General features: G+C 41.8%; 2 protein-coding genes across 2 annotated transcripts; both read left to right on the forward strand.

The window, feature by feature from the left end:
* The first annotated feature begins 9513 nt into the window (after positions 1 to 9513).
* On the forward strand, positions 9514 to 27861 carry LOC100759957 (sulfotransferase 1C1). The gene is made up of 7 exons (XM_027433990.2): positions 9514 to 9685; positions 12488 to 12616; positions 15991 to 16088; positions 24930 to 25056; positions 26292 to 26386; positions 27356 to 27536; positions 27749 to 27861. Exons 1-7 carry the CDS (start codon positions 9514 to 9516, stop codon positions 27859 to 27861), a joined length of 915 nt encoding a protein of 304 aa, XP_027289791.1.
* A 29409-nt stretch (positions 27862 to 57270) lies between these two features.
* On the forward strand, positions 57271 to 68561 carry LOC100759668 (sulfotransferase 1C2). Its single transcript, XM_035453291.1, has 7 exons — positions 57271 to 57430; positions 57769 to 57894; positions 61760 to 61857; positions 65433 to 65559; positions 66183 to 66277; positions 66396 to 66576; positions 68449 to 68561. Exons 1-7 carry the CDS (start codon positions 57271 to 57273, stop codon positions 68559 to 68561), a joined length of 900 nt encoding a protein of 299 aa, XP_035309182.1.
* The last annotated feature ends 3528 nt before the right edge of the window (positions 68562 to 72089 follow it).

Consider the following 72089-nt stretch of genomic DNA (forward strand, 5'->3'; position numbering starts at 1 on the left):
GGGATCTAGGAGAGAGGAAGACTATGTGTTTAGTCCCCTGTAAATGGGGGCAGAGAGTGAGGAGAGGCCACAGTAGAAGGATGTTACATAGTTTGAGATGAACCTGGGGTATTGGACTTGAAGGAATGGAGGGAAAAGTGTAGATTTGCAGTTAGCCTACTTGCTTTGCAGGCCACAGTGACCTGTGGGTTTTCAGGAAGTGTCTGTTGGAGTTGGGGCTGGGACAAAGCAATGAGTAAGGGGAACAGGGCTTAGGAGAGGACGCTCTATCTCTGTGATCCACCAGAGATGGGTGCAGTGGGGGGGGGGGAAGGAGGCAGTACCAGGTGTTCTGATGCAGAGCTGGGGCTGAGACTTGGGGATTGGATCTGGTGGAGCAGAGGGACAGGTGGAGATCTGGAGTTAGCCTACCCATTTCCCTAGCAGGAGTGAACCTTTGGTTTCCCAGGCAATTGGCTGGTTAGTTTAATTGGAGTCCAAGCATAGTGTTGGCTTCCCTTTTCATTTAGATTCAAATTCTAGAGCAATCTCCTAACCTCTTTTGTGTAGGGGAAGCTGTAGCCACACCTACTTAGGGGCTAGCTACAGGTGTGCCTGACCATGCTTGTGAGGGCATGGTCAGGGTGACGTAGAGTGACTGCGTTTTCTCTTTCGGTTTCACTTTTTGTACTTGCTGGACAGACTGCTGCCACGCCGGCTGGCTAGGTCGCTCTGTTAAGTAAGGCTTTTCCCTATTAAATACCCTTATATTTCTACCTGACTCCATATTGGTAATTTCCCACTATACTTTTGTTTTGCACATTGTCAACCTTTGAGTATGCAGCATGTCCCACATCCTGAATTTATTAAAACAAACAAACAAACAAAAAGACTTCGTGTTTAGATTCAGGTTAAATAACTTTGGCAAAAATACCATGGAAAATGTTGTTCAGAATTTACTCACATTGGCAACTTGTAAGAGATATAAGGTTGAATGAAGAAGTGAGGTAGCGTGAGACACACTCACATCTTTTGTTTACTTGCCTGTTTTAGCTTCCTTATTTTTTCTTTTTTTCCTCCTGGTGCTTATGATGCAATTCAGTCCCATGTAAATGCTCTACCACTGAACTACCATCTCAACTCCAGGAAAAAATTTATCTGGTAGAAAGTATTATTTATCATTTTATTATGAATAAAAAATGTAATTCAAGTTACAAAATCACTGCTAAGATAAGACACCTGATGCTGAGTTATGATTATAATTTATTATATGATTTTAATTTCCCCTGTGGTAAGAGGAATGGAGGGAGAAAGATTGGCAACAGGGTTTTAGCTGTCTGTAATACTGTGCCTATTTAAACAAATGAGGCAATGTCAAATTTCATTCTGTTTTTAGATATGTTTTCTTTCAGGAGTGGCGATTAAAACATAAACTATAGGCACAACTGGTGCCACATGCCTTTAATCACAGCAGACAGGTGGTTCTCTGTTTTTTCAGACCACACTGGTCAAGCCCCATAGTGAGACCCTATTTCAAAAACCAAACAAAAACAAGCCCCTCTCCTTGGAAACTTGCCACTGCTGTGAGCCTGGCAGGCTACACTGGCTCTTTAAGAGGAAAAAACCACCCACTTCCACTCTGTTTCCCACTGTTCCTCTGAAGGGCAGACAGGACTTTCTCTTCCCCCTCTCCTCTCTCCTCTCTTCCCCTCTCCTCCTCTCATCTTTTCTCCTCTCCCCTCCTCTCCCCTTTCTTCTCTGCCCTCCTTTTCCTCCTCTCCCCTCTCCTCTCTGTGCCCCCTCTTCCTCCCCTCTCTAATAAAATTTCCCACTCAAGCTCTGTCTGCCTGGCGTTTTTTTTTGTCCCTCACCCACCATGGAATCTGCCAAAGTCCCCCAGTATTATAACATTGGTGGTGTGTATGTATGTATTTATTTGTTTGTGTAGCAGGAAAAGATGAATGGAAGCACACATGTAAAGGTCAAAATAAATGGGCATCCGCTCACCATTGTACAGTCATTTCCTCACTCCAAACTCCCATCTAGTCCTGGACCCCCAATGACCTCTGCTGTCTCCCTGGTCTCACCATCTTGATAAGAGCACACAATTGAACTCCAGTAGTGTCTCACCATTTCAGACAGGTCTCTTCCACTTAACAGTGTACATTTAGGCTTCCTCTGTGTCTTCCCTTTATGTCATAGAGCATTCATTTCCCACAATGAATTTAGTCTTTGAGACAAGCAAAATTTTCAAAAACTGCTCTTATCTCAGGCTGCTCCAGGACCTACCTGAAGCTCCCTCCCCCTGACCCATACTGTTGGTATGTTTGTCATTTCAGAAGGGAAGGGGAAGACTGTTATGCCAAGTTTGTGAGACTCCCAAAAAGACCACCAAGGAGCCGACTCACTGATGCAAACACATAAGGTTTAATGTTAAGTTACAAGCCTCGGCAGGGACCCTGTCCAGCAAACTGGCACAGCAGCTGCAGGAAAAGTGTACCTAGCCTCAGTTGCAAGGGGGTCTTTAAAGGAAAAAACCACAAGCAGGGTGGTACGTGCTTTGACTGTTCAGGATTGGATAAGAGTAGGTGACCTTTGAGCCAGGTGTTGGTAGCACACACCTTTAATCCCAGCACTAGGGAGGAAGAGGCAGAGGAAGAGGAAGTGGCGGATCTCTGAATCTGAGGCCAGCCTGGTCTCCAGAGCAAGTGCCAGGATAGGCTGAAAAGCTACACAGAGAAACCCTGTCTCGAAAAACCAAAAAAAAAAAAAAAAAAAAAAAAAAAGAGTAGGTGACCTTTGGATTCATTGATGTGAGGCCTAGGGGAATTCATATTTTTGGTAGTACAACCTGTCATATATTTTCATTGCTTGTCTTGGGGAGGGAACATTCTATGGTTTCGGGGTGCACAGTGACCTTTTCACTTTTCCCAAAAGTGGTCTTTTTTTTTTTTTTTTTTTTTTTTTTTTTTTTTTTTAATTCCTTGGAACAGGGTGGAACTGGGTGACTCAGAGGTCAAGGTAGAGTTGCTCTATTCTGAGAAAGTTGCTGAGGTTTATTTGATTTTTAACCTTTTCATTCCCTCCTCTTTTATGGGCGTAACTAAATGATGAATTACAGAAAATTAACTCATAATCTTTCCTATAGTTCTGTGACCTTAGTACCATAAGTTGAATAGTACCTAATCAATCTTTTATAAATAGGACCAATCTGTTTAAAATACAGGGGCCAAAAGTTTTCTTTTGAGTTAGCATTTCAACCAGAGAAAAGGGACGACGTATTCTTTTCTATGACTGCTTCCTGCTGACTTTGGGACGATGTTGTCAGGGGCCCAAGCAGGCTGAAATGCTAGTCAAAAGCAAAAAGGGGAGTTAGGCAAGGGGTTTTTATCAGAAGCATCTGGCTCAGACTCTATTGAAGAGACAGGGAGTGTTCACATCAGCTGGACTGATCTACATCCACAGCAAGTCCAGAGTTCACAGTCTTTAGGAGCAGGCTGTGGTCAGCAACTGATGCCTGGATGTGTTTGTTAGAAGTGGAAACCTGTTGAGACATGTTTAAACTGGGAACAGAAGTTAAAACTTAAGAACTTAATTGGAACTTTTAGGCCCACAGTTTTAGTAATCAGGAAGGGTGGGAATCCCAAGACCAGGAGAGAAAATCCCATGCTCAGGGACAGGTGGGACAACATAGGCTGTACTTCTCCGGAGTCCTTTTGACCTGTGAGAAATGGATTCATGCTTTATGACTTTGATCCTCTGAAGCCTATATGAACTTTATAATACGAAAGGACATAAAAGTTTTAGACATATTAGCATTACCAATCTGTACTGCAATCCATATTGTAGAAAAAGTAGATATTAGATATCTGTAAAACAGGAGGAATAAACTCTCTCTCTCTCTCTCTCTCTCTCTCTCTCTCTCTCTATATAATATATATATATATATATATATATATATATATATCCAGGTATAGATATAGATTGGACAGAAGTGTCCTTGGCCTGATGAAAAGCCCTTTAAGTTTATACTTAGATGACAACCAAAATAAATCTTAATTCTTGAGCTTGTGACTGAACAGCAGCTAGTCAATGCTCTACCAGCTTATTAGAACTCTATTAAATGTTAAGCTCTGAAATTTTATATTATAGAAGGGGAAAACAATCTAAAAGTATTTTTAAATTATTTTTATATCCTTAAAACTTATATGTTTTACATCCATAGGTTTTTATTTAGGAACCATATCAAGGCTTGAAAATATATATATCTGCCAAGCTGGCTATAGTCTTGCAGAAGGATCTGACTGCCTGATGCTGCCAAGCTGACAAAGATATATCTAGCCTAACCATCAACACTCTCAAAGATCTGAGAAGGATAAATTTTATAAATTTTATGTAGCTTCTGAATCTATTTTAAAAAAAAATGACAGGGACCAGTCCATATACAGTTAGCCATACCCAAGTCTCCATGGTGTTGGAGGCAGAAGTATCAGGAGAACAGCATCAATCTTCGCCAGGCCCATAAGGTGAGAGGTTTCTCTCTCTGTGTGGAAGAAGGACATTGAAAAGACTGACCTTATTTTGTCTAGGCAAAGGAGGCATAATCAATTTTCCAGTGTCCTGTAGCTTGTTCACAGTCTGGGCCGGGTCCTGGCATCAGGTGTTGTATTGGGGCGTCTTGCCCACTGGTCAGCATTATCATAATCCAGGTGCAGGCATTGTGGTGCCCCATAATCTTCTTTGGAAACCTTGGGTAACTGTCAGGATCTGGGGTCTCTGTCTGATATTATAGGCTTTTAAATTAACATTTTAAATGCCATATTCTGCAGATCTCTGAAGCATTAGAGGTTTGCCTAGGTAAATCTGAATAGACAACTTTGTTTCTAGTTACTTGTTTGAGTTCAACGTTTGAAAACATATACAGTAAGGTTTATCCCTGTAATTAATTAATTAGTACTTAGCATGGCTACAATTAACATTTTACAATATAATAGGCTAGCAGCTTTTATAAGACTAGGACTTTATACTATCAGATTAAGCTTTAATGCTCTGACCTTTTAAAAGAGTTTCCCATGTTGTGGTGATCCCCTACTACAAAGTTTTCTTGTTGTTATCAAAGTAAACATCTGACATACAGGTGGTTCTAGATTACTCTTATAAAAAGGCTTTTTAATCCCCAGAGGATTGAGACTCATGGGCTTAGAAGCTACTCTAAGCACTTTTCCAGACTTAGGTCATTGCCTTACTGCATCAAAGAAATAAATATCCCAATTTTTGGTTAGCATATGGTGCTTATGGCTATAATGTTAAATTTTAGCTTCTTAAATACAAATATTAACAATAAAAACATTTTATAAGCCCAAATATCTCATAACCTTATAAATTTAAAATCTTTCAATGTCTTTTTGTAATATCAAAAATAAAGTTCCCTTTATGCCTTTAAAACCATTATCACCTTGGTGACTGTTAGATTATAAAACTTATGATTATACCAGTAAACAGATACATTTTTTGTCAAACATATATAATTTTCTTGAGAAATAGATGAACTTTTTTTTTTTTTTTTTTTTTTTTTTTTTAATTTTATTTTATTTTATTAGTTCTAGTTAGGGAACAAGCTTATTTCAAGTCCCTTCTCCCTCTCCCTCCCCTCACCCCCAAACTTTCTCCCCCACCCCCAGCCCATCCCCCCAACCCCATCCACCCACTACTCCCCAGGCAGGGTAGGGCCCTCAACGGGAGCTCAGCAAAGTCCACCAAGTCTTCCTATGCTGATCCTGGGCCCTTCCCCATGTGTCCAGGGCCAGAGTGTAACCCTTCATATGGGATGGGCTCTCAAAGTCCCTTCTTGCACCAGGGAAAAATACTAATCCACTACCAGAGGCTCCCTGGAGTGCAGAGGCCTCCTTATTGACATCTATGTTCTGGGGTCTGGATCAGTCTTGTACAGGCCTCCTGGACAGCAGAAATAGATGAACTTTTTAACCAGAATTAACCAAATGTGGTCAAAATTTTAGCTTATGTTACCAATTTTTAAAATCTAGTATTTGCAGATATGAGAAATTATAGTAAACATAGTTTACATTTTCCTCTGACTTTTTATAAATTTTTCTATATACCTTTAGTTCATTCCTTTGATTCCTTAGACATTTTTACTGTAGACAAATTTCTCTTTCCCTTTTCCTCCTTTATTACTTTAATCTCCTACCTTTTCTCTAATTTCTCCGTCAACATAAAAACTTTTGTCATAGTCTTTCTTGTGGTTTTAATAACTTTAAATTTGAACCAACACATTAAACCCTGTACCCATGTGAAGCATCTTAAATGATGACAAGTAAATGTAACCTATTAGATTTAAATGACTAAAACCCATATATTTTTCTTTTCCTTTGGAAACAAAAGCATATTTTTTTCCCCAAACATAATGTATTTTTCACTTTCATTCTAAAGTCAAAGCTTCCCAAAGAATACAGACTGGCGTAATTTAACATTTGTTTTCCAAGCAGTATCCAGACAGAAAAGGGTTAAAGCGGGAAGCTGCTGGCCAGCAGACCTTGTCTATGTTACCAAGGTGAAGAATTTGGCTTAGGAGGGAAGAGAGGGGCAAGCAGTACTGGTGGGTGTCCTTGGCTGCCAGTGTTCTTGAAAGAAAAAAATATTTTTTAACTTCTCTAGCTAAAATCCCAGATTCTCTGTCAGGCAGAGAGCTAGAGGGGAAGAAGGTGTCTGTCCCATGTTTAGGTTGAGTCCGATCAATGTCTGTACAGTCAGTACCGTCAAGACAAGACAAGAAAAACATAGCACTTAGACAAAAGCCCATCTCAAAGACTTGCAAGTTTCAAATTTACAAACAGGAAGCAAACTTCCCAGTAGCTATAAAAGTGCAAATTGGATTTAAAAATTCTGACAGGATAGCCCCCAGCTGGCTCCCATCCAAACCTGACAGGATTGCCCCCAGCGGGGCCCTTGACAGGGCAGCCCCCAGTGGGGCCCTGTCCACTCCTGACAGGGCGGCCCCCAGCGGGGCCCTGTCCAATCCTGACAGGGTGGCCCCCAGCGGGGCCCCGTCCACTCCTGATAGGGTGGCCCCCAGCGGGGCCCTGTCCACTCCTGACAGGGCAGCCCCCAGCCTGGCGCCGTCCACTGCTGACAGGGCAGCCCCCAGGGGGACCCTGTCCACTCCTGACAGGGCAGCCCCCAGCTGGACCCCGTTGTCCACATGAGGAAAGGGAAAGTCTTCTGACCCTTCCTCCAGATCTGACCTTCTAAGCACGCAGGTCTGCCAAGGTCTTCTTGATCTGCTTTTTACAGTTCAAATTGTCTGCTAGCAAACCAAAAGCAGAAAAGAAGGAAACCACAGAAACCTGACAAACACAGAACACTTATGAGACCAGTCGGAAATTAAACCTCAAGAATCAGGGGGTCCTTGGGAGGTCTTGGGAATCAAGCCCCCTATGTTATTCCAAGTTCGTGAGACCCCAAAAAAGACCACCAAGGAGCCGACTCACTGATGCAAACACATAAGGGTTAATGCTAAGTTACAAGCCTCAGCAGGGACCCTATCCAGCAAACTGGCACAGCAGCTGCAGGAAAAGGGTGCCTGGCCTCAATTGCAAGGGGTTTTTAAAGGAAAAAATCACAAGCAGGGTGGTGCGTGCCTTGACTGTTCAGGATTGGATAAGAGTAGGTGACCTTTGGATTCATTCCTTGGAACAGGGTGGAGCTGGTTAACTCAGAGGTTAAGGTGGAGTTGCTCTACTCTGAAGAAGTTGCAGAGGTTTATGTATTAAATTCCTTGGAATAGGGTGGAACTGTGTGACTCGGAGGTCAAAGTGGATTGCTCTATTCTGGGAAAGTTTTAGGTTTATTTTATTTTTAACCGTTTCAAGGAAATACCCTCATATGCCATACATATTTTCTTTACCCTAGAGTCCTTGTTTGCAAGCCACAAACAGAAGATATATTAAATGAGCCTTCTCAAGTTCCTCGTGAAGCAGCTGTGTCAGGAACAGCTTACTCAGCAGAGCCCACTTCTTAGGAACCAGAGCTCTAGTCTGCCCACATTCCAGAGTTCCCAGGCATTTATGTAGCTGCCTATAAACAATTATATGACTGGCCTTATGGATGGAAAGCAAGGCGACAGACTTCACCAGGAGGAAGAGAGAGGATGGACATCCCAGTGTAGGGCCCCACAGATAGCTACACCAAGACAGGAGAGGGCTGCCAAGCCACAGTTCAGTCAAGTCTGTCACATGCTCCAGCCTGTGCCTCTGGGTCGCTTTGGATGCTGTAAATGGGAGCAGAGCTTTCACAGAACACCTGCCTCTTATGAATCGAATGGCCATTGTGGAACTCACATGCAAGGTTGAGAACTGTGGGTGACAGTGTGAACCTTCACTTTGCAGATGAATATCCTACCTCAAAAATATCCTAAACTTTCAAGTTAGTCATTCAGAAATGACTTAATGTAACATCTTGTTAGGGTTCCCCTCTATGGGATTGTGGCCATCAGAGGGTCCCAGCATGGCAGTCTGGCCAAATGAAATGTTCTGGAAGTCTACAGTGTAGGGCTCAGCTGAAGAGCAACCACCACCTAAAGATATGTCATCTTTCTTTGGGAGAAAACCCACTGGCTTGAGATGTGACAGTTATTTCTACAACAGAGAATTTGGTTTCAATTTCTTAAAATCTTTGAATCAAATTTATCATAGATCTGTGTGTTGTTGCATACCTGTAGTCAGTCACAACAACTGGAAGCTAAGGCAGGAAGATAAGTTTGAGACTAGTCTGGGCTATATAGACACATACACTCACACTCTCTTTATATAAAAATTATAGAATTGTAATAAGTCAAGCCATAGCATTTCTGTTTCTGTCCTAAGCTTAAGAATGATATTGGCATGTTTAGCAAGTACTTACGTGGCTAAGAATTTGATACACTGTAACAGCTAACAGATGAAATTTGCAGTTAGGGTTTAATGTATTATTGGGGAATTTTGCACGCAGATGAAATTTTATCAGGCTTGTAAGTAGGAGAATCTGAGTTCTGTTACTCTTGTGCAGGCCTGGGTGGTCTTGAACTCAGAGAGATCCATCTTCCTGTCTCCTGGGTCCTGGAATTAAAGATGTGTACCACCACTGACTAGCTTTTATAGCTAACTAGTGTGGCTGTCTTTGCTTTCTGATACTTCAGGCAGTCTTTACTAAATCATAAGTAATATAGCCCCACACATGTCTCTGCCTGTCTCTCAAGCCACCTCAGACAGGCTGGCTCCAAAGAGCCAACACAAAATGGCAGATTCCTCCGAGTTATCCTTTTCCCTGGTAGCTGTTCCCTAGAGATGTTTGCTTCTTCAAACCAAGCTATTTCAAATGTCCCACGTGCCCACAATTTTACTTTTCTTGCTAAATGAACACAAAATATGCTAGTCACTCTTCTGACCATGTGAGAGAATCATGTTCAAAGTTAAGCCCGAGTATTAGAAGTAATGTAAATTCACCTTCCTACAGAATCCACCCAGTCCTCATTCTAAGATGTCCTTGGAAGAAATAAAAAGCCTCCACCTGGAGGAACAGCACCTGCAGCCAGAGACCAAGGAAGTGAATGGGATCCTCATGTCCAAGATGATGAGTGACAACTGGGACAAGATCTGGAATTTCCAAGCAAAGCCCGATGACCTCCTCATTGCGACCTACGCAAAGGCAGGTGGGTGCAAGGAATGGCAGTAGGCAAAGCCACTTACACAGGGCAAGTATTTTCTGACATGGGCATCCTGCTTAAAAGACAAAAGTGTAGGGCTTCAGCCAGGCAAGTCGGGGGTGGGAGGTGGGGTGTGGGGGGTGGCAAGGAGCATTCCAATTCATAGTATCCTTGCCTCAACCTACAGGGTCCTCCTTTAAGTTCTTGAAAGGAAGGCAGAGATGGCCCAAACCTCATAACCCTCCTAGGACTTGGTGAAATCACAAAGTGTTTTAAAAGCGCAGACTCTGGGAAAGAAACATGGAAATTCTTAGGGTAAATCCTACCAGCCAGGCCACCCTTCTCTCTTCATTTCTCTAGCATCTAAACCGCTCCTTTTAGTGGCCATGGACTTGAGCACTTACAGCCAGGTAGCAGTGCTAAGGCCCAGGCACACCCATTGAGGGAGAGATGGAGAAGGAGGAACCGGTTACTAGATACTAGGGAATGAAGAGGGGCTGATTGGGAAAGGGTCAGAAAGACAAAGAATGACATGGGCAGGATCACTGAGGAGCACCCCACTTGGGAAGACAGCAGTGAATGCCTAGCAGAACCCAGCCCCCCCCCCCATTTGTTATCATCATCCCACACAATATGATGAAGCTAACAGTTTGGACATTTGACTTAAAGCACAAAAAAAAGTCCCTGCTGCTAAGATTTACTTCTTGATAAGAGTATGACATGAAAGATTAACATGTCATATACATACATTATTCAGAAGAGATGGCATATTTATTTTGTAAGGGTACAACGTTCACAGTGAACTCCTATATAGAATACTTTATTTTAGCAACTGCTTTTCCATATTTAAGTCAAACCAATAGAAAGATCACTTAAGTACAGACAATAGTTTTTAAAACAAAAGTGATTCATGATATCAGTGTACTGTTGTTCTATAAGCCATTGTAAGGGAAAGAGTGAGTTAGCAGGGGGCAATTAGAGGCAGGTAGGTAGAATTTAGATATGAGTGACTTCACTGTTTTACCTGTCCTTGGTGACACAAGGGACTGTTCTGTACCTTGTTTGTAAAGACCGTTTAGGCTCACTGTTCTTATTTTTATTTGAGAACTCACTGATATCTAGGAGAGTTCTAATGAACCCAAAAATGATACTACAAGAAAGCTGACATTCAAAGACATATCAATCATTAACATTGACATCACTGGTGTTCAATAGATTTGCACCGGAAATTTACCTGTATCAGTTGTCCAGTGCGCTGATGAGGTAAATGGTGCATGGTCTGTGTGTGTGTGTGTGTGTGTGTGTGTGTGTGTGTGTGTGTGTGTGTGTGTGGTTTGTGTTGTATGGTATGGTGTGAGGGGGTGTGGGTGTGTATGTGTGTATTTGTAGATATGCAGAAGCCAAAGAACATAGAATTTTCTGTTCTATTTATATTTCCACCTAAATAAATCCCTTGAAACAAGTTCAATATATGAATCTAGGTAAGGTTCAATGTATTTCAGCTAGACAGGCTGTATGGAAAATTACAATGATCCTCTAGCTCAGCTCCCAACAAACACTGGGGATATAGACGTGTGCTATCACTCCTATTTTCCATTGGCTGATGGGGATCATCTCCTCAAGTTTACACAGTAAATAATTTCACCTACTTAGCCATAGCCCAAACAGTGTAGATCAGAAAAGGACCTGCATCCATTTCCAATTTCTCTATCACTGCTTATCCAGGTTCTCTGGTAGCAGGCTCAGAGTGGAGTGAAATTGAACCTACAAGCATTTTGCCTCACTCAGTTCTAGTTTGTGGCCTTCCTTGTTGAGTCTCAGAGAATTCCCATGAACAAGTAATATTTAGTGCTGCACACACAATGATTTTGACTAACTGGACATTAATTAGTTGTTAAATTCTTGAGACTAGTCATTAGCAGCAGGGACTTCTGACAAGAAGATAACATCTGGATTTCAGGAAAGGGCCATCCATCAAAGGCTCTGAAACCTTTTTTGTCCCTAGGCACTGAGCTCCATATTAGTCATCATCTCCACCCTGGTAGCTCATGGGCTAGTTGCTACAGGTTCTCCATTTCTGTCTGCTTTCACTGGACATGTGGCTTCCTGGCAAAGGTCCCTTCATTCCCCATATCTGAACTTAAACCTGCACTTCTCATTAGAGCAGAAATTTGGCATCAGTCAACCTTGAAAATCATGCAGTCGCCTGCACAGCTCTCTGTGCCCCATTCATAAACATTCCCTCTCTCCTCTCCCCTCTCCTCTCCCCTGCTTTTTCTCTTTGACTTTATTGCAGCATTTCTCTCAGCACCACTCAACCTCCCATGAACCGTACAGGTACTTCCAGGTGGGGAACACACCAGCACTGGTCCCCTCCTAAGGATACTTTCTTCTTAGGACAGGTGACATTATATTATTCTTACTTCCGTTCTTCATGCCAAAAGCTGCCATAGTTCTACTCAATTGAGCCTCTCTGGCTCCTCAGCAGTAAGCAAGCAACCTTCCTTTGCACCCCTCTAACACATCCCTTTGGCTGTGTATTGGGCTTATCTGAGAGGAACAGAGACTCCAACAGTAGTGACTGGATCCTGGGGCAAGAAAGACTGAAACTGTGACCTCTGACTCATTTAGCTAATTGCCTAACTAAAATGGGAGCATACACAGAGTGTGTAGAAAATGTAACAGATGAGTTGATTCTACCCAGAACCCAGCAAATCTGAATGTAGCTGAGTATATATGTGTGATCGATTAAATAGAATTGAGTGGTGCCATTGAGTGGGTAGAACTGAGAATAACAGATGCTTCTAGGTACCACCTGGACACAGGAAATTGTGGACATGATCCAAAATGATGGGGATGTGCAAAAGTGCCAGCGGGCTAACACCTTTGACCGTCACCCTTTCCTCGAGTGGACTTTGCCTCCACCCCTCAACTCAGGTATGTTCCCCCAAATGGGATGCAGCGGACTGTGATCACTGGGCAGCATCAGTTTTCACCCAAGGGGAAGATCATTGCTACAGTCTTCCTTCTAGAAAGCACTTTCAAATGTAAACAGAAAGGAGTGTGGAAGCAGCCCAGGGCAAAACATGCAATTCCTTTCCTAAAAATGTGTGACTTGGTGGCATAAGGCACACACTTTATGGTGTGCAAGCATCTGGAGTGCTATTGGTGTGTCATCTCAATGAAGGCATGGGCTATAGTTTAGAGCATGTATCATCCCCAACGTCTGAAAGTTAATACCTACTGTCCCAGGAAGGCAATAGGGAGAAGCAGTGGAGCCTCGCATAGAACTTGCTCTACAGGCAAGGCTGGTCTTGAATTCAGATATCCTTGAACTCAGAGATCTGCCTGACAATGCCTCTAGAGTGCTTTCCTTAAAGATATGCACCTGTTTGTTGGGGCTTCCAGATCAGTGGGTTTAGAGGTTTCCTAGGCTTCTAACAGCCTCTCCAGAAACATAGCAGGAGTTTCAGCAGGTCCTTGTGAAAGACCCCCAGACCCCTAAGGGCCTCAGGATCCTGAGGAGCCCCCCGAGACTCAGAAACCAGACCAAGAGCTGCAAAAGCAAGAGGGTTTATTGAACGAATGCATATTTGGGTGTCAGCAATATCGGGAAAGCTGCACACCCCAGCAAGGGTTACAAGCTCCTTATATAGGAAAAAATGCAGATCAGCATACAGGCAAGGGGCACAAAGTGATTGATTACAAAGTATGATCTCATGTTAGAGTGGTCACCCAGGTGTGGCCTGCTTTTCTACAAAGGAAAAACCACAGAACGTACCCTGGAAAGTCCTTGATTGTCTGTTGGCCAGCCAGGTGTGACCCAAAGAGGGTTGTCTTGACAAATGCCCCCGTCTAAACCATAGGATGTGCCCGGGGCTGGGGCCAACTCCCTTGTAATGGGCCAAGGCCTGTGGGAAACTTTTTCTCTTTATGAACTAAAATCTTTTAAAACTTTTTCTCTCAGCAAACTAAAATCTTTCACTTGTAAAACTTTACTAACATTCGACAAATTTGTGGGCTCCCATGCAGAATTGTGGAAGCCATCAGAGTCCAGTAATAGGCATAAAGTCCTCTTTGTTCAGTGTCGGGGTTCTGTTGAGGTCTGGTAGAAGGTCCAGAATCAAGGTGTCCTCAGAGGCTATGGATTTCCCTGCTTCTCTCCGGATCCTCTCTGTCTCTCTCATCTGAGGTAGAAGAGAGTTTAGAGCTGTTGGCAGTCATCCCAGGTAGGCTGGTGAGTGTAAAGAAGTGTCTAAGGAAAGAAATCAAACCTTGTGGTTTATCAGGGAAAGGAGGACTAATGATTTTCCAGTTATAAAGATAACTGGCAGAAAGGGGAATGTGGACCATAAATGGAGCCACATCACCTGTGGCTTCCCTTATGAGGGGAGTCAAGGGTCCATAGAGATAGGGGATAGGGGTTGATCTGTACCTGGGTCCTGTGAAGATGAGTGAGCCAGGGGAAGCAAGCCTTGGATACTGCTGAGAGTGGAGAGGTAGGGCATAGGAGGACCCACTGTGGGAAAAGCTGAGGACAGAATCAGGGGCAGTTGGTTCAGGAGGATTCATGGGTAAGGGATACGATGGCTGTGAAAACTCAGGGTCTGGGGTCCTCTGAGACTTTGGGAAGCCTTTTCTCCTGTACTGCTAACTAAAACCTTCTGGGTCCCGTGTTTGTTTTGCTCTAACATCCAGGAAGGTTGTGTTTCCAGGATATCCCAGCCACACTCAAATGTAGGGAAACTGATCCTGGTCTTCCAGGAATGATAGACTGACCCTGGCAGCAACTTCAATGTTGAATGATACCATATCAGTCCACCCCACACCGGAAGCTGACCAATCCAGTTTGCAGAGTGAACTGAGAGTTACCTTGGAGAGGTGGACTCTACATTCTGATTTTCATGCTCTAAAACCTATTTCAAAGTTTTGTAACATGCATTCCAAGGTAGAGGTTGAGATCATCAATGGGGTTCAATTTTCCATGTCTACCTATAATTGGAAATGATTAATGGGGCATAGAAAGAACACAGGCAAGGGTCAGAGACAATGGAAATGAAGCCAGTAAACACAGGACACAGACTAGTAGATACCAAGACAAACCATATCCTGAGGATTTGTGGTGCTGTCCTGGCCACAACCTGGACTCAGGGATTCTTACACTGTTACCAATTTTTTCCTCGAGCCTCCTGATTGCTCCCCAGACTTACCAGAAACCTGAAACCTAGGTTTATGTTACCTCAAGAGATTCCTGAATACAGGTACACAGGCAGACTCCTTCAAAAATTTTAGGGGGCAAGTTGGTGGGAGGTAGTCAATTCCTGCCGCTGAGGATCATCCTCTCAATGGCCTCCCTAGGACCAACAGCCCTTACCCTCTCCTAGGAGGTACCCACCTTAGGGGCCAGAGATCTTCTCAGGGATTTTGTTGGGACCTCCAAATGTTATGAAGTTTAAAGGAAACAGCTGACAGGCCCAAATAAGTCAAATTATATGGAACCTTTACCGGCCTCCAGTGGGGCTGTCCCAGACAGAGTGGTGGGAAACAGCTACAAGCTCCAATTTGTTCAGGTTTTTAAAAGGCAAAACCTTCAGTTGTGATGTATACAGAAGGCACCCGTGGACAGCTCAGCAAGCAAGTGGTGTTTACAGAAGTGGAGAGAGCCAGGCGTTGGTGGCGCATGCCTTTAATCCCAGCACTCGGGAGGCAGAGGCAGGCGGATCTCTGAGTTCGAGGCCAGCCTAGAGCAAGTTCCAGAACAGCCTCATAACAGAGAAACTCTGTCTTGAAAAAACCAAAAAACAAACAAAAATAAAACCCCAAAAAATCAAAACAGAAGTGGAGAGATAGCAGTTCAGTAGTCAGGCATTTCTCATAGCCTTCTCATAGAGGTCAGGGACACATTATATAAGAGTTTATGGCTGGTCCAGAGACCAGTGTGACCCAACATAGTTTTAGCTCTAAGTATTCTCAGGAACACTTGAACAAGATGGAACAATTATAGTTCAGAGTCCACTATACAATAAATGAAAATTTCCAGTGACTACCCCTTTCCCTAGTCCATCTTAAGATTCCTGACATGAGATCTAAGTTTAGGTAAAGAGTAAGAGCTAAGCATCACCAAGATGAAGTTCCATTCATTATTCTGTAGGATCATTTTGGATGAAAGTTGCCATCAGGAGGGAGGGAGACATAGGCCTTATATATGTAAGAGCATAGAGTCAATCATCTGACCAATACAATTTCCAGTGTTTAACATGACACTGGATCCACATAGCCGGGGAGAAACATTTGGTCCTCTTATTTCCTAGGTCTGGATCTGGCTAACAAAATGCCTTCACCTCGAACCCTGAAGACTCATCTGCCTGTTCAGATGCTGCCACCTTCCTTCTGGAAAGAAAACTCAAAGGTAATAACAGCCCAGTTTTATTCATTAAAACAGAAACAACCAATGGTAACTATAAGGCAGGTGATGTCATTACCTCAAGGCCTACACACTCCTTTCTGTACCCACCTTTCCTTCGGAATATGATTTCTGGGTACCATGTGAAGTTTTCATATGTGCCAGCTAACCTATGCTAAAAGAGAGGAATCAATGAAACAAAGCAGGGACTTCCTGCTTGAAGGTGGACTTTTAATTTGGAACCTCTACGAAGCAGGGACCAAGAAGGGCTTAAACATAAATGCAGTCTGTCTGGGGAAACCTGCATGGGAAAAGTAGAACAAGACAGTGAACTTGGGGATCTTTGATGTCCTGCAAAGAGGGGGACAGGAGGGTTCTGAAAACATAGAACTTGGCACTGCAGTACCAGATGATATTCAACCAAACTTTTAAGAATCCTCTTAAAGCCAACTATTAGAGAGCCTTCTCTGCCTTATGGGTCCTGTTGTGCCATGTCCTTAGCCAAGAGCATCCCGTTGGAAATGTGGCCTTGTCCAGAACATGGTAGTTGGTTCAGACTACAGAAGCTGAGGCCATCTGACAATAACCTTCCTACAACCAGAGACCAAACAGATCAGTCTAGTGGACACCACTGGGAACATGCCCACCTTGCATGCAAAAGTGATCCTCTTGGAATGAAAATTCTAATTTGCTAGTGTTTAAGAAACTTGATTTACCCTTATAGAGATTTCATCTCATGAAGCTAGATCCCACTATAGTATTTCTGTTTTTGTTTTTGTTTTTTTAATTTAATTTGTTCTGACACTTCCTAATTTGGAGACTATACAAGTGTGCACATAGTACTCACTGAACTCAAACCTTCCCAGGCATTTTTTTTTAAATCTGTGCCCCCACCAACAAGCAGATAAATGGAGAATTTACCATTGTTGATACCTGTTTCATCAGTAAGTCTAGAAATAGATAATATTAATATGGAAAAGTAGAATATTAGCCAAATACCAACTTTGAAATGCAACAGAAAGTGTGACAGTACAGCAGAATTGGATGCCTGTCAGCTGGGCCACTAAACCTCTTTGGAAACCAAGCTGTGTAGCAGTAGCTGACAGGGCAAGCTGATAATGCAAAGTGTCTTTGGTTAGGCCTGCCACCGACTTACTCACATTCTGCCTGAGTTTCCCAAGGAAGCCCTAACTGACAAGTGTGTTTGGCCAAGACATCCTCTTAGTATAGTGCTTAGACACAAAATGCTTATGAATACTCTTAATTATTTGTTTGGGTGAATGGTTTCCATGACCTATCAATCCTTTATTTTGCCCATCTCCTGTCTTCAAATGAAGTACAATACCGATATCAAAATGTTGCCCGTTTTCCTAAGGGTATATCTGAGGCACCTTAGCTTTGAAGATTGTTGGTGTTTATTACTGAAAGATCTTGGGGTTAGAGGTTGGGGGGGTACTGAAACACATTGTCTTTTTGGGCAGAAAGTTGATTAGAATTATTAACATCACCATGGACAGACAGCATGGTTCAAGCCCATATGGCAGAGTCCCTTTTTGTAGGTCAGAAGAGATATCAGGCTGTCTAATTCCTGGGCAGCAGGGGGAGGGGAAGGAATTCTGGGACAGGAATGCGGGACTCCAAGATTATTGGAGAGAAAGGACACATTTAATTAAGGTGAACCTGTTGTTCAGGTGGTGGATGTTTCACACTGGTAGCCCTCTGATGTCCTGGGGTCTGGCAACCTGAGCCTATAAACTTTCTCAAGGAAATGATAATGTCTGTCATTTCAAGCACCTGAGTAGTCTGTTATGGGGTTAGAGATCACAATCTCTCCATTCTCTCTATGGGACCTTGCCATTTGATCTATAGCAGCAGTAAGAATGTAGCTCCTAGATAGCTATAGTAGTGTACACGCCTTTAATCCCAGCACTTGGGAGGCAGAGGCATGTGGATCTCTGTGAGTTTGAGACTAGCCTGTTCTATAAAGTGAGTTCCAGGACAACCTGAACTATATAGTGAGAACCTGTATGGCAGTTTGAATGTAATTGGCCCCCATAATCTCATAAGGGTATTAGGAGCTGTGGCTTTGTTGAAAAGAGTTTGGCCTTATTGGAGGAAGTGTGTTACTGTGGGGGCGGGTTTTGAGATTTCCAATGCTCAGGATACTGCCCAGGGTCCCAGTCAACTTCCTGCTCTCAGCTGCTTCTCCAGCACCATGTCTGTCTGCATACCACCATGCTCCCCACCATAATGATAATGGACTGAACCTATGAAACTGTAAGCTGCCTCAACTAAATGTTTTCTCTATAATTAGAGAGTTGCCATGGTCATGGTGTCACTTCACAGCAATAAAAACCTTAACTAAGATACCCTGTCTTCATAATAATTAGAGAAAGAGAGAGAGAGAGAGAGGGAAGCTGTAACAGTGAGTGTGGCCTGAGTAGCAGGCTGCCCCAGATTCTCACAAATTCCCACAGATAGATACTTTCTTTCATTGCAAGTTACTTTTGCTGCTGAAGAACCCATGATTTTTTGTTTTTGTTTTTGTTTTTGAGACAGGGTTTTCTCCATTTAACAGCTCTGGCTGTCTTGGAATTCATTCTGTACACCAGGCTGGCCTTGAACTCCAGGATTTACCTGTCTCCACCTCCCAGGTGCTGGGATTAAAGGCATGTGCCACCAGTGCCTGGCTGATTTAAGTGACTCTTAAATCCTGGATTAATTTAAGAGCTGGATTAATTAACTAATTAATTAAGAGCTTAACTTTTAAGACAGAAAGCAATGGCATGTTTCCCACCCAGTAGATTAGATTCCATTCTTTATGCAAGAAAGCCATGGCTTTCTCTTAACAGGCTTTCAATGCTGCTGTAACATATTATTGCCAAACCTTTTAGACCCAGTGTCCAGAAGAGACACAAACACCTGCTTAATTTTTACCTTTTGGTAAAAATCAGTCTTCTAAATACTGCAAGCTTCCTAGATACAGCCCCTCTCTTTATCCACCTAGATGTGGGCAGTAAACAACTTCAGAGAGCTTTATGTACACTTTTCGTTTTATGACAGTATTGTAGGCATAACAGCATGGCTGCTCACTATCTGTATCCTAGTCAACAGAATTTTGGAATGTTACTATTCCCAAATAGGTCTTGCAGGTGTGATTAGGATGCAGTGAGCATCCTAAATTATCTGAGGCCTAGATTTCACCAGAGGTCATTATAAAAGAGGCAAGGAGAAATAGGAGGTGTATAAACCAAAGAAAGAAGAAAGGGTGATTGTAGCGCAGGGTCAGCAACTAAGAAATGCAGGCATTCTCCAGTGCTAGAAGCTACAAGGACATGAATTTTCCTTTAGAGTCAACAAAAGGAACCAGTCCTGATGACAACTTCACTTTTGCCCCCTGAAACATGGCCTCCCAGCTCTAAAATGATGCATATAATTGTTTTCAGATACTGTATGCATGACAATTTATTATAGCACCAACAAGAAACTAATATAAGTTATTGTATTCTTAGAAATTATATTTGACTTTGGATTCTGTATTGTAAGCACTCTTGCATATATCTCCTGTACTAGGACTTCTCTAGTTTCTAGTCTCTTAGGACTTGAATACAATACCCAAACATAGGAATAGTATGCAACATAGGAGCTGAAGATTAAATCAGGAAGCACTTATGAGCCTCTGCAATGATTATCTATATTATAATGAGACTATAGTTGCCTCACATTTTCTGGGTTCCTGGGTGCTTTTGTGAACATTAGATAGAAATCCAGTGACAAGGAAGGGAGCAGAGAAACAGTCATGAAGGACTGAGATTATTGAAGGCAATGCAGTTGGAAAAGAATAGATTCTGGTAATACACCAGAAGGGAAACAAGGGAGTAAGTCACTAGACATAAATGCTTGAGAAAACACTAATATGCTTATAACAGGCAAGAGGGTTAACATTGTTGCTTACAGCAAGATGCATGGCACAAGCTACAGATGAAGGAATGAGAGGCTTATTTTGGTTCCTGGTTCTGGAGGTTCAATTCCAAGATTAGGCAGTGTTCTTGAGCCTCTAGTAAGAGTAACATCATGGCAAGAATGGAGTCTAAAGTGAGGAGTTGAATCTCAAAGTAGAAATGAAAGACAGGGAGAGGGGGAAAGAGAAGGCTAGAGAGACCAGTAAGGAGAGAGAGGGAAGGAAAGATCTACAGTATCTTTGGAGAGTATATATACCCCTAATGCCCTAGGGGAGCTCCCTTTATTTTTTTCTGCAGATTTTTTTTATTTGAATTAGAAACAAGATTGATTCACATGACAATCCCAGTTCCCTCTCCCTCCCCTCCTCCCCTACCACCACTCTCAAACTAAAACCCTACCCTCCCTTTCTGCTCCCCCTGGATGGTGAGGCCTTCCATAGGGTGTCATCAGAGTCTCTTGTATCCTTTGGGATAGGACCTAGGCCTACCCCGTGTGTCTTGGCTCAGGGAGTATTCCTCTCTGTGGAATGGGCTCCCAAAGTCCACACCAATGCTAGGGATAAGTACTGAACTACTACAGGAGGTCCTGTAGATTTCCGAGGTTTCCTCACTGAAACCCATGTTCCTGGGGTCTGGATCAGTCCCATGCTGGTATCTGGGAGCAAGAGTTCCCTAATGTTCAGGTCAGCTGTTTCTGTGGGTTTCACCAGCCTGGTCTGGACCCCTTTGCTCTTCACTCGTCCTTCTCTGCAACTGGATTCCAGTTCAGTTCAGTGATTAGTTGTGGGTGTCTGCTTCTACTTCCACCAGTTGCTGTATGCGGGCTATCGAGTGGCATAAAAGTCAGTCATCAATCTCATTATCAGGGGAGGGCATTTAAGATAGCCTCTTCTCTGTTGCTTAGATTGTTAGCTGGTGTCATTTTTGTAGATCTCCAGACATTTCCCTAGTGCCTGATTTCTCTGTAAACCTAAAATATCTCCCTCTAATATGGTATCTCCATTCTTGTTATCTTCTATTCTTCCCCTGACTCAATCTTTCTGTTCCCTCATGCCCTCAGCACCCCTCCTCATTCTCCTAGTTCCCTCCCACCTCTTCCCGTGCTCCCAATTTGCTCAGGAGATCTTGACCCTTTCCCCATCTCCAGGGGCACATGTATGTCTCTCTTAGGGTCCTCCTTGTTTACTCGATTCTCTGGCAGTGTGGATTGTAGGCTGGTAACCCTTTACTCTATGTCTAAAATCTGCATATGAGTGAGTACATACCATGTTTGTCTTTTTATGATTGGGTTACCTCGCTCAGAATGGTTTCTTCGAGTTCCATCCATTTTCCTGCAAATTTCAAGATTGTATTTTTTTTTCTGCTGAGTAGTACTCCATTGTGTAAATGTACCACATTTTCTCTATCCATTCTTTAGTTGAGGGGCATCTAGGCTGCTATGAATATCGTTGAACAGATGACCTTGTTGTATGAATGTGCTTCTTTTGGGTATATGCCTAAGAGTGGAATTGCTGGATCTTGTGGTAGACTGATTGCCATTTTCTTGAGGAGTCACCATACTGATTTCCAAAGTGGCTGTACTAGTTGGCACTCCCATCAGCAGTGGAGGAGTGTTCCCCTTTCTCCACATCCTCTCCAGCATAAACTGTCATTGGTGTTTTTGATTTTAGCCATTCTGACAGGAGTAAGATGGTATCTCAGAGTTGTTTTGATTTGCATTTCCCTGATGGCTAAGGATGTTGAACACTTTCTTATGTGTCTTTCAGCCATTTTAGATTCCTCTATTGAGAATTGTCTATTTAGTTCTGTACCCCACTTTTTAATTGGATTGTTTGGTGTTTTGGAGACTAGCTTCTTGAGTTCTTTGTATATTTTGGAGATCAGCCCTCTGTCAGATGTGGGGTTGATGAATATCTTTTCCCAGTCTGTGGGCTGCCGTTTTTGTCTTGCTGACTGTATCCTTTGCCTTACAGAAGCTTCTCAGTTTCAGGAGGTCCCATTTATTAATTGTTGACCTCAGTGTCTGTGTTACTGGTGTAATGTTCAGGAAGCAGTCTCCTGTACCAATTAATTCAAGGGTATTTCTCACCTTGTCTTCTAATAGGTTCAGTGTAGCTGGATTTATGTTGAGGTCTTTGATCCATTTTGACTTAAGTTTTGTGCATGGCAATAGACTTGGATCTCTCTGTAGTCTTCTACATGCCTTCATTCACTTATACCAGCACCATTTGTTGAAGATGTTTCCTTTATTCCATCATATAAATTTAGATTGTTTGTCAAAAATCAGGTGTTTGTAGGTGTATGGGTTAATATCAGGGTTGTCAACTCTATTCCATTGGTCTATTTGTCTATTTTTGTGCCAATACCAAGCAATTTTCAGGATTATAGCTTGAAGTCAGGTATGGTGATGCCTCCAGAAATTCCTTTATTGTACAGGGTTGTTTTGGCTATCCTGGGTCTTTTGTTTCTCCATATAATGTTGAGAATTGTTCTTTCAAGGTCTGTGAAGAATTGTGTTGGGATTTTGATGGGAATTACATTGAATCTGTAGATTGCTTTTGGCAAGATTGCCATTTTTACTATGTTGATCCTACCTATTTAAGAGCATGGGAGATCTTTCCATTTTCTGGTATCTTCTTTAATTTCTTTCTTTAAGGACTCAAAATTCTTATGGTACAGGTCTTTCACTTTTTTGGTTATTGTTACCGCAAGGTATTTTATGTTGTTTGTGGCAACTGTAAAGGGTGATGTTTCTCTGATTTCTTTCTCCACCAATGTGTCACAGCTATATAATAGGGCTACAGTTTTTTTTTAGTTAATCTTGTATCCTGCCACTTTGCTGAAGGTGTTTATCAGCTGTAGGAGTTCCCTGGTAGAGTTTTTCGGGTTACTTATGTAGACTATCATATCATCTGCAAATAGTGAATGTTTGACTCCTTCCTTTCTGATTTGTATTCCCTTGATCTCCTTTTGTTGTCTTATTGTTCTAGCTAGAACATTAAGGACAATATTGAAGAGGTATATAAAGAGTGGACAGCCTTGTCTTGTCCCTGATTTTAGAGGAATTGCATTGAGTTTCTCTCCATTTAATTTGATGTTGGCTTGATGTATATTGCTTTTATTATGTTAAGGTATGTTCCTGTTATCCCTGATTTCTCCAAGACCTTTATCATGAAGGGGTGTTGGATTTTGTCAAAGGCTTTTTCGGCATCTGGTGAGATGTTCATGTGGTTTTATTTTCCTTAGTCTGTTTATATGGTGGGTTACATTGATGGATTTTCATATGTTGAACCATCCTTGCAACCCTGAGATGAAACCTACTTGATCATGCTGGATTTCTCTGATGTGTTCTTAGATTCAATTTGCCAGTATTTTATTGAGTATTTTTGCATCAATGTTCATGAGGGATATTGGTCTGTAGTCCTCTTTCTTAGTTGTATCTTTGTGTGGCTTGGGTATCAAGGTTATTGAAGCCTCATACAAAGAGTTTGGCAATGACCCTTCTGCTTCTATTGTGTGGAATACTTTGAGGAGAATTGGTATTAGCTGTTCCTTGGATTTCTGGTAGAATTCTGCACTGATGTCATCTGGCCCTGGGCTTTTTTTTTTTTTTTTTTGGTTGGGAGACTTCTGATGACTGCTTCAATTTCATTAGGGGGTCATAGGTCTATTTAAGTTGCTTATCTATTCTTGATTTAATTTTGGTAAGTGAAATCTATCCAGAAAAATTTTCATTTCCTTTAGATTTTTGAATTTTGAGGAATATAGGTTTTTGAATTATGACCTGATGATTCTCTGGATTTCCTCTGTGTCTGTTGTTAAGAGGGAGCTCCCTTTAAGCCCTGTCTCTGAAATGTCTGCAGTACCTCCTTGTAGCACTACCCTGGAGATCAAGTCTACAGCTGACCATTTGGGGACTGCTACTCACATCATATCAAACCATAACATCTTCTTCCTCCCCAACACTGCTGCAGACACATAGAGCTACATGCTAGAATGGGAGCCAGGTAGTAAGAAATAGAAGGGGACTGATAGCAAGACAAGGGATCACCTACCATTGTCTTCCCTATACAAAGTGCCTTCCTTATACAAAGATGCCCTTATAAATCTCTCCAGGACAGGCGTCTTAACACTGCCACAAGGGCATGAAAAGCAGGGGGAGACAATTCATCTGTGAGGTTGGCATTTATCTTACAGAGAAGGCCCTGGTGGCTCACAGTCTTAGCTTCTCCCATCCTGTATCCCATTTAGACTCTTTGCTCATCAAAAGTTAGAGAGGACTGGTTTAAATTCTCACTTCTCCAAATTCATATATTGAAATTTTAACTCCCAAGGTAATGGGGTTTGGAGGTAGGTCTTTAGTGATCATGTTACGAAAGTGGGGCCTCATGAATGGGGTTGGGAGGTTTATTAAAGCCCACCATGTGAAAGGCATTGGGCCTTCTCCCAGACAATGAATCTGCTATCACCTTTGTCTTCAATTCCAGCCTCCAGAACTGTGAGAAATCATTTTCTGTTGTTTATAAGTTACAGTTTGCTTTTGTTATGACTGGACCAAGGCACCACAGGCAGCCTCCTTACTCCCCAAGTTAGTCTAGGCTAACAGCAATACTTATTATATGAACCACCACACCTTTAAGATAGGAAAAACATGTAAGGATTTACTTAGTAATAATTTTAAGATTACAGCTCTAAATCAGAATGGTTTGTGAGCATATTAGAAAAGGTGGTCATATTGATCATAAACACACACCAATTCCTCCAATAAGTTAGCCTGCAATATGCAAAAATACTTTCAAAGAACACAAGTGTCCATATCGAATACTGGTATCTTTCTGTCTTGTTTCCTCTCTGCCTTCCACTCCCTTTTGCTGGACAAACCTAGATTATCTATGTGGCCAGAAATGCCAAGGACTGCCTGGTATCTTACTATCATTTCTCAAGAATGAATAAGATGCTGCCTGACCCTGGTACATGGGAAGAATACGTTGAAACATTCAAAGCTGGAAAAGGTGAGTGAAAGAAAACTGTGCCCTTTTGCTTCCTAACCCACATGCTGACGACAGCCCAGATTCTCAGTAGATATTTGCAACCCTCAAGGTCTTTCAAGGAAGTAGATGATACACTGTGACTAGTTCATCCCTGAAGATTTTCACAAGACTGTTGACAGCTGTGAGCAGAATTTGGGAAAAGCCATCAAGGGCTAATAGAGGTTTATGGGGTACACTAGCCTCTGGAGCTATCAGAAGGACCCTTACTGGGAACTTAAAGCTTTGACAGTGGCAGCAGTCAACCATGGTGAGCCAACAGGAAGTAGATGGAGGAAACAAATGCACCATCCTCCTGTCTCCAAAGGCCTTCCAGTGTCGCCTTGAACAAAGTCCAACCATAAACTGAGTTCCACTTGCTGGGTAGGGTAGGCAGAGCCAGCAAAAGATGAACACCGTACTTCTTACCACTCAACATCACAGAGCAAAGTTGTCCAGATACCTGATAGTGGGAGATTTTCCAAAGTCTTTTCAAAATCGTAGTATAAGTAACACACACACCTTAACATTGATGTATGTGTCATGTGCTAATGTGAGAAAAAGTAAAACTTTTGAGCTCAGCTGTAATTCCACCCTTTGGAGCAGAGAAAGTTGAATGATGGGAATGAGAAACAAGGAACTCGGATTGTATTTATCATCTCCCTCAATAGTCTTACGAAAGTCTGAGAGGCAGTGTATGCCTACAAGGGAAATGTATCTTTTGGCCATAGCAGAGGAGCTGCACATGTACCCCAATTGGGAGAGTATTCATAAGTCCCATGAAAGACCAAGCCATACCAAATTCTAGCATAGAGACAAAAGTCGGGCACAAAATTCTTCCCCTAACAAATGACCTATTGGGGATTGTTAACTGGTGAAAGAGTTAGTTTTCTCAAAGAGTATAGCCTCTGATAAGTCTGCCATTCTCCAGTGGAGGACAACACATCTAAGAATATTTGGGTAGTACAAATTGGCCTTGACGGGGATAACAAGGCACAAAGTTGGGTGGGGATAGAAGAGAGCATACATCTAGTAAGACATGGGGGAGAGGGCTGAGAAATTCTCCTGTGTGTAAAAAAAAGTTTTCTGCAAGTAAGAATTCTGTTGAGGATCTTTGCATTTCATTTGTATTTATTAATTGTCCTCTTTTATTTAGCACAGTCATCCTCATTTGATGAGTTTTAAGGTGACAGTGACATTCCATCTCTTTTCCTCCTCAGTGCTGTGGGGCTCCTGGTATGACCATGTAAAGGGATGGTGGGATGTGAAAGATCAACACCATATTCTCTACCTTTTCTATGAAGACATGAAAGAGGTGAGGGCAGGGTGATCTCCATCGGGTCTTACTGCAGCCTCAGATCCAAATGTTCCAGAGACACCCTGGGATGTGAGCTTGAAGACATTCTTTAGGTTTTATCTTTTCTCTGCAGAAAACAGAACAAGTTCTATAGTCAATTCAACAGATTCTATTCTAACACCCTGAGCCATGTTTCATTATCTACAGAATGGTTTGTTGTTGATCTCGCAGAGTAACTGTAGAGATTTATTCAGTTGTAAGTGTAGAGTGCACATAGTTATATTAAAAATGTTTGGTTTCCTTCTCCCTCTTCCTCACCCCTGAAGTCCATTGTTAACTGAGGTCTAGTCCATGTGAACACTGGCAGGATTAGATATATAGAGTGGGGCACTGACTGACCCTTTTCTCTGTTTCACTGTGTATGAGTAGACCACAGGTCTACTCTCAAAATCTTGTGGATCAGTGGGCTCAAGTTACAAATCCACATCCCATACCAAAGCCAAGAAGTCCCATGTGATTTAACCAGAAGAGTAACTCCTTATCTTTTATCAGAATGAGCCAAGTTACAAGGGTTCACATCCCTGAGTCAACTTGATAACTTTTATTCATTCTCTTATTAGACTTCTGATAACTCACAATCCACTTTTTCTGGCTATCATAGTCAATAGACCAAAGTTAATCACACAAACCAACATAGCCTCTGTTTCATATGATCTTCACACAGTCCCTGACATCCAGGATATGCCATAGTCCCTCTCCCAAGTTTCCAGGTGCTGTCTGTGGAGATACTTGTCCCCTGCTATAAGCTACTCTCCTGGAGGGCAGGGGTGAAACCTGGAGCAGTCAGTGCCCTGCACTAAAACTGCTTAAAATAAAGTTCAATTGGTACTTCAACACATCCTTTCCCAAATGTTGTCTATACTGACTAAACAGCATCTCTAATGGAAAACCAAAATTATTTATTTTTTATAACTGTTCCACATACAGGACCCAAAGAGGGAAATTAAGAAGATAGTAAAATTCCTGGAAAAAGACATATCAGAGGAAGTTCTAAATAAAGTCATCTATCATACCTCCTTTGATGTAATGAAGCAAAACCCAATGGCCAACTATACCACTCTACCCAGCAGCATCATGGACCACTCTATTTCCCCTTTCATGAGGAAAGGTAGGTGAGATTGACATCCTGAGGTGGTCCTAGAAAATAAAAGTCAACTTATATTTTCCAGTGATGTCTCATGTTACCTGTCTTACTTTGCCAATAGCTGTAGAGTTGGAGAGGTGGCTTATGTCCTGTTCATCTTGGTGCAAGTCCTAGTGGTGTAAAATCACTCCTCCTTCTGTACCTGCAATAATCCATGAGATTTCACTTTATTTCAGGGATGCCTGGAGACTGGAAGAACTACTTTACTGTGGCACAAAGTGAAGATTTTGATGAAGACTACCGGAAGAAGATGGCAGGGAGCACTATTACTTTCCGCACAGAGATCTGAGAGCAATGCGGCTGGGGCTAGATTTTCTGACTATATGTTTTAGTCATTTGAGCCTCATGTTAAAATATATTTAACAGCTTTTCTCTATTCCTGAGCTGTTGCCCAATTCTATAGGTCCTATTATACCATTTCATCAAAATTTAACCAAACCCTATACAGAAAGATTTCTGTCATATCATGCAATTGTTCTTATTGACACTGACTACACAACTGTGTACTTTTAGGCTAACCTACAGTTGTCTTGTCAATTAGAGGCAAGACTTATGAATAGATATACATGAGAACAGGACTTCCACATAAGAAAGTAAACAAGAAAAGCAAAGAGAATGAGAAGTAAGCACTGAGCATAAATTGAAAGAAAGCTGATTTTCTTAACAATTGTCTTTGTCTGTTGTGCAATACTGTAGCAGAACACTTAGTTTATAAAGAATAAAATATATTTCTTATCATTCTGAAGGCTGGTGACTAAAGTCAAAGGACCCACATTGGCAAGACCCTTCTTATTCCATCCTCCCATGATGGAATATGGAAGAGGGGTGGGGAAGGGACACAAATTAATGCTTTTGTCAAGAGCCTGTGATAACTAATTCCCATGACTGAGTGCTTACACCTCCTAACTCCATTGCACCAGAGATTGAGTATCTAATACATAAGCATTGGGATACATTCAAGCCACAGCAGTGATTAAGAATGAGACTGTCTCCTCCAAGAACCATAGATTATCTAACAAAAACTCTAACACTGGACATGAAAAGCCACCTTTTAAGTTGTTAAGGTTGTGCAACAAATTCCTAAAACTGTTACCCTTAGTTGTCTCCCAGAGGTAGAAGGTAAGTTCTTGTAGCTGGGGACACCATGCACTTTGGACCAGACACACAGCCCAGAGCTTCTGAGTTGGATCTATCCTGAAAGCTCATACCCTGAGGACTAACTTTGATGGTATCAGAAGGCACCATGTGAGTTTTCAAGGGGGAGGCAACCATTAGTCCTACCATACAATGATACCTATGTCCCACAACAACAGCCACCATGGCACTATAATCCTAAGCATGCATACCTTAATGGTAACTAATAGCTCTGTATTTGGACTTAACACCATGCTCAACAAGAGGGAAATCTTGCCTGGTACTGGAAACCTAGCCAAATACCTAGGGCTTGTGAACTTATAGATCTTGGAGGAGAACCTAAAACCACCACATTACTGATATAACCACATAACCCCAACTAATAACCCTCAACTGTATTCTAAACATTTGTCCTCATACCTACAGCTAAGGGTAGTCCTCAGCTTTCATTAAAGACACTTCTCTTTGCAATAGACAGAGACCATTACTGAAGACCACAACCAAGAAAAATGCATAGAAGTAGAGACCATGTGGTTCCCAGTCCCAACTGATCATCCTATAACACAACTCCTACATCTAATGTTCAGAGATTATTGCAGAAGAAGGGGTAAAAAGATTATAAATGCCAGGGAAACAGTTTTCTGCAAAATTATGTCTTCTAGAAATGTCAGAGAAGCTACACTCCTAAAATGTCATCAGCATACCTACATAAACAAGGCCTGAACAAGGAAGACACAGCAGACATTCTAACATGGAAGGGGACTCTGCAAAGTTTTCTTCTTTTCATGGTAGCATGTCTTTTGATTTTGTTATTGTTCCAGTCTTGCTCTATGCAGCTTTCTAGTTAAGACTGTTTCACAGCCAACTTCCTCACACACACTCTAGCTCTTAAATCTTTCCACCACCTCCATTTCCTTGTTCCCTGAACCATAGAGAGGAGCTGTGGTGTATTTGTATCCACTCAGGCTAGGCTCTCCACAATCGTTGATCTCTGCATGGGGAACTTTTTGAAATATTTTTGTATCCACTTTTGTTTCTTCTTTTGAGACCTCTGCTTAGGTTCCAGCTCATTTTTAAAAATAGGGGCATGTGTTTCTTTGACTCTGTGTTTTGAGTTCTTTGTATATTCTGGATTTAATCCTCTGTCAGATGTATTTATTGATGGCAAATATTATCTCCCACTCTGTTGAAGGATTATTTCCTTAGCCTTTTAGTTTTGTGGGGTCCTAGTTATCTACTGTTTGTAAGGAAAAAACGCCAGCCAAAGAAGCACACCCAACCCTGAAACTAGTGCCACAGAAACATGCTTTGTCCCTGGAATCAGAGCCAGTGAAAGAAATACACCCTGGCCCTAAAACTAGAGCCAAAAGGCTAAAAAGGACCAGTGGAAGAAACACACTTTGGCCCTGAAACCAGAGCCAAATCTGACCTTAAACTTGTGCAGAAAACTAAACAATCCCTGAGCAGAAGATCTAGCCATCCTAAACTCAGGGAATGAATTCTGACCAATCCCCACCCTGGAAAAACTCAGCCTCCTAAGAATCCCTATATAAAGGCCCCTGTCTGTTCAGCTTGTGGCTGTTCCTGCTGTCCTCTGCCACCCCGACAGAGGGCAGTCACTCTCCTGGATCCTTCCCTCCCAATAAATCTCTTGAATGAGGTTTGGGTGAGACCTTCTTTTGCTGGAGCAGAGAAGACCCAGAGCAGAGTGGAACAGGGCTGTAACTCTTTTGGCTCAGGGAAACTTTCCCCTGGCTAAGTGAAGTTGTTTCGCTCTGGAGTCCAACTGTAACAGCTTTGCTGGGGGAAGCAACACTGGGGAAGCCTCTCCCTGAAGCAGCGCTGTAAGCTGCTATGCTTACTGTGACCTGTGGTATTTCTTGGCTCCAGAAATACCAGAATACCTTTCCATCCAAGCTGTAACACTCAGCATTCTTTGGCTCTTTGCCAGAATCCATCCCTGTCCATCTCATCCGACCGTCGAAATGCTTACACTGTTGGCCTTAATTCCTTGGCAAATGGAGCCCTGTTCAGAAAAATCCCTTTCTACTCTTTTATCTTCTTCTAGGTACTGCCTGTGTTTCCTTCTAGCAGTTTTAGCATTGTAGATTTCAAGTTTCAGTCTTGAAATTTTTGTTTTATCTTCTTATCCACTTGGATGTAATTTTTTCACAGGATGATAGGGATGAGATTTTATTCTTTTGCTTGTGGACATTCGATTTTCTCAACACCCTTTGTTGAAGATACTGTTTTTCTCTCCACTATATGTTTTGTGGTTGCTGCTGTCATTTTGTTTTGCCTCTTCATCAGATAGCAGATGGCTGTAGTTAAGAGTACTCACATTTGGGTCTTCTATTTTGTTCCAGTAATCTACATGCCTGTTTTTGTGCCAGTACCGTATTGTTTTTACTACTACAGCTCTATATTTTCAAGTCTGGAATACTTTGCAGGTTGCTTGCTTTTGTGATGTCTGAGCTCCAATGTGAGTGACAGCTATTGGCTGCTTTCCAGAATCCTATGGCATCAGGTTTCTTGAAACCCTGGGCCTGTTTTACGACCCAGGTTTAGCAGTGAGGAATTTTCTTTGTTCCAGACCCTTTATAAGGGTATATAAAGGGTAGAGGCCATGGTTTTGTGTTTCCCGCTGGCAGAAGGGGCATCATTTCTGGGTTCTTGGGTATGAAGTGACTAAAAGAATCATTGTTTTTATTCCTACCGTTCCCTGCCTCCACCAGCCTCCTTTCTAAACCCCCTCCCCCATCCACCCCTCAGAAAGGGTAAGGCCTCCCATGTGGAGTCAACAAAGCCTGGCAGGGAGGAAAGGTTTTCTTTTTTTTTTTTTCCTGGAGGAGAGCACACTTCACTCCACTGGCAGCAATCAAGAGGTTTAGTACTCTTCTATTGAAATGCTACAGCTGCCAAAGAATCAAATTGGCCTAGAAGGGTATCAGACTGATCTGACATTTCTTTAAGGTTCTCTGAGAGCTGGAGAGATAGAGAGGCTAATTGATACAAAACACACACACAAAACCAAACAGACCCACACTGTTTTCTGAGTCCTGAAGACTGGCAAGCCAGAGTGGCAAGAGGAGGGGTGAGTTAGCTGGCTTATAGTCTAGGCAAAATATACTGGTATTGGGGAACAAATAGTAAGGTGAGGGGGCCATTAGGAGCTGCCAGTAGCAGTTAGGTGTGACTAGGAAGGGTGACTAAGTGATGAGAGCAGAGAAGGTGGCTCCCTGGCAATACTGAGAACCAATGAGGACTCAGACTGAAATGGAGAGGGCCAGTAAGGCTGGTAGTGCCAGGAGGGCACTGTCTGGTTTTGTGCAGCAAAGGTGGCGATGGTAAAGCTGTATACATAAGGTGGCCTATGAAGCAGGCTTGTTCTGGACTGGTAAAGTCCCCTGGGCAGACATTGGGTAGAGCAGGTTTTATGAGAGTTTCAGGGAACAAATAGCTCTAACTGCTTTCTAATTGGCAAAAGGGGGTGATGCAGAACACAAATAGCTGTGTTGAGCTCAGTCAAGGCCATATCCTATGTATGGGCAGTATTTTTTTTTAATCAAGAGGAGACTCATTAGGAATAATTGTTCAAATAACATGTCATACGGACTGAGGACTGATCTTTTTTTTTTTTTAAGATTGGATATGCTTTCTTGTTTGGTGTTTATGACCATGTAGGTAGAAAAGTCAGTCACTTTGCTGTTGTGATTGTTTTTGTTGTTGTCAAGGACAGCTGATGATCTGGTCATCAGGGGCCACTTGAGCATGGGAGGAACCTCTTGCTCTTACAGTCTTTCTGTTGCCAGTAAGTTCATCTATGTGAGCCTTGCTTTATCATTGTTTCAGTTGGGGTCTCCATGGCCTCTCTGAACAAAATAATGGATGATGCCAAGGCATTAAAAAATTTTCAGAAATATTCCTCAGTATCCTGAGACCTGGTTAACCTTTTAATTCCTTTTAAGAGTCTTTTTAAAATCTATCTTAATGACACTAGTATAGGCTACAAAATATGGTTATTGAACACCCATAAGGTCAATTACACCAATTTAGCACATTTAACTACTAGATAATGTTTTAAAAACTAGACATTTTAAATAGACTTGGATTAAACATACTAGCCAGTCCTTGTAATTGTTGTTCTTTGACCTTAGAAACTTAATACCATAGATATCATGTCTAAGTCTCATTTTTTATGTGTGTTAAATAACTTACTTGGGCATTTATAACTTGAATAAACTTTCTCATTCTGTCTGAAATGTCCAGACAGCTCAACCTTTATAAAAAAAACAAACAAAAACTTTTTACTAAAACGATTTAAATGTTTACATTTTTAACATTTTTTGTACTTACTGGTTTTCCTTTTTAATACTATGATACATAATACCATTAGCAAGTAAATTTATCATCTATCCTGAGAATATTCTCCCATGGCAGGGAATGGGCTAAGCAATGTCCATCCCTTTCTTATCAGTCTCACTGTAAGGTCTTTTCTATAGAGAAGGGCAACAGGCAAGCTCCATGAGAATCCTGGGCTTCTCACATGTATTTGCTCTGGCTATGTGACTGGGTATGTGTTAAGAAACAAATATACCCTAACACTGAACCCTCTCTAGGCCTATGCATCGCTACTGCATTTACCCAGAGAAGTTCTGACTTTGTAATGCACTCCTGTTAATTACATCTCTTGGCCCATGTCTCACCCAAACAAACATACTGCTAACATCATTTCTAATTCTCCAAACCATTATATTCACTATACATAGTGAATTCCTGTCAACATTTTCGTCCTTCTCCAACTTCAGGTTCGTTCTTCCTACCATTGATCCATACCCTTAGTATTTATCCTGTACCTGTTCCCAGAACTTGATTAGTAAGAATTAGAAAACAAGTAGTTCTTTTAAGTTTAGCACACCTCTTCATGGGGGCACACTTAGTTTACATTCTGGGGCCTGAAGCTATGATAATGTAATTATTAGTCTAAAACAATGAGGGGTCATGGGCTGAGTACCTGGAAGAATAATCATTGCTTCCCAAGATGGCTGCCTGAAGTCATGAAGGGGCTATCATTTTTTCTCAAGCAATGCAGGGTTAATTTTTCCAAGTGACTGGATGGGCTGTTTTTACTGGCAAAGAATATCATCAGAATTTAAATAGTCAATGTTCCTAACTCCATCAAAATCTTTCTACATCATCCCAATTCAATTTAAAGTGTCCATTTCTTCTGAGTTGGTATTTGCACTTTAACAGTAGACACCCTATTGAGGCTTGAAGTTCATTGTCTTTGAGTCATTTGAACAAAGAAATTCCGTGGTCAGTTTTCCATAATACCAACTCTACAGGTAAGAGGGTCTCTGTCAGACAAACATAGCTTGCAGGTAAATTTATATGCATCTTGAGATGGGAGCTTATATCCTAGAACTCACATTAGGAGCAAGCAGGCAAACTTGGATTTATTACTTGGCACAGACAGTTCAAAATATCATATGTATGACAATCCAGACTGTTGCTTTGTACAGTGTTGGATTAACATAGACAGTGCCCATGCTTTTCTACTGCCAGACCAAGCCATGGACTATTGGTGTTCTTTTTACTACTATAAATAGACTCATGAGTATCTTATGTCTAACCTCATTAGAGAGTTGATTTCAGACAAGTGAACCAATCAGAAATTTATCCTGAAGCCTCTTTTTCTCAAGCTGCTACCTAGAGAAGTAGAAGCGATAATACATGCACCCATGTATGCACACTTATGCACATAGGAACACAGTGGATCACACAATCACAGAGGATGGAGAGTCCAAAATCTACAGTTTATATTCCAGTTTCAGTCTAAAGGCCAGTAGATTTCATAGCACTAAGAATAGTGAAGAACTGTGGGGAGCATTGTGCTAAGCTGTGGATTGCTAGAATAGGTCTTGCCTAGCAGGCATGCAATCCTATGTTTGATCCTGATCACTGAAAACTCAGGTGTGGGTTAATCAAGAGAGTGCTAGCTTTTCAGAATAACTAATTATTTCAGGCCTTCAGCTGATTAGATATGCTCACCCATATTACAGAAGGTAATCTGCTTTACTCAAGCTACCAATTTAAATATTAATCACATGCAGACTCTACCCTAACAAAAATAGTCAAAGTAACGATTGACCAAATGTTTAGGTACTCCACCATCCAGTTAATTTGCCAAAGAAAATTAGCCATAATAAACAAGAAGGTTCAAATATCGAACCCACTCAATTTAATCATCTTACATTCCAGAAACTTTGATACTCATGTTGTAAGTTCAGTAATAAGCAACTCCAGAAGAGTTTGGGTGCCTCTCTGACCTTTTCTAGCCTGGGTCCCACTTCAGTAATATGCACTTATTCTGTAACAGTTTGCTCTATGTTGAAATATTCTATCATGATGGGAAACTCATTAAGACACAAGAAGCAACAACTCAAAAGAATTCGGAAGTCCCTGAAACATACTGGATGTACAAAGTTCTACTCTCTTTAGGGTTAGTTGAGCAATACTAACTGCTGAAGACACTCTTTGACCTATCACACTGCCTACTAGTTGTCCAGAGACCTTCTGGGTTGCAGCTACGTCATGAATGCTGGTGATGGCTTTCAGATATGTAGCTGAAAGTTTGAGTTGTCCATGTTCCTGTAAGTAAAACCAATAAACTCATTGGTTCAGCACATTGGACATTGGTGGTGTTGTTACTTGGATCCATTTTTGGTTTCTGATCTGTGGCAAGCAGACATTTGTTCAATATTACCTATGAATAGTGTCATACAACAGTACCCCCAGGAGCTAGATAGATGGCTCAGTGGTTAAGAGCACTGGCTGCCCTTTCAGATGTCCTGAGTTCAATTCCCAGCCACCCACACGGTGGCTCACATGCAGGCAGAACACTGTAGACATAATACATAAATAAATCTTTAAAAACAAAGCAAAACAAATCAGTACCCCCATATCTGATTTTATAGCGGCATTGTAATCCCTTCCCACTATCTACTCCCATTTTTCAACCCTTATTATTGTTTACTTCCAAATTATTCTTAAAGGGAAGTACAATGAATGTCATTTTCCTCTTCAAAACCCTTTGGATACAGTATCAGATAACCATACACACTTAGCATGAGGCTAGAACAGATACACAGTACCATAACCACCTCTCCACTCCATATGTTAAATACCAGTGGTTTTCAGATTAGAGTCCCAGAGTCCTAAGCAGATTTTGTTTTGTGGATTATAGCATTTTGTGTTTTCTACATTAGAAACTAAAACTGAGAAACTGTTAAATGTAAGAATAAGCTTTAGTAATTCTATTTGTCATCACAATAATGGCATCATGGCATGATAATTGATGGAAGGGCCCACCCTGCACTACCAAGAGAATGAATATGAAAAGCAAGCATCATCTCATTACTAGAGAAATGGTTTTGACCCTTGTAGAACTCTTGACAGAATCTCAGTTTCTACAACGATTTGCAGAGTGTAATTCGGGAACTGCTGCTACTCAGTCTTAAAATCAAACAAAATTAAATTAGTGTATGTTGCCTACCCATCCATTCTCCCACCTTTAAACAATCTGCTTCTTTGTCTGGGTCTTTTCTGTCCCAGTTCACATAGTCCATGTCAAAAGATACCTTCCTAGATCAGCAGTTCTCAACCTGTGGATTGTGGCCACTTTGGGGGTCTCCTATCAGATATCCTGCATATCAGATATTTACATTATGATTCATAACACTAGAAAAATTGAAGTTATGAAGTAGGAACAAAATAATTTTATGGTTGGGGGTCACCACAACATGAGGAACTGTATTAAAGGGTTGCGGCATTAGGAAGGTAGAGAACCACTGATCTAGAAAAAGGTCGTTAAATACCCTTTCTTTTGTCCAGTTTTTATGATACATCATTAATTCTCTTTTCTACTCCTCATCCTCCTCTCTCTACCTCCCTCTCTCTTTCTCCTTCCTTCTTTAGAACCTTCAAAGTACATTATTACTATCTCTGTTATTTTATTTATTCATTTCTCCTCCCACTAGTTCTAGTTATGTATTAATCATCTTCTTTTCACTTTCCTTTATTTTTTTGCCTTTCAAAATACAATCAACTCTTCTGCTACCATTGATTTTCCTTTGGGAAAAATAACATTCCCTGAATGTGCACAGTTTTATGAGACTGTCAATCAAGGGTCCCTACCCTTCCCTGGACAAATTGTACACACATAGCCTATGCTAGGTGAGTCAACTACTCTGCTCTCAGATTTTAATTGTGAGTGAACCAAATTTATTTGGTACCTACTCAACTTATGAGAGGTGCTCTAGTGATGGCTGCGTGGGTACTCCTTTATGGCTTCCACAGCTGCCTTGCTCACCTGTCCTGGTTCTTCTTTTCCCTAAGTTCTCTGAGCAATCCAATACCCTTACCAGTTGCTGTTCTTAAATAAGGTAGTCCATTCTGCCTGCTACCGCAGAAACCAATGAGCTGAGACAGATAATAAATCTTTAAACTGCACTTTATTCAGAGATTCAGAATTCTGGGCAACCAGTAAATTATTGTTCCTAAATATGCCTTTCTTGGCCCATCTCCAGCTAGTATACTTGCTAGAACACCAGAAACAAGACAGGTGATCACTCCAAAGGTTAATCTTGTCCCTTGTTTCTTGAACGCTCAGATGGTCCTCCTTGAGTCTGGCATTCATGACATTAATGACTTTCTTATAGTGGATGATTCACATATACCCAAGGCGTCTGAGTCTTGCATTCCTCATGAGCTCCCATCTGTGTTACACATAGGTTAAAAGTTAACTTAGAACAAACAAACTGTTAGCAGTGTGGTGTGCTGGGCTACTTACAATGTGAACATTCAGGTTCCTTCCTATGTGATGAAATACAAATGTGCCCATCTAATACAGAATAAAAATGTGTCCCTCAGTAGCCCCATCAACACTACTTTGTATCAAGGAACTCAAATAACCACCTGCGTCCATGCACCTATATAATATGTATTAAAGCAACACAAATGCAAGATCCATAAGAGCATGAGCAAATGCAATCTTCTTAACCTTTGCAAGCCAGTCAAAGTAGTACACATGTGCATGTATGCACATCCACATCACTGTATATAATACACACACACACACACACACACACACACACACACACACATACAGAGAGAGAGAGAGAGAGAGAGAGAGAGAGAGAGAGAGAGAGAAAGCAAATGCCAACTTTATAAAGTGAAGTTCCTTAAAATAATATATTATAATCATAATCTCTTAATGTGATAGCATCATATCTCCACTTGAGATACCATTTGAAGACTATTTAGACCCCATGACTAGAAGGAATGGCACAGTTTGAAGTTTTGACTCCTTCTTTACATGTATAGGGAATGAGGTCCCAGAACTGATCAAAATCCCTAGACCTATGCAGCCACAGCCTTGTTTTGGCTATCTGTTGTTTTATATATGAGTGGCTCCATTAATGTCTGTGACCTTGTAGATCCCCTAGAACTTGAGGTATAGTTATGAGTTATTATGTGGGTGCAGGGAATTGAACCTAGGTCTGCTGGAAGAGTGTGGTAGTTTGAATGTAATTCACCCCCATAACCGCATAAGGAGTGATACTATCAGAAGATGTGGAGTGGGTATGGCCATGTTGGAGGAAGTGTGTCAATGTGGGGGCGGGTTTTGAGGTTTCCTATGCTCAGAATACTGCCCAGTGAGTCAGTCAACTTTCTCCCTGAGCCAAGCCTGCCACTATGCCCAGAGACTGCTGATGAAGGGACACCTGACCAGAGATGCCAAGATAAATGTCACATGGTCTCTTGCAAATGTAAGTGTGTAACACTACCAAAGAACCACAGAAACAAGGAAAGTATGAAGAGAGCAAGGGGGTAGGCTTGGGAGAGGAATAGCAAAACACAAGTGATATGAAGTGAGAGTGAAAACAATGGGGGCAGGACTTCAACTAGGGGGGCAGAGAGGGAGGACAAAACAGAAGGAGGGACAAGTGACAACATCAAGGTTGTTTGAAAAGGATCAAGGAATCTTTTCTTTTCTTTTCTTTTCTTCTCTTTTCTTTTTGGTTTTTCGAGACAGGGTTTTTCTGTGAGGCTTTGGAGCCTATCCTGGCACTCACTCTGGAGACCAGGATGGCCTCGAACTCACAGAGATCTGCCTGCCTCTGCCTCCCAAGTGCTGGGATTAAAGGCGTGCCTGGCTCAAGGAATCTTATTATTTCATATTTACTTAAAAATCATAAACAATGCATACAAGTACATGCTCATTCTTGAAGACAATTATGCCATTAAGGTTGGCAGCATGCCCCACAAGAACCACAGACTAACAAAAGACCCTCAGCTATATGCTATATTATTGTCTTTAAATTGTTTGATTGCCAAAGAAAGAACTACAGCTGCTAAAAGACATTTGACTATAAGTGCTGGTAAATTAATCCAACTTATATATTTAAAAAACACTTTGACTTCTAAATTTAAATATAAGGACAGGTTACTTGGGAACAGAGTTTTTGCTTATGTTTCCACAGAAAATGTAAAGCTATGGATTCCTTCCAGACTAATATAGTTTGATGAAGCAAGACCCCTTGAAACAGTGTCCCAGCTGATGCAACATTTAAAGCAGCTGAGATGATACAGCCTTACAGACTACAAAAACAAGGACCTGGCTAGGTTTCTGTGTTTTATCATGATCTCCATGGTCACCTATAATAGTCAGAACTTATACTTAGATTAGTTAGGTTTTCTAGATATACAGAGATGTATTTGAGATGGATAGATATTTTTCAAACCTTTCAAAGATCTCAGAATATATAACATTTAAATGGTTTAGAGTTTTTCATGGCAGTGAGACACAACTGCTCCTGGCTCACCGATTAAATCCGAGAGGAAATGGGCATCGAAGAAACTAGTTATGGAGTTTGCTTCCAACATGGCAAGATTAGTGATTTGGGCAAGAAACTGCTCTTGCCTGGACTGTTTGATAAACTGGACATGCAAGACCCACAGGAAAGTGACTACTTAACTTGCAAAACAAAATAGTCCTGAAGGGTTCCTGCTTCATGGAGAAGGCTGCCAGACACACTGTGACACACTGTGACCTATAGGCTGAAGATGGATGCCCCAACGTTACAGAGGAACTCTAGGTGTCTGTCCAGGTAGTGAGATGTCTCTGTCAGATCTAGAGCTTATATATTATCCTTCTGTGGTCTTTGATGTAATTGAAGACAGATAGCTATAGTTATGGTTTTCCTTAGTTAAGTTACATGTAAGACTTTAGACTCACAAAGATAAGATAGATGATAGAACATTTTCTTTAAAATCTTGCTAAATGTTTATGACTAAATATTATAACTATAGTTCTTACTTGAAAACTGTTTTGTTATATATTTTACTATGTTAATGTTAAAACCCTTCTTTTTATTATAGAAAAATATATATTTATATTTTTTATAGAAAATATATTTTTTATATTTTTTATAGAAAAGAGGAGATGATGGGGGAGGTCCTTCTGTGTATATGTTTATCTATTGGTTGTTGAATAAAGCACTGTTGGCCAATAGGGAAGCAAGATAGGTGGGACTAGGAGTTGAGGAGGATTCTGGGAAATGTAGGAAAGAGAAATCGTGTGATCCAAGCAGGAAGTAACACAGCAGGCAGACTCAGACTATAAGCAGAAACAAGCAGGAAATCACTCTCTTCCTCCTCCTCTCTTCTCTGTGTAGTCACCATGAGATCACTGGCAAGAGGGGACACATACGGCCGGCATCCTTGATAAGTCTTTATAAATATATAGATTAATAGTTATGTTTGATTATCGAGGCTGAGCTAGCAGATAAGAAATCCTAGTCATTGGTCAGCAGAGTTCTAAATAATATAAGACTCTGTGTGTTATCTTGGGTGCCCACGTGGTGGAGGGGCTAGGGCAGCTGGCGCATGGAGTTATCATTACATGGTACTAGAAGCATGACCAATTTCCTAGGTGTTGTGTGACAAGACTTTTCCTGGGCAGATGCTATAAACATGTCTCCTCATCCCAGATAGGGATCCCAAGACAGACCAAAGTATGGATACCACCAAAGTCCAACTTTGTGAACCAGTAAGTTTTATTGGGGTTACATGCAGGAGCAGAAGTGACTCAAAGACAAGGGTATCACCAAATCCCACCCCAACATGAGTGACAACTCACAAAAGCTGGGAACCTGGAGCACACTGCATAGCTAGCAGGAATTCAACAGACTAGAGGGTGTCCTTTCCAAGCCACTCAGTTGGGCTAAACCTCTTCCAGGCAGTTGAGTTGATTTCTGCCTCTTTCAGCCAGCTAGTCTGGTCTCAGTCTTCTTTTCAGCTAGTCTTGTCTGAGAGCAACTCTCAGCTGATTTATTGCTACTCTGGGAGGGTGGTCCCTAGAGAATCTGGTCAGTTTCAGGGCCTTCCTGAAGGTATTTTGAGTTGTTTATCTTACTGCTTAAGGAGCTTCCCTGTAGATAGAATGTTTCAATCTTGGAGGAAACTGTTACACAATATTGGGACTAGTAAAGTCATGAATTGTAGTAGAGACTCTTAGTCCCACCACTTCACTAGACCAGCACAATTCCTAACAACATTCTAAACTTATACTCACATCTAAGTGTAACTTCTCTTTACAGCGAATCACACAGAAAATGACTGTACCCAATACAGAGATCAACAGACTGTGGAGAGTCCAGTCCCAGTGGCCATATCTCCATCAGAGCTCTTGATGTATGGCTTGGGGAACATCGCAGTAGAGGTGGAAGAAAGATTTTAAGACCCAGAAGGAAGTCAGCTTTGAAGCAGTCTCTCATTGTAATGGTGGCATAAACAAGACTGGAACAATGGCAAGCTAATGAGGAAGTGGAGAAATTTCTAGGGTCATACCCCTGGGCAAGTAACTATGGTCAACTAATGGATGATGAGAAAGGGAGAATTAGTCTCTCTCAGGGATGAGCTCAATAATTGGCTGTCCAAGTTAAAGTGGTCAGCCCTGAAACCATATACCACAAGAAAGGAAGACTTACAAGTTATATTTATATACTTGTGTACATGCATGTGCACACATGTGCATACACATATGTAACAATAATGGGGGATGAAGTTTAGAAGGGGCTGCAGGGAAAAAAGGGAAGGGGGAAGGTGACATAATTATGTCTTAATTAAAGCATTTAAAATAAAGTGTAAGACAAAAGAAAATGTATGCTTCAAAATAAATAAATAAAATAAGATGTAAGACAAAAGAAAACATGCCTCAAAGGCACTACCAAAAAAAAAAAAAAAAAAAAAAACAGTGAAATAAAAGTGAAGGAGTCAGTAACAGGACCGGAAAAAAATATTTGCAATCATATCTGATAGAGAACACTGGTCTGAGGATCATATATAGAGAGATCTTCTAATTTGATAGTAAAAAGGTAAATACACTGGTTTTAAAAATAGCCAAACATACTAGTCATTCATATTTAGTTTATCTATGGGAGGGAAAAACGTTTCAAAGCATAAAATAGAGGAAGGGAAAAGGGTGCCAACACAGAAGGACTCATCTGACTTTCCCAAGGCAGCAAAAGCACTGAGCAAGTAAAGCGCATGGCAGGAATGAGAGTGGCAGAAACATTTCTCTTCCTAGTCACACTTCTGAACCTTTTTTTGCTCATGAAAATCATTGGGAATAGACTGTGGTCACTTCTCAAAGTTGTGGCTTTTTCAGCCTCCCTTTGGAACACATCTGCTCTACCAATTTGATACCCAAGCTTGTAAGTTTCATAATATCTTCTTGTCCAGCTCAGGTTACATGTGCCATGAGTGAACATGTCTATCAACACTACTATAATCAGACGCTGGCAGTAGACTTTGAGAGTGGAAGCAATCTGCAAAGATATTCAGCTACTCAGAGAAGAAAAAACAGTATGAACAGGAAGCTAACTGTGAATGCTTTCTACTCCAAGTTGTTTTTGGTGTTGGTATTTTTTCCATAGCAATGGAAATCCTCATTATTTCAAGCAATACTGTAGCATTCTTATAAAAGAAGCACCATAAAGGCATGTACACAGTTTTATACCTTGCATTTTTTCTTCAACCACTGGTTACCAACTTCTAGAACAGGTTTGTTGGACTACAATACTCCACAACACAGTTTTGGGTATTGCCATTATCAGTGTGTTCACAGTTTCATCCATAAGTTTGATTATTTTTTCCTGTCTACCCTTTTGGAATATTGGGAATATTGTTTCTTATTGTTTTTTCTAAAGCTCTCATGTATATAACATATATATATATATATATATATATATATATATATATATTCTGAACGTTAGAATGGCTGGCCTGGTCTATATGCTCTGCAAGATCAGATGCCAGCTCAAACTACTATACCCAGAAAACTATCAAACATAATGAAAGGGTAAAGAAAGACATTTTATGATAAAAACAAATTTCAGAAATTTCTAACCATCAATCCAATTCTCCAGAAGACACTAGTTATAGACCAAAGACGACACAAATAATAAGTAATCCCAGAACAGTTAACCAAAAGATGTTTAAAAAAATAAAATAGCAATAGCAGCACAACAAAATAATATGAATTATTAATAAACACTCTTCAATAATGACTGTCAATGCTAATGGTTTTCATTGCCTTAATAAAAAAAGGACACAGATTAATAGCTGAGATTAGAAGACAGGATCCACCTTTCTTCTGCCTCTAAGAAACACACCTTATAATCAAGGACAAACACCATCTAAAGGGTAGAACAATTTACTCAAGCAAATGGAACCAAGAAGCAAGCAGGCATGTTTATTTTAATCTGACAAAATCTACTTCAAACAAAAATTAATCATAATAGATAAATGAGGCCACCATATACTCATTAAAGGAAAATTCCACCAAGAGGATATTACAATTCTAAACATTTGTGCACCAAACACAAGGGCATCCGATTTTACAATAGAAGCATTACTTACATCTAAAATCACATATTGACCATTACACAGTGATAGTAGGTGACTTCAATACCCCCTCTAACTAATAAGAGGTCACCCAGACAAGAACTCAGCAGAAAAACTTTGGAGTTAAATAACACCATAAACCAAATGGACCTCAAAACCTCTACAGAACATGCCACTCAAACATTAAAGAGTATAATTTCTTCTCAGAAGCTCATGGAACTTTCTCTAAAAATTAATCACATTATTAGGATATAAAGCAAGTCTTAAAGAACATAAGAAAATTAAAATAGCATTATGCATCCTATCTGACTACCGTGTATTAAATCTGGATACCAACAACAATAGAAATAGCAGAAGTTAGAGAAACTTATGAAAGCTGAATAAACCACTACTGAATGAGAATCAGGTCCAGACAGGAATCAAGAAGGGAATTTAAAACCTTCTAGAACTGAGTGAAAATGAAAACATGACATACATAATCTATGGGACACAACGAAAGTAGTTGTAATAAGAAAGTTCTTAGGGCTCATTGACTTGCACCATTTAAATGCATTATCAGCATGATATCCAAGCTACAGTCAAATAATATTTTTATAAAGAGAAAAAAATCGGTGATGAAAATGTGGTGGAAGACACTTATAATTCCAGCCTTTTGGAGGTGGAAGCAGAGGAGTTCAAGGCCAGGCTAGTCTACATAGCCTCTGCTACAGGAACTTATGTCTGAAAAAGAAAAATATGGAAAAGACAGCAATACCAAGGCCTTCAGATTGATGACTGGAGGGCAATGTAACAATGGAGAACAGTGGCAGAGATTCCAAGGTGTGGGTAAGGTTTACTGAAGGGGTGGGGTGTTGTTTCAAGTGCAAGAGTTTCCTCTATTCTGTGTACCAGAATGGGCAAACCACAGCTCACTATCTCTATTTGTGTATAATGTTTTATTGGGGCACAGCCATGCCCAGAAAATCTATGTCCACCCACTTAATGTGCTATGGCTGCTTTCCAGGCAATGGAGAATTGTGTAGTTACAAACAATGGTCTTGCCCAAAGATGCATGCCTGGTCCTTACTGCTAAGTTTGAAATTTACCCCAAGTCTATGAGCTGCAGTCAGTCCCCCTTCATTCATGTGTTAATGCTCCTTAGAAGGGGCCTTAAGAAGTGAACCAGATTGGGTGAGAACAAAGGGTGCGGTGGCATTAGTGACTTTACAAGGCAAGGATAAGAACTGAGAACCTTTGCTCTGAGTCACACTGTGATGCCTCGACCTCGTTGCTGATGCAGCCTGATGCTTTCTATTCTTGATAAATTACCCAGTCAAAGCTTTTCTTCTTATAGGGAGAGAAAACAAACTTCAGACCCCTGCTATGTAGAGGTGCCACCACTAAAGGTTTTGAGAAACATAACTGTGGTTACCAGCCAGGAAGATGATCTGAATGGAGGGAACAGGGAATCACATTGCCCTATTATTTTATCTCTCCTGACCCCAGAACTCCATCTTCTTAGAGAAGCAGGAGGCCCTCTTATCCTGCACCCTCTGCTCAGGTCTACAGACAGCCCAAAAGATTACGAGCATTTCATCTTAAGATTTTGAGGGCAGTAGCAAAAGAGACAAATATTAAGTTTTCAAAAATTGTAAAAAGACTGTATAAAGACTTATTTTGTTACACACTTCATGTCTAATAGTTCCTAGTGGTCAGCCAATAGTGGATGAATGAATGAATGAATGAATGAATGAATGAATGGTAGTGATCACCAGTTACTAGAGCAATCTCAGTATCTACTTTTTCTCTTTTATTTATTAAGGGGCACTCCTCTGAACCTTTTTCCATGTTTATATAGAATCCACAGATACCCCTTATCTGTTTGCAGCACCTTTTGGCTTTCTAAATAGAACACAATGTCAGAAGCTAGTAGCCACCAGTGGTCCCCTTGAGTCTCACCAGAGATGCAGATGGTGCACTGTCCCCCAAAGAAGCCTGGTTTCCAAGAAGTATGCTTCTGTCACTTCCTCCCACATTGAGAATTAATTCAACCTGTGTGCCCTTTTCTCCAGAGGACCGAAATACAACTCTAGTTTCAAACCTAGGTGTGGCCATTACTATCAAAAGTAAGCTAATTAATCACAATCCAATATGGCAATGCTGAAAAGTGATTTCCTGAAGAAAACCACAGCAGTCATGCCAAGATGTGCCCACGCCTCCAGGATGGGGCCAGTGTGGCTGGACTCCGGTGCTGCCAGTTATATATATATATACCTTGGATCAGGGCATTCACTAGTCTGAAGGAGGATCCTGGTAAGAGACTCAGAAAAACAGGACGTGCACTCTATCTCCTCCACTGTTACACACTGCTTGCCAATACACACCAACTGTAAGTAAAGATAGACTAGATCAGTGGTTCTCAACCTTTCGAATGCTGGAACCCTTTAATACAGTTCCTCACGTTGTGGTGACTACCAATCATAGAATTATTTTGCTGCTGCCTTATAATTGCAATTTTGCCATTGTTATGAATAGTAATGTAACTATCTGGTTATGGAGGATACCTGCTAGGGTTGAGACATACAGCTTGAGAACTGCTGGTCTATAGCCTTGACTTTACTTAGTTCTTCAAATGAATTGGATTTAAAGATTGCATAGAAATTTTGTTAACAGGGCTGAAGAGATGGCTCAGCTGTTAAAGGCTAGACTGACAATCAAAAATTTAAGAAAATATGCTATTCCATTTTCAAGTTGTGTGAGATTGTTAGCACTTTAAAGGATAAGAACAGCCAGGTGGTAGTGGCACACGCCTTTAATCCCAGCACTCGGGAGGCAGAGACAGGCAGATCTCCGAGAGTTCAAGGCCAGCTTGGTCTACAGAGGCTCCAAAGCTACACAGAGAAATCCTGTCTCGAAAAACCAAAGGGGGAAAAAAAAAGACAAGAACACATTTTAAATGACCTTGACTAAAAAGAAGAATATTATTTGCTTTGTTGTTTATTTAATTTTTTTAGATATTTTATGTGTGAATGTTTTATCTTTGCCCATGGAAATCAGAAAAGGGTATAGGTCCCCTGAAACTTGACTTACAGATAGTTGTAAGCCACTGTGTGGGTGCTGAGAATTGAACCCATACCCTCTATACGAGCAAGCAGACCTCTTAACCACTAAGCCATCTCTCGACGCTGCAAGAAAAATGTTTCTTAAAACTTATACTGGTCTGGAATAACAGTAAGTGATAGACTTCTTGAGTAGTATGCATGAGGTCCTGATTCCATTTCAAGCAACACACACACACACACACACACACACACACACACACACACACACACACACACGAAATACACCACGCACACCAATACATCACACACACCAATACACCACACACACACACACACACACACACACACACACACACACACACACACCACATATACACATCATATGCAAACACACATACCCCCCCTCTCTCTCTCTCACTCACACACACACACACATCACACACATACACACACATCACACACACACACACATCACACACACACACACACACACACACACACACACACACACACACATCACACACAGAGTCTTCCACACCTTGAACCATCAGATGACCTTCGACAATCAGCCCAAGATTCTCAAGGGTAAAAATGATGCCCATAGAGGAAAAAGGATACAGGATGTAGCAAGAACCTCACTCAGGCAAAGAGCACTGGTGTTGTGTTGATCCATAAGAAAGTGGAAGATTCCTCTTGCCTCCGAAAATATATACTGGGTGTTTGGCCTCAAGGAAAGGGACCTGGGATTTAGCTCTTTGTACTGTGACAAAAGAATTTCGATAAACTCTGGAGGAGAAATGAGCTGTTTGGAAGGTTTGGTGGGGAAAAAGAAGATGAAATGTAGTGATTAAAAATCTCAAAAGATTATTTTAATAAAGATTGTGTTAGAGAAAATATCATATTTTGATTTCAAAAGAACAGTAATTCAGTACAAAACAAAGAAAACAAAAAAGCAGGAGGAAAAAAATGGGATCCAACCTTCTTGTCATTACCAACATCTGGTGTATCCTGCCTTCTTGACTGCTGGCATGCTGGAGTTTGGTCGTAGCAATAGATTATGACTGGAATTTTAATGCGATTCCTTTGAGTTAATTTGTTTGCTGACTTTGTACAGGTCTTGTACAAGCAACCACAGGTGCTAGAACTTAGTTGATGCATGCAACAACCCTATCATGTCCAGAAATCCTTATTCCACAGCTTTCTCCCTCCATCTGCAGGCTCCTTTTTTACTTTTTGGAGTGATTTGTATAGCATTTAGATTAGTTATTTGAAATTGCACTAAAATTCTGCAGTGAATCCATCTGGTCTTGGACATTGTTTAGTTAAGAGATGTTTTATTATTGCTTCAGTCTCATTACTAGCTGTGAATCTGTTTCAATCATTTATTTATTTATTTTGGTTTAATCTTGATATGTCAAGTGTATAGAGAAATTCATCTGTTTCTTTGAGATTTTTCAGTTCAGTGGCATTGAGGCTTTTAAAGTATATCTTTATGCTTTTCTGAATTTCATTTGTAACTGTTGTAATGTCTCGTTTCTAATTTTATTAATTTGGTTCTGTCAACACACACATTCACTTTGGACTTCATTCATTCAGGGCTTCCTACATCATTATTTCTTTTTCTTTGGTTAGACTAAGAGTTTTGTCAAAGCGTTTATTTTCAAAGACCCAACTTTTTGATTCTTTATAATTTTTTTTTCACTTCAATTTCATTAATTTATGCCCTTATTTTGATTTTGTCTTCCCATCTATTAATTTGTGGTTTGGTTTTTTTGAGTGTTTTTCAAAGGCTTTGACTATCTCATTAAGTTATTGGTTTTAGCTATCTCACTTTTTTCATGTAGGTGTTCAAAGCTATAATATCTGTGTTCAGATAGAATACAGGAAGTTATTTCAATTTTCCTATATTTGTTGGGAGTTGCTTTTTGTCCAAGTATGTGCAGAGAGTTCTTTGTCCTGCTAAGGAGAAAGTGTATTTTTAATGTTCAGGTGTATGTTCTGTGGTTTTCAGTCCCTTTGAGCTATGATTTCATTCAATTCCAATGCTTCTCTGTTTAGTTTGTATCTGGACAACCCATGAGTTTGTGAGAATGGGGTACTAGACTCATCCAATATCTAAGTCCAACATCTATGGATTGGTATCTAATTAATAGTATTTGTTTTATGAAATTGGGTGTGCCTGTGTTTGGTGCATATATGATTAGAATTTTAATATTAACATTTTTTGAGACCACCCCCTTATTTGACCCATGGGCTGTCAGTAGTGTACTGAATATTTGTTAACTTTTCATACTCTTTCTGTCCTGGTTTCTAGTTGTCTGTTTCCACTGTGGCAAATGGTTTAACGTTTTTGTATTCTCTGTTACTGGCATCTGGTTAGTGACAATTTTGTGTGTGGTAACAGAGGCAGGCAGAGCTGTTGTGGGGTTGAGTGGTGCTCCAGTTCATCACTGTGACAGTGGCAGAGGAAGCTGCAAGCAATGCTCACTAAATACATATCCCAGAGTGGTAGAAACAAACTATGGGTTTATCTCATTTACAGTCACCCTCAACAAATACCTGTTCAATTGAAAAATGACATTGTTGCCTGGCGTTGGTGGCGCATGCCTTTAATCCAGCACTCGGGAGGCAGAGGCAGGCGAATCTCTGTCAGTTCAAGGCCAGCCTTGTCTACAGAGTTCCAGGACAGGCTCCAAAACAATACAGAGAAACCCTGTCTTGAAAAACAACAACAAGAACAACAACAAATGATACTGTTTTGTGGAGGAAATAGCTTAAGGTTACATGTCCACTTTGGGTGTGAAAATAGTTGCATGCAGTGTAGGGTATCTCCACACAGACACCTCAACACAGGGATTTCTGCTACAGGGAAACTGTGACTTGCAAGTCAACACAGGCAATCTCCTTTGAAAAAAGTGGTAGAATACATGTCAGATATGAGGTCTTACAAAGTACAGGATCAAAGGAGAGGAGGTGAGCTTTAGTTGAGCAACTAAAGTAAATTTGGAAGTTGCCAGAAGAGATTAACACATGAGACAGTTTGATTTCCAAGATAGCCAAAGACACCAAGGAATATAATTTGCCTCCATGCAAGTATATCTATCATGGAATAAGACAAGTATAAACTAACACATACATAAGCTCTAGCATTAGACTTTCCCTTCTGCATGTGGGTGTTAATGAATATGCTCTGGAAAGAAAGGGAAAGAACCAGTCTTTGTAATAACTTAGTCGGTGCTAGGTGGGTGTGTTCATCACCTTGTTTTTATCTAACAGTGTTGATGGGAGGTAGTTAGCATGTCTTACATTTTATAGATGTAAAAAGTGATCCTCAAAGAAGGTTCAGCTGGATACATGAGACCCCTGTAGCCAACTTACTTGTTTCCTCATTACTGAACCCAATTCTATGTAACAGTAGAATGGGAACCTAAGGAACTAAGGGCTAGCTGTTGTGGAAGGAAAAAGATTTATTCCTTTTTAACTCACACATGTTTTAAGCTTCTTTTCACTAAGGAGGGAGTTAGTTTACTTAGTTAAACCTGGTGGTTTAATAACTCGTTAGTTTGGCACATCTTAGAATCATCGTAATTCTTGAAAGGCGAACATTGGGGCATGGATATCAGCCTCATGCTGCTAGTTTAAGTAACTAATGAGGACTACACTCAGCCAGTCATGGGTTGTTTCTGAGAAAAGGCCAGAATGTGGGGCTTTGGAGCTCTTTTTTTTTCAACCATAAGCATGGCAACACCCTACTCTTTGCACATTTTAGACTGTCAGGCTAGGGATGGGGGGAGGAATTCAAGCAGCAAGAGCATGGGGCTCTGCTGAAAAGCCAGGAGGCTGAGCACAGTGGGGCACTGGGTGGTCACAGAGAGGGAGGAGCAGGGTGTTTTCCTCCATGCATCTGTCTAAAGAGACTTGAGTCTGCTGGGATTCAAGGTAGTAGAGATTTGTACCTGAGTAGTCACTATACAGTGAGAATTACTTCCTCATTGGGTAGTTACTAAGGTTTGTTTATTGCTGTCTTGACTCTTCTGATTGAGGCTATAACTGACCACACTAACAACAAAGCCTTCTGGATTGCTGGCTACCTGCTGAAGGTCGGGAACTTTTGGCACAGTAGAATTTGAACCTCTGTGCTTGCCATACCTGGGAAATGCTTTCCTGCTTCCTCTAAATGTACTTTTGTACTCACAGAACTCTGGGGCAGTCCAGCCTTGGGGATTACGGACAGCTACAGCTCTAAGGTAAGAACACAGTTTATGTTAAATGTCTGGCCTAACTTGTTGATATATGTTCTTAGTCTTCAGTCACACAAGTGCTAATGTAGAAGTAGCTTAGCTCAAGCCAGAAAGATCCCAAGTCCTAGGAAACCTGAGGAAAATAATAAAGGCATATGAAACCAACACCGGCTGTGTTCAAGTTAGAAATTCATACTCTTTTTTTCCCCAGGATACCTTACATGCTCTGATCTCCCCACCCCCAACAGCCTCTTCCCCTTGCCAGCCAACTAGACTTCTCTGGCTATGACTGTTTCTTCTCCACACAGGGCCCTCCATTTGTCCCAGCCTTTGGCCACCACTCAAGCTGGGCCTATAAAAGGGACTTGGCCGGGTCTCCTGTTCAAGGTGGTTGCCTGGCAAAGGATCTGAAAGGTTTACAGGCAATGTAAGATCCACTGGAGAGTGAGGGTGGAGGACAGCTGTTTGAGGCCTGTTTGGAGGACAGTGTCAGACCCTGTGTCTCAGAAAATGAAGCAAAATGCTAGCTGTATGGAAAAGAGCAGTGGCTTCTGCTCAGAGAGGTTGTCTCACAAAAGGCGGCTGCACTGGCCTAGCCTGACAGGATGGAAAGGCTAGGGAAAGTTTGTGTGCCTATCTGCCCAATTCTAAAAATAGCAGGGAACATAGCTGATGCTACCCATCAGTGGAGGCCAAAGGGAAGGTGATAATGTCTTGAAATTGCTACAGGGACCCACAGCATTGTCCTCTTTCCAACACCACCTACTCTCTCCACCCTCCTGCTGCATCTCCTGCCCCCAGACTTCTAGCAGGTTCTACCCAGTGGGCCTCCAACACAGCAGGTGGGGACATGATGCACTGGGCAACAAGTACTTTGAATCCACTGCCGGCCCTGGGCAGCAATAGCAGGTTCTGATAGCTGTCTTTCTCTCACAGCCCCACATGCTGTGGTCACCAGAGTAGCCGTGTGCCCCTTGACATTCCAGGAGGTTATCAGAAGTAAAAATGCCAGCATTGGATATATCTAACCTGCCAGGCCAGGGGCTCAGGGGCACAGCTGGCTGCAAAGTCAGTTAGTTGTTCCCTGTGATCAGATGCTGCCCAGCAGCATGAGACACTAACTACAAGTCTGGGAACAGATCCAAATTTGAGGATACTAAGTGTCTATGGCTTTTGTATCATTGTAAGATCAAACATTCAGCAATACTAACGCTCCCACTCCCCCCACCCCGCCCCCGCCCCCAACTCCCCAAACTGGGAATGGTGCACAGTGGGCAAACCTCTACTGCTGAACATACCTCAGACCTGACCTGACTGCTCACACACTTTCATAGCCTCACCCAGCTCCTCAGTTCTACCTGTCTTAGTACAAAGAGCCTGCTGCAGAGCTGGTGGTCTTTGCTGACTCAAGACTGTCAAGTCATTAATTGCCTTCAGCCCACAACTCTAAACCTCCCTAAACCCAGTGGTAGGCTAGCTCTTTTTGGCATTTGCAGGATAAAACATATTCGTTAAGATCTTTACAACATATCTTTTTATTCATGCCCATTTCCACATTCTCCATGCCAATGCTCTAAGCCCTGGAGACTTCCCTACCAAGGTAAATCCTGCTTAGTTTTGCTGGAGGGGCCTAGCTAAGGTTGAAGTGTGATTTGTTCTCCCAAACTGCTGCAGGAGCTTGAGCCTGAGAGTCTTGCGTTCATTAGTGCTAAAGGATAGACCCTTTATCCTCCTGTGTTGTTTAGAAGTGGGGCTTCTAAAATCGAATTGGCTGAATAAATGAATCCCCCCACTCCCATGGCTTTGTCAGGAGAGAGAAAGAGTGACCATGGACAAAGACAGACACTTTCATTCCCACTGTGATGTGATGCCGCCCCAGGCATGTGCACAACTGTTTGGGTTTCATGACTCCAAAACTATGAACTCAATACAAGTCTCTTTGTTGTTGTTTTTGAGACAGAGTCTCACTGTGTAGTCTATCATCAAATTAGTGATCTTCCTGCCTCAGCCTCCCAAGTGCAGGGATACAGCCAGGCACCACCATGCCCAGCAGGTTCTTTTTTTTTCTGGACAACCTGACCTGGTTATTTCAGAATAGTAAAAGAAAGCTTACGGGTACAGCCTGCATGCACTTCCTTCTACTCAATACACCAACCACTTCTCACACTACCCTGTAGATTTCACAGTCTGGAGTCGTGGATTTAATTGCTGGATGTAAAGCAAATGCATAGAATACCATGTCATTGTAAGGTATACATCCAAGCCCTCAGCCAAACAAGGAGGCGGCAAACAATTCACCCACATGAGGCTCTGTCCCTCCCCCCTGCTTTAGGCACAGTCACTGTCCTAACATTTCAAAGGGACATTTGATTTCTTTTCTCTGTGCTAGGGAATAAGCCTTTAGTGTGCTGGGCAGGTCTTGCAGCTCTGAGCTACACCCCCAGCCTTCTTTGTTTTCTTTATGATTTATTACCATGAGTGATGATCATCCTTAGACGTAATAGCTTAGCTTAGGTTGGCTGGTTGGCCTTTTTGGTCTCTTTAAACGTATCCCTTTAAAGATCTGTAAGTCTATACCTTTAAATCTTCTTCTTGCCATCTATGTGGAGGGAGTGTGTCGCTGTCCTGCCGACTCATGCAAGCCCACACCCTTCCAATTTTACCCTGATTTGAAGCTTCACATGTTTCTGTCCTCTTCACTTCCCAAACATTCTTATTTGGACACAGATGGACTGGCAGGGGGTTAGCAGGACCGCTTCATGGGAAAGCATTCTCCATCAAGAGACCAACAATGCTTGTCTTTCCTTTGTGATTTATTGAGTATTAAGGCCCAAGGGTTTATTTATTTATTTATTTATTTATTTATTTATTTATTTATTTATTTATTTTTTCAAGACAGGGTTTCCCTGTGTAGCTTTGGAGTCTGTCCCGGAACTCTCTTTGTAGACCAGGCTGGCCTTGAACTCACAGAGATCTGCCCACCTCTGCCTCCTCTGTACTGGAATTAAAGGCATGCACCACTACCAGCACCACTTCCTAGGCAGGAAGATTGTGAGTCTGAAGTCAGTCTGGGTTACAGGGAGACTCCATCTCAACACATCAAAACAAAACACCAGCAATGAAAAAGTAAGAGTTAGTAAACCCAGGATTTTTTTTTTTCTCTCTTCTAAATAGGGTCCTGATATGTCTGACCCATGCACACCAAGTTGGCCTCAAACTTGCCAGGATCCTTCTGCCTCTGCCTCCCAAATGCTGGGATTATAGGCGTGTACTATTACATGTGCTACCTCATGTACTGCCACGTGCTTGCGTCATCTTAAGTTGTTGAATTTGCCAACAACAGAAAACTATTTTCATATACTTATACTGGGAAAGGATTGTTGGATATACTGGACTGAATCGGGTGCCTCCAAATTCTTATGTGGAGCTGTAGTCTCCACACCGTAGAATGTGACTGAGATAGGGCCCTTAAGGGTTGATTAAGTCAACATGAGGTCTTTAGGGTAGACTCTAATTCAATCATGTTGGGGTTCTTCTTGGATTTAGACCCACAGAGTAGCACCAGGGAATGCAGAGAGGAAACATCGTGTGAGGACATAGTAGAAGATAGATAGGCACCTGTAAGCGGAGGCCTTGAGAAAACACGCCACCTAACACCGTGATCTGGGACTTCTTGCCCCAGTATTGTGAAAAGTTGTTTAAACTGCCTAAACTAGAGAACTTGGTCATAGTAGGGTGAGCTTGTTCAAACTCAGACACCAGCTGTTCTGTTGAACACTGGGAAACAAAGGGAATTCATCATTTGTCTTGGCTTTCTTATATTAGTTGATTAACTAGTACTGACAAATAAAAGAAAAATAAATTATATAATTACAATGAGGTAGCACATGTAATAGTACACGCCTATAATCCCAGCATTTGGGAGGCAGAGGCAGAAGGATCCTGGCAAGTTTGAGGCCAACTTGGTGTGCATGGGTCAGACATATCAGGACCCTGTTTAGAAGAGAGAGAAAAAAAAAATCCTGGGTTTACTAACTCCTACTTTTTCATTGCTGGTGTTTTGTTTTGATGTGTTGAGGCGGAGTCTCCCTGTAACCCAGACTGGCTTCAGACTCACAATCTTCCTGCCTAGCTTCCCTCATGCTGCTTGTCATCACACCCTGCTGCTCATTTTAACTCCTGGAGGTCAGAAGCCTGAAGGACCATAGGCTCTGGGTAAATCAAGAGGTAGAGTTGCATTCCTGGAGGTTCTGGAAGAGCATCCCTGCTCAGTTCATCTGCTGCTTACCGGCCTTCGGTTCTGCGCAGGTGAAGGACCCAGGCTGCGGTTGAAGCTTCACCCTCAGCTTCTAGAGGCCTTGCGGTCCGTTTCTATGTCTCTGATCTGGCAGTGGCAACCAAGTCAAACTATGCTCTGAACGCCCCCACATCTTTCTCCATATGTTCTATTGGAGATTAGGATGAGAAAATCTTTGGGAGCCATAATGTTGCATACCACAATTCACATTTGAAAAGGACAAAAATACGTGACATAATAACAGTGCCTGGGCGATATAGTCTTCCTTGTACATATGGGATTATTGCAAGGAACTTTCAAATTTTAATGCACACATCCATACCTACAACTTTAAAATTTTAAACGAAAGATGATGGGATTTACAGGCAGATACTAGCCGAGGTCCTGAACAAGCCATCGGTCCTGTGACTCATAAGCCTTCCCATATTCAGAAAAATAATGATTTGTTTCTTCGTGTCAAAATTGTGATGTGAATTAAAAGAGGAGGGAAATTTTGGGCAGGACCTAATAAAGGTCCATGAGAAGTACCAATAGTCCAAACCAAGTGAGGTAGTTTACACTTGTCACCTCAGCACAGAGGGGACTGAGGCAGGAGGACTGTGGATTCAGTGCCAGCCAGGGATACACAGTGAGTTCTGGGGCATCTTGGGATATGTAGGGAGACCCTGTCCCACCCCATTCCCAAAAAAAGGATGAGGAGGAGGAAAAGGAGATGGCAATAATCTACCTTCCTGTGCGGAAGCTGACTACACCACATCTCAGAGTATCATCAGAAGCCGCCCTCTCTGCCATATTATTATAGCTGCTGCTTATGTTTGAAATGTTTTCAAGAAGAATTATCTTTTTCACTTTATAAAAGTACTGTGTCTATTCTAGAGAACCCAGCTACCTCTGAGGGCCTAAGTCACCCTGAAAGCGACTTGGCACATTGTTTCTTCTCTCACTCCCTGGAGTGGATGAGTCAGTTTCCTATATTCAATTTCCAGTAATTATTTACTCTTATGCTTTCCATAAACACACTTCCCTTCTAATGTTCTGTGGCTCAAGCTATGTATTTAATTAAAAATGAGTTAGTGTACAAAGGTACTCAGCCCAGCACACTGTAGCAGTCACTGAATGTTACCTTGTCCTGTCTCTGTGCAGCAGTAGTAAACATATTCTGGAATTACAATATTCACTTAATCTTGAGGAATAGAGCCTCATGCTCCCCTTTTTGGGTATTTCCAAGTCTTCTAGATATAGCAAATAACAGCATACAAACAATACAAAAGCATGCATCTCTCCAAAAATGGCAAAGTAGACTAGAAGCGCATGAAGAAAATGCAAAACAAAACTAATGGGATGGATATTTAAGCCAGTGACACTACATGTCAGTGATAGTTAGAGAGTCCTATACATTGCTGGTGGACATCTCAAATGATATAGTCACTGAAGAAAGGTGCTATTAGAACTTCTCAAAACATGCAAACATATAACCAATCCTGCAACTGTGCTTTGAGTTATATACTCAAAAATATGAGCATGGGGGCTTGGATATTTGTGCATTGTCCATAATACCTGAAAGAAGGCACTCAGGTGCCATGGCTAAGCAAATGGATAAACAAATCATAGTACAAGCAGGCATGCAATAATAGCATTAATTAGGAAGGAAATCTGATGGCGTGCCAGAATATAGGTGATCTGCAAGAACATTAAGCTACATAAAACAAACCATTCACAAAAGGAAAAAAAAAATGATTTACTTATCTAAAGCATCTGGAGTTCGAGGAGATAGAAAGTGCAATAGTGGTCACCAGGGACCAGAGGTTTAGCATTAATGGGCCTCTAGTTACCATCTAGGAAAGTGAAATATTTTTTGGAGATGGTAGGTGATGATGGACATAAAACAGTGAGAATATTACCAATGCCACAGAGGTTAAGAGTCCTTTTCATGCTGTGTAGGCTTTGTCATGGGATTTGTAAAATTCTGTTCTGTTGTTTTCTCACAGGGACTGGACCCTCTACCCTGAGACACTATGGCCCAGACCCCAGAATTGAGAAAACAAACAAAAGGGAAAGGGATAGCAGAGATAGCAGGGATTCCCCTGATGGCTGACACCGTGGACAACTGGAGCCAGATTCAGACCTTCAAAGCCAAGCCAGATGACCTCCTCATTTGTACTTACCCTAAATCAGGTAACTCGGCAGAATGACATCTCCAGCCTCCCCCTCTGAGCCATCTGAACTCCTCACCTAGTTAGAACGCCCTTCGATGTCTCTGTTCTGGGGTGAGCTCCATCTCAAATGCCTGTAGTCCTGGGTTTTCTGAAGCTCACTCTCCTCTGCCATCCACTGTTCCTCAGAAGAGGTGAGTTATGCCTCTGCCATTCTACTCTCCACAGAGATCCAAAGTCTTCCTGCTGTAGGTAGCAGGATCCTGGCCCGGGGGGGGAAGATGACCCGACATCCCCTCTTCAGAATGCTTGAAGAAAGAATAATGGGTTTACTACTCTTACACTTCCCTGTCTCCTCAGGGACAACATGGATTCAAGAAATCGTGGACATGATTGAGCAGAATGGGGATGTAGAGAAGTGTCAGCGAGCCCTCATTCAACACCGGCACCCTTTTATTGAGTGGGCACGGCCACCCCAGCCATCAGGTAAGAGCCCCAACTCCCTATGTTTTCCCCTCCTGTCTTGTCTCTTTCTTTGCCTTGTCTCTCAATCCCTCCTCTTCTTCTTCCTAGTCCCCCCTCCCACAAACCCCCGTTTTTTGTTTTTTTTTTTGTTTTTTTTTTTGAGGCAGAATCTCTATACATAGCCCTGGCTGTCCTGGAACTTACTATGTAGACCAGCCTGGCTTCGAACTCACAGATATCTACTTGCATCTCTCTTCTGAGTGCTGAGCTAAAGGCGTGTGTCACTATGCCCAGATCCATCCCCTTTCTTGCCTTTAAATCCCATAAAATGTGAGTAAGGAAGGAAGAAAGATGTATGTAACGGTGAAATTCTGTCTTATTTCCTATCACATGTTTGCTCTGATCAGGTGCAACTGTAGAACACTAGAAGGTGCAAACCTCGATTCATCAGCAGCTCACACCCCTCTGCTTTCAGTACCCTACGCTATTATAACCAAGTGCTTCCTGGACAATGTCTGATAATTCATAAAGCACTCTCTCTCTCTCTCTCTCTCTCTCTCTCTCTCTCTCTCTCTCATAGAGTCAATTACTTTTGCCCAGCTGAAACCTTTTTTTGTTCACTTAATGCTTAACCTGATGATTTTTGTCTTTACACATGGGGAAAAGTTCACTAAGACAGCCTCTTCCCCACAGGGGTCACTGAGCACAGCTTCTGGGTCCACAGAGGGCAGTGTCAGCACAACCTCTCCTGCCTTCCTGCCTGGCAGCGCCATTTACTCTGGCCCCCAGGGACATGTGTGTCTCTTTAACTAACAGCCACTTCTGTTCAGCTTCTTTCCTTGCCACACTGCACATTTCTTTGTTTTATTTGCTCTCTTTCACTGTGGAACAGAGTTACAGCCATGAGCAATAACCACAACATGACAGGATCCAGTCTTGGGATTTCCTTGCTAAACAAATTAGCCCCTTATTTGTGAACTCAACCCCACTCAGATTCTTAGGACATGAGTATGTGGCCAGACTCTTCACAGAATGTAATAAAATAGCCTCTAGCCAGTTCTCAACAGAGCTCTTCTGAAACCTCATGGGCTGGGCCTCCACTATCTATCCTTTTCTTGGCATTCTGGTCTTCTAAATCCCCACCAGACTGGCCCATATGAAACCTTGCCTACGGCAGTTTCAGGCGTCTATGGCTTGAAGTTTGACTCTCAGCTCACGTTTACTAGTCTGTCAAGAAGTTGGAGGCAACTGATCACATTGCATCTTTAGCAATGTCTATTTCCCCATTGTTGCTCCCCATGCTCTTTCAGTGGGCCTTTCTGGAAACCCCGCCAGGGATATGTATTTCACAGCGATTCCCAGTCCTGACAAGTTGACCATGGAAAGTAACAATTACACCTGGTCACCTTCCAGACCTCAGCTCATGCATGCAATGTGGTACGTCACTTCACAGCACACCCTGCTGCCACACACTTATAGTTAAATGCCACTTACTATCAGTCACACTGCTAGTTTTTATAAGTGCCCTCCTCCATGTGACAGGCTTCCTGATTCTTCATGTAAAAGAGTCTTTACCATCACCTATGGATCAGAACCCAAAGTCGAATTCAAGCTACCTAACAGCTTGAATTCACCCCAGTCCTTGAAGCGACTTTAGTCCTCAGGACTAATCCTTCTCAGCTCCCAATGGCATTACTTGCAAACAGCTGACTTCTCCATGAAAGAAACCCCATTAAAGCCATTTGCTTTCTCTTTATCTCCCCTCACCTCAGCTTAACCCAATGATTTCACAGAGCAAGTCCCTGTAAGTGTTGTAAGTAGAAGCTCAAAAATCATAAACCATGTGTCAGCAAGCGTGTTTTTTTTTGTTTGTTTGTTTTTTGTTTTTGTTTTTGTTTTTCCCACAGATGAAATATCACAGCACAGAACAGGGAGAGGTTTGGCTCTGGCTGGCAGGGAGATGAGAGGGAACTGCTCTCTGGTCCTGACTGGCTCTGCCTCAGCAAGACACACTTGTCTATTCTCAGCTTCTGGCTTATCATCCTCAAAGTGACTAAACCCCCTGAGATGCCCATAGAATGCTCTCAGGCTTGGGGTTTGAGAGGACACCGAGAAGAGTTTTATTTGAGATGAAAAGCTTGTTAAAAGAATTGCTATCACCATGGACACACAGACAGCAGTATGGAAGGGCTCCGATGAGAACCTAGGTGATATGGTAGGATGAGGGAAGGGGACCTTTCCTTTATTTATTTATTTATTTATTTATTATTTATTTTTAGTCTCCTTAGTGTTGTGCCATTCTCACTGGCTCCTGCTCTCAAGAGTGACACGTAGAGGAGCAGTGAGTGTCTGACACTAAGAGTTGTCCCCAAAGCAGCAGCTTTGACATGGGAGGCTCAGGGTGCTGGGGACCATGGGTTCCTTGCTGTGTAGAGGAGAGTGTCTACTCAGAGGGAGAACAAAGCCCTACAGAGACACAGCAGGTAAAAAGACAGGAAGAACCAGGGAAGGTTTCTTTTTTTTTCCGTTGTTTTTTTTTGAGTCAGGGTTTCTCTGTTTAACAGCCCTAGCTGTCCTGGAACTCACTCTGTAGACCAGGCTGGCCTCAAACTCACAGAGATCCACCTGCTTCTGACTCCTGAGTACTAGGATTAAAGGCATGTACCATCACAACCCAGTGAAGGTTTTACAACCTGGATCCAACTCACCCTGAGCCCATTGCCTTTCTCTTCTTAATCACAAGAAACCATGCCGCTCCTGTTACAGTGGCCCTGGGAAAGATGACAGACAGTACAGCTGAGAAGAGATACCAAAGGCCACTCCTAGGCAGGCTTAGCTCTCAGTTTTCCCTGGCTTCCCACTTCCCTGACTCTTCACACATCTGTGGGCCATGGTGGTCCTCCCATCGCCAGGTACTGAAGGAGAGAATAGGCTTCCAGGTGAGAAACACCCAGCCTCTACTACCATGAGCCTGCCCAGGCCAGGGTTAGCACTACCATTAGCCCTCCCTTGCTGTGAGAAAAAGGCGTGAGCCAAAAGCAGCCTATCACCAGCAAAAGGAAGGGAGCCCTCCTTTTTTTTTTTTTTTTTTTTTTTTTTTTTTTTTTTTTTTTTTTTTTTTTTTTTTTTTTTTTTTCTTTTTCGAGACAGGGTTTCTCTGTGCAGTTTTGGAGCCTATCCTGGCACTTTCTATGGAGACCAGGCTGGCCTCGAACTCATAGAGATCCGCCTGCCTCTGCCTCCCGAGTGCTGGGATTAAAGGCGTGCGCCACCAACGCCCGGCGGGAGCCCTTCTTATAGGTCTCAGAGGACATAGAAAGTTTCCTGTAGCCAGGCTGTCTCTGATTCCTGTACAGCAGCAGGATGAGAAGGAATTCTCAGTCACATATTTGGGGACATCTAGTTGAGGTTGTACCCATTGTAGAGGTGAGTGCTGTGATGCCACTGGTAACTCTCTGATATCCTGGGGTCTGCCATTCTGAAAATTGGGCACTCAGGGAATCTGTTGTTCTGTGGGCCTAGAGACTCACATGTAAGTTCTTGATGGCACTCACCATTACCTTGATATAAGAAAAATGCTGATTCAGGTGGACATGGCCTGAGGACCAGCCTGGTTTGAGTTTTCTCAGTAGGACACACTTAGATCTAAGACCCCATCTTATCCTCTATAAACGGACAAAGTAAATTTCTTCAGAGCTCATATGGATCTCTCTTGCTTCCTAAGTCTAACAACACAAAAGCAATACCATTATTGCCTCTAAGGAGTCCCCCCCCCCCAAATAAAATCCCCAAAAGTAGGAAGATCCATGTGTGGATGATGGGTAAGATGAGTATCACCTGGAGTGGAAGGTCCCATGTGCTGAGCATCCCCTGAACTCTGTTAAAGGTGTGGATAAAGCCAATGAGATGCCAGCTCCAAGGACACTCAAGACCCATCTTCCCACTCAGCTGCTGCCACCATCCTTCTGGACAAGTAACTGTAAGGTAAGACAGCAGTAGCTCCCTAGGGGCCTGGGGCAGGAAGCCCAGGGAGCTAGGCCTCCAGAAACTGGGTGAGGATACCTTCCTTGGCACTATCTATTCATTACTTCTGAGTACTAAGACTCAGCAGTAATGCAAACATGAAGATAGATAGTATCAGTAGAGTGTTTCCCTGGTTGGTTTTAAACATGATGTGGAGGAAGAGGAGGCCAGACTGAGTTGTTAGAGATAATCTATTCCTCAGTGAAGCAGACTGGGGGTGGGGTGGGAGCAGGAAATGTAATGTAGCCTGTAGGAGGTGTAGAATGGAACAGAGACAAGACTGAGTAGAAAAAGAACTGTACAGAACAGGAAACCAAAGTAGAGCCACAGAGCAGGTGCTTGTCTGCAGCCTCGGAAGCTGCCAGCTTGTTTTGCTTTTTTCTAGGACTGTATTATGTACCAAGTGTCTAGTGTAGTGCATTTTTGCCACATAGAGGATACTGGACCAGGCTAGGTGTGTACAAGGATACAGCAACTCCTGCAGTGGGTAGAGCTAAGGTCCCAGGATGAGCTAATAATTGCTGAGAAGACTATGGTTTTCATAGGCTGAATAAAGGAAAGAAGGACAGAAAGGGTCTAGAGAGATGACTCAGTGGTTAAGAGCACTGACTGTTCTTCCAGAGGAGCCAGGTCCAGTTACCAGCACCCCTATGACAACTCACAACAGTCTGAAGCTTTGGTTCTAGGGGATTTCATGCCCTCTGCTGGTTTCTGTGGGTACTGCATGCAAGTGGTTCACATCCATGTAGGTAAAGCACCCATATACATAAAATAATAAAAAAATGAAGTATTGTTTAAAAATGACTAAAAGATTTCTAGACAGCAGGAGTATAGTTGGGACTCGTGTGAACAAATGACTTGTTTCCTGACAGTAAAGCTGAATGAGGGGCATAAATTCTATTTCTGGCATTATTGAGATTGGAAATCACAAAATCACGGAGGAACACCCTTTTAAGTTGTCCAACTGAGACCAAACAAGGTAAGAAAGTCCTTGGGTTACAAAAAATAGAGAGGAAATAAAATTCAGAAAAGAAAATTGAGTCTGGAGCTGTGCCATGGTATTGGTTGTCCTGGGTAATTCAGCAACATTTGCTTTGATGTTTGCACAGGGACAGGAACAGACCCCTAAACCAAGGAGAGAGAAGAATGAGGAAAGAAAGCAGGGGCCAGAAAGAGGAGCTATGGTCCAGAGAATGGTCTACAATAGCTATGTTTTCAGTTTTGAATGAGTTTGTTAAATATACAGCAAGTCAAAGAAAAAGAATAAGAATAAACAGTAAGCAGTAAATAATAAGCAGATGGAAGGAAATAGATAGGCAGACAGACAGACAGACAGACAGACAATCTTCAAATCAGGTGCTCAAAGCATTCAGCAGAATTGATTGGGCAATCCCTCTTGAGGTACTCAGCTGGAGTTCCCAACAGAGAGAGTCCCAGGCAAAGCACAGTGTGGCCCTGGGTAAGGCTTCCACGTCAAGGAACAAATAAGAGAAGAAAGCAGATGTCACCAAGTGGAACTCACAAACAGCCAGCAAAAGCTGACTGATGAAGATCCATTAGGACAGACAGCTGGCTTATCCATCAAGAGTTCCAGGCAGAGCAGAATAGGTTTTCAAGGAAAAGGACAAATAGCAACAGCCAGAGGTAACCTCATCAGATCCTGTGCACATCACGTCTGCCAGAAACCAAGGCATCAGCTGGAGTTCCAGGTTGAGCTTTCTCCCTCTGCCTGAGCTTTCCTGGGTCTGAACTTCTGGCTGAGTTTTCCCAGTGGGCTAACCAAAGTAACATCTGTAGGAGATAGTTCACCTCTACATGTTCCCAAGAACAAAAAGTTTGTACCCAGGCAATTCTGCTGCTCCCTTTCCTCTCTGTCACAGAGTTAGGAGACCAGCCTTTCCCCAGATACAGGGTCTTGGAGAACACTTAGGTAAACATACTTGGGTGTGAAGTGGGGGTGGAGCAACTTCCCTTCCAGGGCCAGCTTCTCAGTGAGTTCAAATGACACAAGACAATTTGCCAATATAATGCACACCGTAGTCAGTAAAGGAATCTCTCTGCCTGCCCTCAACAAGACACTGCAAGCTCACTGCCAGAGTCACCAGAATCGCCTCAGCAAGGCCCACCATCCTACATGTCAACATTCATAAAGGAAAGGGTCGCTATAAGGGTGTCTGCTAAAGGACCAGCAGAGTTAGCCAAGGGACTTCTGACAGATCTGTTAGATGTAGAAATAAGAGAGTGTCAAAGATGTACAAAAATGAACAATTGTAGCAAAATAAGATGCAATTATAATCAGAACCATCAAATAAATACATGGTGTTTTATAATTGGATATATATTTAGTTCATATTAGTTATATCACATTTAAAATAAAAAAACAAAATTAGCCTAACTCTCATATTATGCATCTGAGTAGGAAAAATAATGTATGAACTTAGAAATGGGATGGAATGAGGGCTGGGAGAAGAAGAGATCCATGTGATGTGGTTGGAAGTCACACACATGAAAAGGAAAGAAGACACTCACATAATAATGTCAGGCAATGTTGAAGTGAAAGAACAACCTGAGGTTTAAAGTTTAAGAATTCAAGCAAACAAACAAAAAAAATTAAGTCAACACTTTAGAAAACTTGGTGACTTGGAAAATACACCAAGAAGCTGACAAGGTCTCTCAGCAGGATTTGTCAACCTGGCCCTTATTCAAACATCCTGGCATTTGTTTAATTAGGCATATACAAACACACAAATGCAAAAATGCCTGTGCTCATAGAAAAATAGCAGATGTGGTGCTGTTCCACGATGCAAACACCAGGTGGAGCTATTGCTTGTCCAGAAAGGAAGCTGGGGTTTCTGGAAGGCTCATTGGCATATATGTGACAGTTTCTAGAGGAAGAGTTTACTCCTGATAACAAAGGGGAAATCAAAACTTGAGCTAACAAAGGGGTCAAGATCAGGCTGGAGAAACCTACAGAAACAGCTGACCTGAACAAGGGGGAGCTCACGGACCCCAGACAGATAGCTGGGAAACCAGCATAGAACTGATCCAGAACTCCTGAACGTGGGTGTCAGTGAGGAGGCCTGAGCATTCTATGGGGCCTCTGGTAGTGGATCAGTATTTGTCCCTAGTGTACGAATGGATTTTGGGAGCAGGTTCCACATAGAGGGGTACTCTCTCAGCTTAGACACACGGGGAGGGCCTAGGCACTGCTCCAAAGGATATGACAGACTTTGAAGATCCCCATGGAAGGCCTCACCCTCCGTGGGGAGCAGAAAGGGGTTGGGATGGGGGTCAGGGGAGAGAGAGGGAACTCGGATTGAAATGTAAAACAAGCTTGTTTCTAATTAAAAAAAAATACTTGAGCTAACTATTAATGAGTTAATAGGGCCTGGCTGGAAGTGGCATAATTGGCAATGACTCTCCAGGTTGTGCTACCAGTGCAGAAGAGCTGAGCAACCCTCAAGAGGACTCAGGCAGAGTGAGAACTCAAAACTTCACCTATTTATGCCCCTTTAACTTACCTCTCTTCTCCAAAGTTCATTTATGTGGCTCGGAACGCCAAAGACTGCATGGTTTCCTACTACCACTTCTATAGGATGAGCCAGCTTCTCCCAGATCCAAGGACTTGGGATGAGTATTTTGAATTCTTCATTAATGGGAAAGGTAAATAGAAATACTGGATGCCCCTGTGTTCTTACTCCAATAAAGCTGAGTTGAGAGGACTACTCATGATAGTTAAGTCCCCAGAATGTCATGTGCCTCCTTAGATAAGTCCTACCACTGACAGCACACCCCCCCCCCCCGTAAAGGAGGCTGGTTCCTTTCACAGTGCAGAACCCCAGATCTCAGCAAGCAGCCCTATCCTACTTCAAACGCCTTTATTCAGAGATTCCTGGTCCGTAGAGCTACCCTCATCCTGGATGTCCCTGTCATCATATGAGGTGCAGGTGATTGTATATAAGCAACACTAAGCACCTTAATTAGCATATTAAGGCAAAACCTCCAAGACTGACCCAAAGCACATGGCCTCAGAATCAAGTAGCACAGTGTCCTTAGGATATATCAGGCACAAGATTTTTCCTTTCACCATGTATTTGGTGCACAAAGAGAAAAAGAGGAGGAGGGGTAAAAGGGAGGAGGAGGAGGAAAAGAAGAAGAAGAAGAAGAAGAAGAAGAAGAAGAAGAAGAAGAAGAAGAAGAAGAAGAAGAAGAAGAAGAAGAAGAAGAAGAGCCCGACTCCCGACTCTCAGGTTTGTGTTCATGAAAATTGTTCTTGTTTGTTACAGTAAACTGGGGATCCTGGTTTGACCATGTGAGAGGATGGTGGGAAATAAGAGACAGACACCAGATTCTCTTCCTCTTCTATGAAGATATGAAGAGGGTAAGTAAATTAGCAGGGGAACTTCTTCAGGAATGTGTGTCTGACAGGGATGTCTGGAAAAACTGGATCAATGTTAAAACTCTATTCCAGTCCCACTCAGTGTTACCTTCACCCACAGGACCCAAAACATGAAATCCGGAAGGTAATGCAGTTCATGGGAAAGAACTTGGATGAAACTGTGCTGGATAAAATCGTCCAGGAGACATCATTTGAGAAAATGAAAGAGAATCCTATGACCAATCGTTCAACCGTTCCCAAATCGATCCTGGACCAGTCCATTTCCTCTTTCATGAGAAAAGGTTTGTGGGGAATTCTGTATCTCTAATTCTGAGACAGTACACTCCCAATATACACTTCAAGCTCCTAAGAAAGCTAGAGACTCATTCCTATTGTGCAGAGGTTCTACAATCCAAGTCTTACAGAGAACTAAGGTCTGAGCTATTCTTGATGCACACCTCACTGGAAACCCTGCCTGAGGTTAGACTCATCAGATCTGAGATCTTGGAAGCAGGAGTTAGAGCTCTGCTGTAGGTTCTACTTGTAAGTGCAGCTACTGTCCACACATGCATCTTGTCTTCCACCCCTGTGCCTTTCTCCTGCTTCATAGCCACTGCTTTGGCTTCTGTGCATGACTTAGTTCTTCTGACCAGAGTCCCAAACTGCTCAGGCTCATGACTGTTAACATGTACTGCTGTAAACCTGCCTCTTAATGCTTCCTGCTTCCTGAGAGAGGAATTCTGATTGGCCCAGATGGCCCGGTTATAAGGGTTAAAATGTTATTGTCTTAAAGTGTTACTATTTATTTTGAAGTGAGTTCATTAAATAACATAAACAATACTGATTTGGCCATTTCACACAGATCCTTATTAAAACCCCTTCCCAAGATGCTAGGAATCACACACAGCCCTTCCCCATTCTGATTAGCATATGCATTTCTTTTGCATAACAGTACATCCAGGAGCTGGGGTTTACATATTGTTCTAAAATGTCTTTCCTTTTTCTTTCAGTACATGAGTTAATTTATTCCATGGTCCTTGCTGTCTGCAAAGTATGCCAGGCCCCTGAAATAAAATAACTCTGCCTCTTCTCTCTCTTTATCAATGGTGAGGATTTGATAAGTAGTCTTCAAGCTATCAATATCTGCCATTCTCCACATACACTTGTGTTTGCGGTCTTTGCTAGCTTACTTTGGCCCATAGACACACAAATATAGATACTATGATAGAAATTTTTTTTCATTAAAACACAAACCGTGGCTACACAATACAGTTTTGCTTACTGGAATATGAAAGATCTTTCCAGGTCAAGGAACATGGATCTCAGCACATCACTGTTTGTACAGGTCTCATGGACATGCTGTCATTCATCCAATTATTTCTCCAACTATAGAAATTATAGATACTGTGTTTAAATTTTTATGATTAATGCTACAATAAACATTTTTGTTCATCACACTGAATAATTTCCCACAAGAATCACAGGTGTTACAAAGAGTATTTCCTTATTTACAATCATTTTAATCACTGCCTGTTGAAAAATAGCATTTCATTCTCTCCAATTTTTTTTCATTGAGATATATTATCTACATAACAACCAACAAAAATTAACTGTACAGTTCAACCATTTTTAATTAAAAAACAAAACTATGCAACCAACATCTGAATCAAGGCAGCAAAGAATCCCATCACATTGGGAAATTTTCTTTGGTATCCTTTCCAGTTCTCTTCCTATAGAGAACCATGTTCTCATCTCTCACTATCCACTGATTTTGCTTGTTCTTAGATGGTATACACATGGAATGTCACAGTATATATTTTCTTATATCCAGGACCTTGGGCCAGTATAACATCTTAAGATCCCCTGGTATGGTTCTATGTCTGCCATTCATTTGTTTTTGTAACTGTGGATATCCAGTATATATGTACACCACAGCTAGGGGGCCAGGATTCCATGTCACCAAGCTAATTCAAGCTCTCTCGAAACAGTTGTCCACTTGATTTAGAATTGGCACCCTGCAGACCACTAGGGCTGCCTCTCAGACAAGAGAGCTAAGGTGATGAGAAGCTTGGTGACTGCCTGGCCAGCTCCAAAGTAGACACTCCACACTCTACTCAGGGACACAAAGTCTGTCAATCAGAGACTGATGCTCCTGTCTGGGCTTCATCTTTTAGGAACTGTGGGTGATTGGAAGAACCACTTCACTGTGGCTCAGAATGAGAGGTTTGATGAAATCTACAGACAGAAGATGAAAGGAACGTCTATAAACTTCTGCATGGAACTCTGATCAACATGTAAAGATAGATGTCAAGAACATGGAGGCTGTCTGCAAGCCTCAGCCCAGCCAAAAGAAGCTCTAAAAGCACACTGTAAATGTGAGGAGGATTGTGGCTCAGAATCTGTGATTATTAACATCACAGTTATAAATGTGGATCATGGTTATGTGTATTATTTCCAGTCTCCAGAATAAATTGCTAAGGCAGATTAATAATCTAAGGGAAACATAAGTAAGTCTTGAATGCTACAAAATTTAAGTTTCCATTCTTCTAGAACAGTGGTTCTCAACTTGGGGGTCACAACCTCTTTGGCGTCATATTTCAGATATCCTGCATATCAGATGTTTATATTACAATTCATAACAGTAGCAAAATTACAGTTATGGAGTATCAACAAAGTAATTTTATGTTTGAGGGTCATCACAACACCAGGAACTGTATTAAAGGGTCACAGCATTAGGAAAGTTGAGAACCACTGTACTAGAAGGTATAGCCTGACTCTGAAATGTACTACCTTAAGTCCAAGCACACAAATACTAGACATCATCTATATGAATGTAAATGAAGTTCCTAATGTCTTTCCTGATCAATCAGAGTTTTGCCTAGTTACAATGGAAAGAATCACTTTATGGACAATGTGTTGCAACCAGCCCATGGGAACATGTTATACCTGGTGGGAGGTAAATAAGGGAAGGACTCCAAGGAGATGTCAGAAATACAAACTTTAATGAAGGGAATCACAGATCTGTGTCATAAAAGAAACAGAAAGGAAAGCATTGTACCTGGATAAATGTAGAGTGTAGGCATCATGCTCAGTTTGGAGCCAATTGAGTTTTGACCTACAGTCATCCCATCTGAGGAGCAACTTGTAACCAAACCAAGAGTCTCCTTTGCCTAGTTTCCATTTTTGCCCATTTTTAACTGAGTCTGTCTGTATTTTCTTGCCAGCATACTTATCTCTATCTCCCACTAGTTCCATGTCTTTGTCATGGAACTAGTACCTCTTATTCCTAGTACCTGAGGCAGTGTGGGGCACACAGCATGTTGCATGAGTGAATGATAGCACAGAAGACAGAAAGGCAGGCATATTTCAGGTCATAATTTCTCAGCTTTTATCTTTTATTTTAGTTTCAAATAACAACATTCCAAAGCCAAGAGCATCAGGAGCAGTTTGTGGTGAAAGCAGGAATACAGGGTACATTACAAGAGCTAGAATGTTGGTTGCTTTCTACCAAGCCTTTCTCCTAAAAGGTCACATGATAAAGATTTGGACCCAGCATGGTGTTCCTGAGAGGAGAATCTGTTAGAATGTGTAAGAGAATTTAGCTTCTTTCCTGATCCACTGGCCTGACCCCTCCCGAGTCCCATTCATCCTGATCTCTCTGGGCCTGGGCCTGCTTGGAGTGGACCAGCCTAGCCAGGGAAGAGCTCCCTGAGTCTGGCAAAACCTCACTCTTCCTTCCTGATCCACCAGTCTGACCCCTATCAAGGTAAGTGCACCCTCTGCTCTTGCCCAAATCCTGTCCAAAAGCCCCATTCATCCTGATCTCTCTGGGCCTGGGCCTGCTTGGAGTGGACCCTCCCAGCCAGGGAGGAGCTCCCTGAGTCTGGAAACACCTCACTCTTCCTTCCAGACCTGCTGGCCTGACCCCTATCAAGGCCTGACTCTTACCGAGTGAGGAGACTACCAGGAGAGGCAAGACCATTCAGAGCTGCAGACATTGAACTCCTGGCCAACACACAACAGCCGGTCACAAGAGGAGATAGAGAGACCCCACCTGCTCCCACTGGAAGAAGAGATGGGAAGAAGGCCGAATAAGAACACACTCAACCTCAGAAAGACCAATATGACACCACTAGAATCTAGGGACTCCCCACCAGTAAGATCTGAAAAGCCCAACACAGAGGATGAGGAAGAGATGGATCTCAAAAATTACCTTGGGAAGATGATAGAGACCTTTAAAGAGGAAACAAGAAAATCCCTTAAAGAAATAGAAGAAAAAACAAGCAAAAAATTACATGAGATGAAGGAAAAGACAAATAAAAAAAATTCAAGAAATAAACCAATCTCTTAAAGAATTTAAAGAAAGCCAAGAAAAAAACAACTAAAAAGTGAAGAAAGCACTCGAAACAGTTCAAGGCATGAAAGCTGAAATAGACACAATAAAGAAAACATAGAACGAGGTGATACTGGGAATAGATAGGCTGGATAAATGATCAGGAACTAAAGATGTGAGTATAACCAACAGAATTCAAGAGATGGAAGAGAGAATCTCAGTTGTTGAAGACTATCTAGAGGATATACAATCATCAACCAAAGAAAATCTCAAGTCCAACAAATCCCTAACACAAAATATCCAGGAAATATGGGACACCATGAAAAGGCCAAACCTAAGAATAACAGGTATAGAAGAAGATGAAGAAAAACTGCTCAAAGGTACAGAAAACATATTCAACAAAATCATAGAGGAAAACTTCCCCAACTTACAGAAGGATATGCCTATGAAAGTACAAGAAGCTTACAGGACACCAAACAGACTTGACCACAAAAAGAAGTCCCCTCGACACATAATAATCAAAACACCAAACCTTGAGAATAAAGAGAAAATATTAAGAGCAGCAAAGGAAAAAGGCCAAGCACCATATAAAGGCAGATCTATCAGAATCACACCCGACTTCTCAATAGAAACTCTGAAAGCCAGAAGGTCCTGGATAGATATCCTACAAACACTAAGGGAGCATGGATGTCAATCCAGACTACTGTACCCAGCAAAACTTTCAATCACTATAGATAGAAAAAACAAGATATTCCATGACAAAACAGATTTAAACAATACATATCCACAAATCAGCACTACAGAAAGTCCTAGAGGGAAAACTCCAACCCAACAAAGACAACTACATTCACAAAAACATAGGTAATAGATAATCCAACTTTACCAAACAGGAAAAGAAACAGGAGGACGAAATCCACACACAAAATGACACCACCAATAATAAATCCAAAACAAACAAGAACCAACCATCAATGGACATTAATATCCCTAAATGTCAACAGTCTTAACCTGCCCATAAAAAGATACAGGTTAACAGAATGGATACGAAGACAGAATCCATCCTTCTGCTGTATACAAGAAACACACCTCAACTTCAAAGATAGGCGTTACCTCAGAGTAAAGGGTTGGGAAAAGATTTTCCAATCAAATGGGCCCAAGGAACAAGCTGGTATAGTAATCCTAATATCTAACAAATTAGACTTCAAACTAAAATCAATCAAAAGGGATGAAGAAGGGCCTTTCATACTCATCACAGGAAAAGTCCATTAAGATGAAGTCTCAATCCTGAACATCTATGCCCCAAATACAAAGGCAACCACATTTGTAAAAGAAACATTTCTAAAGCTCAAACCACACATAAAACCACACACACATAGTAGGAGACTTCAACACCCCCCTTTCACCACTAGACAGGACCACCAGACAGAAATTTAACAAAGAAACAAAAGATCTAACAGAAGTAATAACCCAACTGGGTTTAAC

Source organism: Cricetulus griseus (assembly GCF_003668045.3).
Source record: "Cricetulus griseus strain 17A/GY chromosome 1 unlocalized genomic scaffold, alternate assembly CriGri-PICRH-1.0 chr1_1, whole genome shotgun sequence".
Classification (NCBI taxonomy): Eukaryota; Metazoa; Chordata; class Mammalia; order Rodentia; family Cricetidae; genus Cricetulus; species Cricetulus griseus.

Excerpts from the sequence above, each read along its gene's own strand:
- LOC100759957 (XM_027433990.2), top strand. The coding sequence starts at position 9,514 with ATGTCCTTGGAAGAAATAAAAAGCCTCCACCTGGAGGAACAGCACCTG. Across the intron at positions 26,387-27,355 it reads TCTATGAAGACATGAAAGAG|GACCCAAAGAGGGAAATTAA; the intron begins GTGAGGGCAGGG and ends TTCCACATACAG. Across the intron at positions 27,537-27,748 it reads TTCCCCTTTCATGAGGAAAG|GGATGCCTGGAGACTGGAAG; the intron begins GTAGGTGAGATT and ends ACTTTATTTCAG.
- LOC100759668 (XM_035453291.1), top strand. The coding sequence starts at position 57,271 with ATGGCCCAGACCCCAGAATTGAGAAAACAAACAAAAGGGAAAGGGATA. Across the intron at positions 66,278-66,395 it reads TCTATGAAGATATGAAGAGG|GACCCAAAACATGAAATCCG; the intron begins GTAAGTAAATTA and ends CTTCACCCACAG. Across the intron at positions 66,577-68,448 it reads TTCCTCTTTCATGAGAAAAG|GAACTGTGGGTGATTGGAAG; the intron begins GTTTGTGGGGAA and ends TTCATCTTTTAG.